Source organism: Papaver somniferum, chromosome 1, assembly GCF_003573695.1.
Source record: "Papaver somniferum cultivar HN1 chromosome 1, ASM357369v1, whole genome shotgun sequence".
In the NCBI taxonomy this organism is placed as follows: Eukaryota; Viridiplantae; Streptophyta; class Magnoliopsida; order Ranunculales; family Papaveraceae; genus Papaver; species Papaver somniferum.
In genome coordinates, this window is record NC_039358.1 from 215706236 (window position 1) to 215778324 (window position 72089).

The 72089-nt window shown below is 38.2% G+C and overlaps 3 protein-coding genes across 3 annotated transcripts; 2 read left to right on the plus strand and 1 right to left on the minus strand.

The window, feature by feature from the left end:
• Nucleotides 1–17752: 17752 nt before the first annotated feature.
• Nucleotides 17753–19113, plus strand: LOC113336691 (transcription initiation factor IIB-2-like). Its single transcript, XM_026582342.1, has one exon. It carries the CDS (start codon nt 17842–17844, stop codon nt 18763–18765), a length of 924 nt encoding a protein of 307 aa, XP_026438127.1. The 5' UTR covers nt 17753–17841; the 3' UTR covers nt 18766–19113.
• Nucleotides 19114–19916: 803 nt separating this feature from the next.
• On the minus strand, nt 19917–22405 carry LOC113336702 (cationic amino acid transporter 1-like). Its single transcript, XM_026582352.1, has 4 exons — nt 22363–22405; nt 21819–22259; nt 21441–21674; nt 19917–21184 (listed from the first exon to the last, which is right to left on the minus strand). Exons 2-4 carry the CDS (start codon nt 22249–22251, stop codon nt 20064–20066), a joined length of 1788 nt encoding a protein of 595 aa, XP_026438137.1. The 5' UTR covers nt 22252–22259; nt 22363–22405; the 3' UTR covers nt 19917–20063.
• A 24357-nt stretch (nt 22406–46762) lies between these two features.
• On the plus strand, nt 46763–50508 carry LOC113336710 (F-box protein At3g07870-like). The gene is made up of 2 exons (XM_026582363.1): nt 46763–48279; nt 50134–50508. Exon 1 carries the CDS (start codon nt 46839–46841, stop codon nt 48243–48245), a length of 1407 nt encoding a protein of 468 aa, XP_026438148.1. The 5' UTR covers nt 46763–46838; the 3' UTR covers nt 48246–48279; nt 50134–50508.
• The last annotated feature ends 21581 nt before the right edge of the window (nt 50509–72089 follow it).

Below are 72089 nucleotides of genomic sequence, written 5' to 3' on the forward strand. Positions count from 1 at the left end.
GTAGATACACTTTACACTCTTATCACATGTCTTTATTTGTTATCAGTGCTAGGATTGTGCCTTCGATAGCTAGATTGACATCTCCATTTTGCTGTGAGCTTAACTGTTTTGCACATGTCACGTTTGATGGAATGAGCTTATATTTGCCCTTAGGTTTTGTAGGCACACCTCTGGTAAACCTTCACGAGACTTCAACTCGTCCACTAGGGACACTTAGTGGTTTAAAAGGCTTAGTGCATACGCTAAATGCATTCGAGAGACCAGCGACAGTGGTATAGTTAGGATTTCCTTAGTTTTGTTTTACTTGAGGACAAGTAAAATTCAGGTTTGGGGGTATTTGATGAGTGCCAAATATTGTATATATTTATCCCTTTTTGTTGGCATTTTAACTCATCTTTTATGCATTAATTCTACATTTTATCCCACATTCTGTATTTTCATTGTTTTCAAGAATAAATATTTTTATTAATTAATTTTGCATTTTTAGGTAATAAATAAAGTTCGGATGAGTCACGGAGCGAAAAGAGCAGAAAAGTAGTGAAAAGCCGGGAGAAATTACGCAAGGAAGCCGCGAAGAATGGTGCGCACAACCTCATTTTCTACACACAAAAGCGCCTCCGTTCTCAGCCATCAGATCATTTCTCAGAAGCATCCGACGGTCGCTCCTTCATAGAGCATCAAAATCTGAAGTCTATGCCGAGCACCACAGCGCTGAAATTCCAAGCCTTCAGATTAGATGGTAGTTGAATCCAACGGTCGCTCCCTTGCTGTTCATCAACGTTTGATATCTCCGCCTTACACTACAGTACCTAACCCCATCAAGTACCGTTCATTTTGTTGTATCATATAATCCAACGGTCGCTACAAGCTTCACTCCGCATCACCGTCTGATTCACCTACCAGCTTCGCATCTCGCGGCCCATCTCACGAAACATCAGGACTAGATGAATTCGCTCAACACTCTATCACCCGAGCCCTACCACCTAACCAAACAACCCCCTTCTCCCATTCTATCGAACCCATCTACCACCATCACCCCCCTCTCTGCAGAACCACCTCCTTCCCTGCCGCACCACCATCATCACCACCACTCCTGCAACAGCCACCAAACCACCAACTCTCCACAACAACCACAACCCATCATCTACTATCATCACCCCTATCACCTATTACTCTATTTCAAAACTCCACCATCCTCTTCACTGTTAGGATTGGATTTGGTGATTAGATTGATAGATGAGCAATTGGAGGCGTGGATAGCAGCAGGAGCGTCAGAGGAAGGATGGGTCGTCGCACATGGGGAATTGTGCCATAAAAATTAGGTAATTTGCGCAAAAATAATTTCACTGACTTTGGGGAAAAATTTGGGGAAGAACCCTAATTGTGTAATTTAGGGAATTTGGGTCTGTGACTATAAATAGCCTTATGGGTGTGTTGTAAAAACCATGTTTGGAGTAGCCAACATCCAGAACTTCTCAGTTCTGTTAATTGTTCACTTTTCAGTCAATTTCAGTTAAGTTCAAATTTGTTAATGTTAGTGCAATATCCTGTTAGTGTTTCTGTTAAATGTTCATTGTTAATTTATGCTTATGTTCATGTTATGCTATGTTTCTCTCCTGTTAATTGTTTATTTCCTGTTGATGTTTGTTAATGTTCCTGTTAATACTTGGTCTCATATCCTGTTAATGCTTGATGTTCATTGTTAATTCTTTTCACTGTTAAATGTTCCTGTCATGTTTGTTTTACTGTCAGTTACATAATGGAATGCTAGGCTAGATACATTTGAAGCAATGAACTGATTGTGTAATGGAAGAAATCAGTGCTTAAAGCAAGCTGATTTTCTTGCCATTCCCTGTGTATGCTTGTATGCAATGTGCTGATTGTGCATTGGGAGAAACTAGTGCTCATAGCAAGCTAGTTTTCTTCCCATTCTATTTGTGATTGCCTGTATTCTGCCTTAGCCTAGCCTTGCTCTGTCAGTTTCTCCACAACCTTGCCCTTGGCCTTAGGCCTTGGTTATCTTGTTTTGTTCTTTGCTTTTGCTGTTGCCCTGTTGTATCTTTCATTTTGTTTGCTGTTTTCTTCCTTGCTTGTGCATTCTGTCACTGCTGTTGTGCACTTGCCTTGCTGCATTGCACTGCTGCATTACTATTTGCTTCCCCTGCTGCTACATTGCCTTCTCTGTCACTTGTGCTGCTGCTGTTGCTGCTGCCAATCAGCTGCTGTTGCTGTTGCTGCTGCTAGGCCTGCTACCTGGTGCTGCTTCCTTTCTCCTGCAGCTGCCCTTCTGCTGTGCAGCATTTGTGTTGCTTCTGCTTCCTGCAGCCAAGCAAAGGCAAAAAGCCATTGAGCCCAAAGCTCACTTCAAACTGAAGCCCAATTCAGTCAACTGTGGGCTTAATCAAAGCCCAGTTCATTAAGGCTCCAAGCCCAAATTCATTATTAAGGCCCAGTTCAATTCATTTTAAGACCAACTGAGCACAAGGCTCAGTTCATTCCAAAGGCCAAAGGTCAAGCCCATCTTACTTTTACTTTGAAAGCAAAGGCTTAATCAAAAGCCTATTGTTATCAAACCCACTAAGCCCAAAGCAAATTTAGAACCCAATTAGCTAGAAAACTCAAAACACTCCCGATCTCTGTGGATCGACCCGTACTTGCACGAGCTACAACTGACGACCGTGCACTTGCGGTATTACTGTAGGCCCCCGTTTTTATTGCGCTTAATTTTATACATATCTCCGGGCCCACCAAGTTTTTGGCCGGGGATAGTTTTTAGGACCTTTTACAAGCCTACCAATCGACAAATTAGACAAACAAGAAAATACCTCGATAAAAAACTCAAATACCATCCTCATTTAATAAACTGAAACAATGAAATCATTAAGATGTACTACATTTTCAGTTCCAAAGAGAACAACATACTTTTTTTCTAATCTGATTCACTACATGTCTAATAACCATTCTAAATTTTTCCTAATGTGACTGTCTGACTGAGAGGAGGTAAACATTTACTTACTATCCAATGCGCACTCTTGTATTTGCTTCTTTACTTGCATGACGTCGCCCTGTATGGATTCAAGGACCATCCCATGAAGATTCTGCGTAGTCTCAATCTGTCCAATCATGTGTTCCAGTTCATCACTAACCTGACTTGTTCTAATCAGACCAAACACCCAAAATCCTGCCAAATGAGCTATAAATCATGTTCATGCTTAGGTATATGAACAAGCAAAGTATGAAATTTTTCTTATGAGTCAGCTGACTCAAATCCAGAAATGAAAACAAACAAAACATCCTGCCAAATGAGCTAATCAGTAATCCCCTTCATATATTCCCATGAAAATGGTCAGTAACAGTTTCAGTTCTTCATTGTTTTATTGCTTGAGAACCTCACCAAAACTTCACCTACAACCTGAGCTTTGACCTTCTTTGTTCAACCACTTTCCCTTGATGGATGTCGTTTCCCAGCATTAAAAGCAAAAACAACTTCCATTTCATATCTACCAAGAACATATGAAATCAAAAACGAATGAAATTCAAATTAAATCTACGGTTAATAGAGATGATGAGTCGTTGATATCGAATATCTAATCATAAACTACACATCTAATTAGCATGTGTAGATTTTAGTTACACATCTAATTAGCTTGTGTAATTAAAAGCTACACATCTGATTAACATGTGTAACTAAAAGCTACACATCTAAAGCGAATGAAACTAATAGATACAATAATCTTGTATAAAAGTAGGAAAAGTACACCAAATAATAAAAAGTCCATGCTTCAAATAATAAATAAAAATAAAAAGTTATCAACAGAAAATTGTCCGCTACTAACCGGCCTTCAGAATTTTATGAATCCAAATACCACAACTATGCGAAAAGCTAAAGGATCCAATAAATAGCTTGAGTTAAATGATATGTTTATTAAATAGATACACATTACACATGCATTACAATCTAACAACGAGCCAGCACAACTAAATTGGCTCACAGCATCTTCCCGACCCACTAAATTTGTTCATTTTATAATGTGTAATTAGGGGTTACACATGCATTCTACTAGTGTAACTAGGGGTTACACATGCATATGGGCAGATGTAATTGGGAGTTACACATGCATATGAAACGCGTAATTACTAATTAGGAGTTACACATGCATAAGACTAACGACCACGATGAATCTGGGTTTAATTAAACATTTTTTCATATGGGGAATATCTAATTATTAAGGAACTTTTCACACCCATATGATACAGCTAGATCACATATAGTAGGAAGAGTGAAAACGACCTAAAAGAGCAGCAAATAAACTTTAAAGCAAGACTATTTTGATGGAAGACAAAAGCTCACCAGTCCATGAGAAAATATCATCAAAACATAGGGCTCGTTAGGTACTTCACTAGAAACGAGTAGCCTTTCTAATGATTGGACCAAACAATTATCTTTCTGCAAAAATAAATTGAAAACATAAATAATCCAACAGAAAAATGACAAAAAAATTGATAAATTTGCTCAAATGCAACTTGAAAGATGACCTGCTGGAAATCATTTGCAATCTGCAACTTTGTACCCCTCGAGTTCCTTTTAAAATCCATCAAACGACCTATTCATCAGGAAAGGTGCATGTGAGAACTGTAGTTGCAGGAAATCCTACACTACACCCCTCACAAGATTTCATTAACATTTAACTCATTTTTGGATTAACAATCTTAATTTTATTGATGAATCTTTGAACAATCGTACAAGAAAATATAAAGTAATCAAGAATAACCACTGCTCTATATTTTATCTCTCCTATTTACTTGCTTCTCACTCAGAAAAGATCTCTCTCCCTTTTCTTTACAACTGAATGACTATTTATAGGGAAATACATAGTGAATGACAACTAATCTGTCCTTTATTTTCGGATATGGTTTGCGACATTCTCGCAACATTACAAATATTAATCTCGCACATTTCCTAATTTTCGCAAGTCCATCATATTTTTTTCATGATTTAGCTGATGTCGTTTATTATGTCTTTTCTGAAATTGCTTTGAGACATTGTTGTGTTGCGTTGTTAATAATTTCGTTGAGGCATTATCGCTGCGAGATTATAATCCTACATCTTGCCTCTTGTCATATCTTCTCTGTGAAGTAGAGAACGATGTGAGAGATGCCGCAGCTATCCATCGCTTCATATTCTGCATTTATCACACGTATCCTTTCTTCCATCTGTTTCTTGACACGTCTTCTGTAACCGCTGCTTTTCAACCACTCACGTCTTTTCGCATTAATTGTGTTTATCTTCTCGAAAATCTCCTCTATATATACTCTTCTTACTCTCCATTTTCTTCTTTTTTACTCTCTTTTTCATCTTCTCTGCAACTCCATCATTTTCTCCGTAAATTCTTCTGCTGTAATTTTTCTTCTATCTTCCTTCTTCAATCTTCTTAATTCTTCGTCCATTCCCATACTCTATATTTAGATATGCCTCCAAGTGGTCAAAAACATGAGAAAACCTTAAAGGATGTTTAAAAAGATCTTGCCGAGAAAGGTTTCACACTTTCTACCATTCCTGATGAAAGTGCCAAGTCAATTCTTTCTATCAAACTTTTCTCTGATCAACATTGTGATGATCAATCAATCATAGTTATGCTGGGTCAAATTCTCGCAGGTCTCCCCGTTCCTCTTTATGACCCAGATATCCCTATGTTCTATGAAATTCTCGCTCACTCGGGATTTTCGCGAGCTATCTTCCAATTGAGTGGAGATTGCATCCGTCTGATATTGGAGTTTGCTAATTGCGGTGCTGGTAAAAGATCTATTTATCCTAAAGAGCTTAGGGATCCTAAATTCGCAGACTTGGAGATAGTCTCTGAGAAGTACACAGTAGCGAATTTCTTCGGAAATTATGAATTAATATCTATGAAGAAGGAGAATACTCGCCTGGGTGTTCGTTTGAAAAGGAAGGATGTTATTGATGAAGATAAAATGCTCATGCATGAAATTGATTGACACTCTGGAATAAATAAAACACCTCGCCAATCCAAAGATGATAAATGGTGTGTCTTCCCCTTGATGCTGAAAGGACCCTATATTGCTGGTTCTAATGTCATTCCTGCGAATCTCACCGCTTATCGACCCTGGTTATTCTCTTGGCCTGGTAAAGTGAAAGAGGTATATTTATTCCAATTTCTCCCACTTTATATTTCTCTATTTATCTTTATTCTTGTGTTCGCTGATTCTTGCGACATTCTACAGATCCAAACTGAAAAATAGCTACCGCAGGACTGGTGAAGCCAATACCTTGCTATCTCTTCGCTCATACACAGATGAGGTAAGAAATATTCTTTTTTGATTTTAAAAAATATATTTTTGCCTCTGTTTGTTATCTTGATTTGTGTGTGAAGGTTATTGTTGAAGTAGAAGAACCCACCAAAACTGCGATGGTTGGTGATAAGGGTATAGATGTTCTTCGCAAAGGAAAATCATCTGCATCCTCTTCAAAGAAAATAAAGATAGGGAATTCTCCTCCTACTTCAAATTTTCATTTCCCTGATGGTTTTGAAGATGATGAAGACAACAAAGATGATGATGACGACTCTGCTGCGAATAAAGATTCCCCACCTGAATCCTCTATGGCACAGTTATATGGTATCTTCTCTGATTCTTGGCAAGAGATGTGAGATAATTTCCTCGCCAGTATATGAAAATCTCTCGCAACTATTTGCGATACTCCTTTGTTGGATGGTGATAGTTCTCTTCGTGGAGTCTCCAGATCAGTGATTCCTAGCTTCCTAAATTCCCTAAATAGTTTGGTATACCTTCGTCTTTTTACTTCTTCATTATTGTGACTCAAAATTTCTTTTTATTTTAATTATTTTTTGTATTTTCTTCGCAGGCTGGAAAAACTTCTTTCACTGTTGCCTCAGATTTGGAGAGGAGACGCGAAATTCTTGAAAAGAAGAATCTTCAATTTCGTACGAAGAATGAAGAACTGGAAACTGAAGCTAGAGGTCTTCGTGATAAGAAAGAACAATTAGAAGTTGAAGTTAAAGGTCTTCGCGAGAAGAACAAACAACTGGAAACCGACACTTCTTCGCAAAGGAACAAAATTTCTACTCTTCAAAAAGTTAATGATCAGCTCTATGGTATGCAATTTTTCTCCTTTCCTTTCATTCATTCATCCTATTGTCTTATCTTATTTGATTAATCCTTTTTGCAGACATTTATGGTCTTTCTGATGAAGCCATTCTTCTTCGTTCATTTCCCGATGCCCTAGATAATGACACTCTTCTTGAACATCTTAATAAATCTTTGAATAGTTTCTCTAATGATAAAATTTCATCTCTGCCTTTGAATGAACTTAAATCCAAATTTCGCCTCTTAGAGATTGATCATAGATCTAGTTTAGGTTTAGCCAACCAATAAATTTTTTTTTATCTCAATTCTAAAGAGAAGATCAATGAATTAAGAATCAAGGTTAGCAAACTTATAGATGATAAAGATCGTATCTCTGATAAAGATGTTAAGGCTTTGGAGAAATTCAAAGAGACTCTTCTTGAGGTTCAACTTGATTGAGATGAAGCCAATCGTCAAAATGTTGTGCTTAGCGAGAGAGAAAACCAAGTTCGTTCTCGTCTTCTTATAAATAGTGATGATGAGTTCGCTTGGGCCACGACAATCTTGGATAACGCCAGAAAAGATTTAGGTGTAAATGTTAGTCTCCAAGTTGAGCATACAACCTTGATTAGAGATATGATTTCTGAGAGAGAAGGTCATTAACTGTTTTCCTTTATTAATCTTTGGTCTTTCACGAGTTTTTATCAAGTTACTGATTAATTGTTATATGCTTCGCAGGATCTGAAAGTAGATATCGCCAAAGAGTTGAGGAACTTGAAGCTGAAAAAGAGGAACTCGCAAAGAATCTTTCTTCTCGCAACAAAAAATATTCTAGATTAAGAATCAAACAAGATCACTGTTGCGAACTTTAAGAACGACGCTCTGCATTTTCGCAATCAAACTATTCAAATGGTTTGTGATGACCATAGTATTCCTCACTCTGATTATCCTTGTCTCTTGGAGGAATCCCAAAGAACATTCCTAGTCTGACATCTCTGATAGCGAAGCTGATGATGAAGAATCTGATGGTGATGAAGGTTCTGATGGAGATAAAGGTTCTGATGCAGACGAAAAAGAACAAGTCTGATGAAGATGATGAAGGATCAACTAAGAAGTAGTCTTTGTTTCTTTCTTTGATCTTCTGTAATACTTGTACATTTATTCCTTCTTTTTGTATATTTGCGAATTCTTTTGGTTCCCCATATTCCTTAATATATGAGTTTCTTTCATTTCGACCTGCATTCATTAAAACAATTCTTCCTTGCAATACGGTTAATCAACATAATCATTAATTTTTGAATTTTTGCGTAAATCTATCATGTGGAGACAAATAACATTTTCTAATTTCATTCATTCCCATACTTGCCTCTGTTATTTGTATCCAAATGAGAGATTTTGCAGATTTTTCTTATTTTTGCCTCAACTTCGCAGTTGTTTATGTATAATTTCGCAATCATATGCGAAGTGAATTTTGATTCTTTTCAAAATCTCATTCTGTGTGGTCTTATTTTGCCTTCCTAGTTAAAGGTCTTATTATGCCACCTCTTGTCATTGCGACAAAATCGCAGGACGTCCTTGCATTTCATGCAAAAACCCATTGATCTCCGTTAACTTTTTCTTTGTATTATTGCCTCTCAGGATGTTGCGACAATATGACAGGCCTAAATTTCTTGCGAAAATAAAGCCCCATGACATTGCGTCTTGCGACGAAATCGCAGGACGTCTTCGCACTTTCATGCGAAAACCCATTGATCTCGTCTTATCTTTTTCTTTAGTTATTATTGCCTCTTCAGGATTGTCGCACAAATATGACAAGCCTTAATACCCTTGCGAGTAAAAAGCCTCATGACATTTGCGTCTTAAGACACTTATCAGCTCCCTAATGGAGGGTGCCGCCCTTATCTCCCCCTGGTTGCCCCTTCAAGGAGGCGTACCTCTACCATACAAGGTTGGCTCCTCCCATCCGGTCTTAACAACAACCAGTTGTTTTCGCAGCCTCTTATCCCTTTTACCTATAGGGCTTATGGTTACGAGACTGCACCCTAAGTGGGGTTTTCTTCGGGCCGAGTGCAGTATAAGCCAAGACTTGTCAAGAATGGCAAGGTACGCTCCAGACGCCCCTGGCACTCTTGACTCAACCGTGTACCTCGGCGCCTTGGTCAGATTCTGCACTCCTTGGGAGAGTCCTTATTACCTTAGTCGCCCAACCTAAGTCATATGCTTAAGCTGAGAATCCAAGGTGCCTCTCCCGGATGGGCTTTATTGACCCCAAATCTCCATGACTCAGGTTCCGGGCGGTGTAGCCTTTCCCTGAGCCATGCAACAGGTACCCCCTTATATGACGTACTTTAGGTCTTACATTTGCCTCTTGCGAAATTGTATTCGCGAACTAGGGTGTACGCCATAAAGGTTCGCCCCTTTCTCTTTTGTCATTGTTCTCTGATTGTCTTTTGTAGAATTCATTATCTCTGCGAGATTCTCGCACATCATCATCGTATTTGCACTTCTCAATCTCATTTTTCATCATTCAGTAAAATGTATTTTTGAGAATTTTATTTGTTGCGAGAGTGTCGCAACAAATCAATCATTCATACACTTCTTATTTTTATTACCTTTCCATTCTCTGCTTCTTTGTTATTTTCTCTGCTTCTTGGTAGTGGTATGTTCACCATTTCTTATTCTGAGCTAGCATTAGTTTCGCAACATTTCTTCTTCTTTTCGTTCGATTGCATCCACCATCAATCTCTCACTTCTTTGTGTCTCTTTGATTTTGTCGCCAACTTTCCTTCTTGTTTGCTCTTCCTTCGCAGGATTCTACCTCAGTTTCGTAACATTTCTTTCCTTCAACCCAATCTCCTTTTATGATTCCTACACCGCTGCTGGGTGAGGGAATTTGATGCACTGGTGGAAAGTTGAAGCTACACCTAGAATCCCATGTAGCCAAGGTCGACCAATTAATGCATTGTAGGGTGACTCTACGTCAACAACACAGAACAGGATTTCAGAAGATATTCCCTTCAATGGAATTCGCATAGTAACCTCCCCTTTAGGCTTGTTGGCAGTACCATTAAAACCATATATCTTATATGTTGATGGTATAAGATCATCATCTCTCCCTCCCATGGTTTTATAAGTATGATAGAATAAGATGTTCACAGAGCTTCCGGTATCGATTAGAATCCTATTAATTGCCCATGAGTCTTCAGCTTCATCATCTTCATCTTCTTTCGGTTTTGGATTAATTTCTAATTTTACCACTAATGGATTGTCATGTACCTCTCCACCTTCGGGACTTCTTCTGCGGTAAAAGAAATAGTCTGCTTCTGCCATTCCTCTAGTGGCGAGATTTTCGCAATGTTCATAATTTCTCTTCCATCATTGTCTCTTGCGAACACTCTACTCAAAAAGTCATGAAAATCTTCAATTGTCTTGTATGAATGTACGATAGAGTGACAGAATAGATTCTTTTTTTGCACCAACTTCTACGAAGAACGTTTCCTTCTCTTTCACCGTGTTTACTCTGTGATGCTCTGGTGGTGGTGGTAGTAATGGTTGAGATTGTGTGTCCTACCAGAAAGTGGTTTAGTTTTCCTTGATCTATCATTCTCAGAATAATTCTCTTTATATTTCTGCAATCATTTGTAGTATGTCCGTGAAAATGATGATAAGAACAGAACTCATGACTTCTGCGGCTTTGAGGTGGTTCCGTTCCCATGTTCCATGGTGTTGGTATATTCTCCATCAAAATTATAGCTTCCCATATTTTCTCCACACTTGCATTCAGAGGTGGCATCTTGATTTCTTCCCATACTACTTGTGACCTCCTTGTCCTCTATTATAATTTTGTCTTTGACCTCCATAAGTTTCTTGCGGCTGATCAAGTCTTTGAATCTTATTATTTCCACCACGATTGTAGAAATTTCTTTCTCTTTCATACTCCTCTTGATCTCGGCTTCCCATAGCCACCAGTTTCTGTTGATTGTTGCCCGTAACCTTTTCTTGTTGTACTTGCGAAGTGCTCGCCACTGTGTTTATTAGTTTAGGTAATAAGCTTGCATTCGCTGCTTGTGAATTGGTGTTCGCAACTGGGTATGATTCCATTTCATTTTGCCTTTCCTCTAGAGCAATATACTCTTCCTGAAGTTCTCGCAGTTCAGTCATTGTGATTGTATTCTTGACTCTGAAAATTTGGATATACAATAGATTGGTTGCGAACATAGCATTGATAAATGATAAGATAAGATATCTCTCATCCACACGGCCAGCCATTTCACTACACATAGTCCTCCACCTTTTAGTTAGGTGCTTCAAACTTTCGCCAATCCTTTGTTTTAATCCAAACACATCTTCAATACCAGGTCGCGAAGACTTGTCACTTATATATGCCCCCAAGAATGTGGTATGCAAGTGATTGAAAGATGTTATTGTATTTTTTGGTACACCTTCGAACCATTAAAGCCTCTCCTGTTAGACTGGATGAAAAATACTTGCACAATACGGCATCATGATTTTCCCACTGCAACATGCACCTCATGTAGGCTTTAATGTGTTGAATTGCACAAGTTGTTCCATCAAAAATATTGGTTAATACGGGCAAATTGCATTTCGGAGGTATTCCTCCTAGTTGTACTTTTCTTGTAAATGGAGTTTTCGCAGCTTCTTCTATAGCTTCATCTAATTGTCTTCTGCCTACTTCTCCTCTATTATTTAGCATTCCTCTCATTTCTTCCATTTCTTTTAAGATTTGTTCATTTACGCCTGAATTTTGATCCATTGGTCTTTTTAATTTCTCCTCCCTTCTTCTGCATTCATGTCTTTTTTCTCTCGCGAAATTTTGCATTTTTTCTTCATCATCCTCATCTCGTCTTCTCCTGCGGTTCTCTTCCTCATCTCTATCTTGAATTCGTATATGATGATGTCTCTCATTTTCCCCTCCATGATTTTGTTCATTTCTTATCAGTTCCATTCGTCGTCTTTCATCCCTCCTCTGTACTCTATCATATTCTTCATTGAGATTACCGTTATTCCGGTTTTGTGTACGCCTTGTTTCTCGATTGTCATGATTGTTCTGGCGAATTTCCTCCTGAATCTCTTGTTCTTCCATTTCCTCTCTCAATATTTCACGTTCGCAAGTTAAACGTGCTTGTTCAACATAATGTCTTTCAATTTCTTCTTCAATCGTTTGTTGATTTCTTTGAGTTTCTCTCTCATGTAAAATTCTCTTTCCTTCCTCTCGATTTCCTTCGCCATCTTGATTATTTCATCCCTGACGTTGTCCATTCTCCTGATTTCTATCATTTTTCCTATCATCAAAAGTTTCATTTTGTGGAACGTAACGATCATCAGTCCTTTCTCTACCTTCGCGATGTTCTTCATTCGGATTTCGTATTTCTTCTCGAATATTATTTCCAGCATTAAATGTGGATGAGTTTCGCCTCATCTATCTTCTAGTCGATCTTGAATACGATCTTGTAGTACTTCTTGATCTTCTACTCTGTAGTCTCATATTTTTCATCCTCAATTCGTGATTTTGCCTTGTTAGATTTGCACGCTCTTCTGTCTCAGGTTTTCTTTCTTCATGCATTCTTCGTCTCAACATCTCTACTACTCCAATTTCCTCATCTTCACGAATTATTCCTTCAACTATTTCTTGTCCTCCCTCTGTTTGTCTATTATTTCTTGTTTGTCGTTCTTCTTCTTCATCTGCTGAATTTGATCGCCAAGTATGTATGCTCACTCTATCATAATCCATAGTTCTATTTTGTACCGGTGTTTGTTGAACTGGTTGTTGAATTTGATTTTCTCCATCATTTCTTATTCTAGTAGATTCTCCTGTTTCACTTCTCTCCCTTCCATCAAGTCTTTTACTTCTTCTTCTAGCGGTTGTTGGTTGTTCGGATATATTCCTCCTTCTAGCCATTTCTTCAATACTAATGAATTGTAAGAGACTCCGTAAAATTATTCACAAGTTATTCTAATTTCCCAAAAATCAGAATATTAATCTTCAACCTTTTCTAGGGTGATTTTCAATCTTCTTTCCCTGTTTCTAGCGCCATTATGTAGTTGCAGGAAATCCTACACTACACCCCTCACAAGATTTCATTAACAGTTAACTCATTTTTGGATTAACAATCTTAATTTTATTGATGAATCTTTGAACAATCTTACAAGAAAAGATAAAGGAATCAAGAATAACCACTGCTCTAGATTTTCTCTCTCCTGTTTACTTGCTTCTCACTTAGAAAAGATCTCTCTCCCTTTTCTTTACAACTGAATGACTATTTATAGGGAAATACATAGTGGATGAAAACTAACCTTTCCTTTATTTTCGGATATGGTTTGCGACATTCTCGCAACCTTACAAATATTAATCTCGCACACTTCCTAATTTTCGCAAGTCCATCATATTTTTCTCATGATTTAGCTGATGTCGTTTATTATGTCTTTTCTGAAATTGCTTTGCGACATTGTTGTGTTGCGTTGTTAATAATTTCGCTGAGGCATTATCGCTGCGAGATTCTGATCCTACAAGACCAACAAACGACAATGTTGTAAAAAATAATTGAAAAACACAATCCATGAAAGAACTGTAAAGAAGACCACAAGCATTAACCAAAATGAAACATATATAAAGTAGAATATGGACTTGTCACCCCCAGCAAGAGGTAGAACTTGTTCCAAAATAGCTAATTCCTTTTGAATGCACACCAAGTAGTATGCAATAATACGATATAAGTTGTTATGAGCGAGTTAGAGCTAAATTATACATTATATAACACCTATCCAATACAACGGGATCAAATCGTTACGTAAAACTTACTATACAACTTATCACACCCATCTGATACATATTCCTCCGCCAGTTACACTAACTGCAATACCACAACCATCATCACCACCACCACTGGCTCCATAGTCCTTCTTTAAAACCTGCACCTCCACCACCTCTTTCTACTAGGTAAATGACATGTACAGTAATCAAACAACTACAATTTTATAAGTTTTATTAGCATTGCATTAAAATAAAAGTTAGACAAACAAATACCATGACTAGTATCCAATAAAAACCTTTTTTTTCAAGGTTCTGCCAACATAATGATACAACGATAGAAGATTGAACTGCAGATGAAATTGAAGGCATAGTTTTCAATGAGGTACAAGTTCAGCGTCAGATACCAAATTGCTTATGTTGTGACTATTTAAACGCCGTAAAACAAACTCCATGAAATCTATCAAGAGTAAAATTAATGACCGATGAAATTCAAATCAAATCCAAGGGTAATAGAGATGATGACTCGCTGATACCGCATCTCAAATCAGTTTTTGGATTTCAGCTAGAAATTGAGAGTTAGGACGATTTAGACGAAGAACATATCTAAAAATTTTATTCATAATTCTTCAAAAAAATTTGAAATCAATCAAATAAAATCTCTCAATTCAAGCATCATGACAAAAAGAAGATGATACTTATCTCTGTATACTTATATCGCTGATGAATTAGTGTCGAATCTGCAGATCTGATAATTGAAATTTGTTTCTTGGATTGTAATTTCTACTGCAACTGATGCTCCTCCGTCCCCTGGTGCTGGATTTGTGATCTTTATCATCGCCACCGACGTTCAAACCTTTGGATCTTTCCTATTTCAGAGAATAGACCAGGAACAAATGGTTACAACAGCAGCAGCAAAATCATGCTTCGAAAATTGAAGAAACATTGAAAATTAATCGATTCAAACCTAGATTTAATCAAACTGGAAAAGAAAAATCGATTGTCTCTGGCTCAAAATCAATCGATTTTCTCTGCTCGGATAAATTTAAAACCCTAGATTGTGTTTCTGTAAGAATTGGAGAGAGAAAATTAAATTAGAGTTGAAAATATCTAATAGATTTTTATGATATAAATAGGAAAGGATAATTTTGTCATTATCAAAATACATGATATAAAATCATGGGTCAGATCTGAAGAAAATTTGATTTCTTGGGCCTAGTAATATCATTTTCTTAAAGTATGGAGTTGATAGTGGATGATCCATTTAGTGGGGCTTCTATATATTGAACCCATATAATAGGGGGGTTCTATATATTGAACCCATATAGTAGGGGATTCTAGTATTTTTCACAATAAGCAAGGGAGCAATGGGTACCCCTGGATACTTGCCATTTTCTCTCTTTTGAAGCACCATGATTTCCTTAGAACGATTTTTTTGGGGACCATGATTTTTTTGGGGGGACCATGGTTTTATTTTGGGTAAAGGCATTAGAAGTATTTCTAGGTCACCTCATATCTAGTTATTTATTTAATACCTAATCTACCCTCTTAATTAATTTTAGGTTATGATTAGTGAATGATTTAGTTAAAAATAATTAGTGAGATTAAATTAAAAGGTGAGTTTATTATTAGTTGAGTAGAATTATTGAGAGAGTAGAGTTAGAGAAGATGAAGGAGAAAAACATGGAAAATAAATTTTATTTCCAATTCACTAAGTTTAAGTATTCAAATGATGAAAAATCGTCTGATTCTTCATCTCCATCCTCTCCTAGAATATTTGTTAATCTTCAAAATGATCCGGATTTGAACTGGATTTTGAACAGTTCGGTTACTTTATATGAAGAACAAGTAACCGAACTCATTTGAAGCTGTAGTTCGGTTGCCCCTGAGATGAACAAGTAACCGAACTCATCTGAAAGTGTAGTTCGGTTACTTGTTCCAAACACGCAGGTTACCGAACTCTCTAATAATTTCTAGGAGTTACAGCGTTATGTTCGGTTGGTTCTCAACTAACCGAACTTTGGTGTACAAAGTTCGGTTGGTTCGCAAACTGCACGCACTTTTGATCTAACCGAACTTTACGTAATATAAGAGTATATAAGTTTACAAAGTTCGGTTCTTTCGCAAACTTGAACCTAACAGCTAACCAACCGAACTCTGAGTTCGGTTTCCGCGATAAAATTGTGAAGTTACCGAACTTAACAAACAAACAAAAATGTGAAGTTCCAGCATCTATTGGCTAAGTTCGGTTACTTTGTAGTTTTAAATTTTTTTGCGAACAAACCGAACTCTATTGGCTAAGTTCGATTATTTTGGAACTCAACATAGTGGCCACAACAACACAGTTCGGTTAGACTGGATTTGTTTGTTTTTTTCGGTTCTAAGGGTGGAGTTCGGTTTGTAATTTTAATTTTTTTTGCGAAACAACCGAACAGAGAGTTCGGTGACTTAGTTTTAAATCCAATAGAACGGAACTGTTCTTCGTGTTCTTCATTTTCAAGAAGTTCGGTTAGCAAACTAGGGTTTTTTGGAAAATCGACCTAACCGAACATGGCTCTATAACTCCTATTAAAACCTTATTTTGATGATTTCTATTCGATTGAAGCAATCAAAATCAAATTAAAGCGAAGCGTTTGTTGGAAAATACCTCCGGAGTGGTCCCATGGCAGAATCAGGTTGCGGTTGGCGTCTTTTATACTCGATAAAATTATTATGTAACCGAACTTAATTGTGATTGCATTGATGTTGTTACATTTCTTAAATAGGCGGTGGTGGTGGTGGTGGGAGGAGGTGGTGGTGGTAATCGGTGGTTGGTGGTGGTGGTAATCGGTGGTGGTGGTGGTGGTAATCGGCGGTGGTGGGCGGTGGTGGTGGTGGTGGTAATCGGTGATTGGTGGTGGTAATCGGCGGTGGTGGTGGGAGAAGGTGGTGGTTATATATATAGTTGGTTATTAGGTTGGTTTTAAATTAAATTAGGTTAAGGATAGGTTAGTCATTTCAACATTTTAGGACACCCCTTATCACTATAGGAAAGGTGGCCTAATAAAATCATGATCTGCTCAAAAAAACCATGATCCCTAAAAAATCATTCTTTCCTTATTTGATAAATCTCTGTTCCATCGAAGCCCTTTCTTAAGCGGCCCAATTTCCTTCCAAGCGTTTGGGAAGTTTCCACAAAACTAGGCCTGTCAATGGATACCGATTTTCCGTTAGCCGATACCGATAATCCGTTAGTCGTTACCGCTACCGTCCGACATAGTGGTAAACGGATATCCGATACCGATAAGTTAACGGATAATCCCTTCTTAACGTAACGGTAGTGGAACCGTGCATTTCCGTTAGGTTTAGTTCCGTTATCCGCTAACGTGCGTATTGCACGTGTAAATTTTTTCACTTGTGTTGTGTTTGTGTATCGTCGAAAATGGAGATGGAGTCATGGAGATGTCTTTTTCTTTTCAAAAAACATGATTTTTTCTTTTGCTAGAAGCCTAGAACATCTGAATATTTGTATGTCTGTTTTTATGTGTGTGGCATGGATTTAGAACCTGTTTTGTTGGATTTAATAGCTGATATGTGTTTTTAGCCTATTTTCTGTTTGTACCGGATGGTAACGGATAAATATCCGTTATCCGGTAAATCCAACATAACGGCAACGTTTTTGATTTTCCTATTTCCGTCGGAACTTAACGGATAACGGATATCCGTTAATTTTTAATGGCAGCGGCAGCGGAAGAGACAATATCCGTTATGTTAACATCCATTGACAGCCCTGCACAAAACCAAAGACCTAGTCGTTTTGTCTATAAATACAACATTAGGGTCTCCCAATTCACTTTTTATTCTCATTCCTTTCTCTTTTACTTTCCTCTCAACCTGAACCCTAGGCGACCGCCCACAAACTCAAGAAAAAAATCAAAATATCTTTCTGCTTGTAATTCTGTAATCGAAATCAAAGACCTGATTGATTAATGGAGGATACATTTTGTTCCGATTGTAAAAGAAATACAGCGGTAGTATTTGACCATTCCGCCGGAGATACAATCTGTTCCGAGTGTGGCCTTGTTTTTGAAGCCCACTCGATTGATGAAACGTCTGAATGGAGAACATTTGCTAATGAAACAGCTGACACCGATCCTCATCGTGTTGGAGAGAAATCGAATCATCTTCTTACTAATAGCGGCTTAACCACAATGATTTCCATGCCGAATGGCGGTGCGAATCGCTCTTCTACTGGCCGTTTCCGTAATATTAATACGCCTGATCCTGATAGGGGCCTTATCGAGGCGTTTAAGGTGATTGGGGTGATGGCTGACAGATTAGGGCTTGTTTCGACTATTAAGGATTTGGCTAATGAGATTTATAAGAAGATGGATGATGCAAAGGCTACTAGAGGGAGGAATAAGGAAGCATTGATGGCTGCTTGCTTGCATACAGCTTGTAACAAACTAGAGAAATCGAGAACGATGAAAGAGATTAATTCCGTTACAAGTGGTGGTGTGACTAGGAAGGAAATTGGACGTGCAAAATTGGAGATTAGTAAACATTTGGAGTACAGTATCGATGAGAAGCCTACAGACCCTGCTGAATTTGTGAGGCGGTTTTGTTCTAATCTTGGTTTGAGTATTAAAGTTGTGAAAGCTGCTGAAGAAGCAGTTAAAAATACTGCAGAATGTGATATTAGGAGGATTCCTATAACCGTTGCGGCTTCGATTATTTACATGATAACTCAATTGTCTGATGAGAAAAAACAGATTCGAGAGGTTGCTCTTGCAACTGGTGTTGCACCAGGCACTATTAAGATTTCCTACAAGGATATTTACCCTCATGCTGCGAAACTGGTACCAGCTTGGTATGCTAATGAGGAGGACCTCAAGAAGTTGTCTAGCCCTTAAAAGAAGACGGAGACAAGATATCCCTCTGCAGATCGGTGCAAAACTTGCAATTTTGATGGATCATGTCTCCATTGCGGTATTAGCTTAGAAATATGAGATGCCTAGATTTTATTATCTTAGTCTTTTATGCTTTCCATTTTGCGTTTCATCTGAACATTGAAATACAATGTCTGAAATTCTTGCCCATATGGTCAAAAATTAAGATTTTTACCATCAATTGAGATTTCACAAAAACACCTCACTAGCATGATAGGTTTTGGGTTTATCTAAATAGCACTGATTATTTTGTAAAACAGTTGATATTACTGCTTAATAATTGCCAATTGCTAGTAATGACTGACTGTAATTGCAAATTGCTAGTAGTGACTAATAACAAGTAAGTCTTAATACTCAGATATCCCTGCCGCTTAAGAACAGTTGATTATCAGATTGCTGCAAGCTGCAGCTTTTGGATATATTTATTACTGTGCAGCTTTTCCTGTTTTTGGCTAACTCATCTATTTTCAAGTTGAACTGAACTGCGCAAACCCAATTGGTACAAACAATCCAATGCACAATATGTAGTTGGTGCTAATTTGTACTCCGAAGTGGATGGTATACTCAGTATAATATGGGTAAAAAGTTATGTTGACTCCAACTCTGAGAGTCTCAAAAGGACTAACTCTACTAATACTAGCTAGGGCAGATATCTTCTCTTTTAACTCATCTTTGGCCTAAATTAATTGTGCCTGCAACTTCTTCAACTCATCTTCTGTTGCCGTTATTTGTGCTTTGGCAACTATTATAGACTGAACTTCCTCCTGTACTGCAGTCTTCCATTTCTGCATCTCCTCGAAATCCCATTTTACGTTGTCGAAGTGTTCTTGAAGCCATTCAAAGTTAAATTGTGGCACAGACTATGGTGAAAGTTAAACTTGGACTTGCCTAAAGTCTTAATCTCACAAATTAAAATTTAAGTTGGCCTTTCTAGCCTTATGAAAACCACTGCACAGAATAGAGTTTTTGTCAAAATTAGCATGACAATTCAAGTAACTGTCAATTCCCACTTTGGTAGCAAAGATTTTGACACGACGAGAAAATAATTTACTCATAATCCCTAAACGTTACTCTTTATCACAGGTAAATCAAGAAAATTATCTTTATTTCGTTTCACTCAATTAACATGTAAAAAGAAAACATGTCCATTAACAATCTAAAGGAACAAGAGAAACAATTCAGCTTCTTGTCACTCTTCTGTCTCTCTCACCTTCCCTCTAATATATACATGACACAATCGGGTATTCGTGTACCAATCCATTTCAACTAGATACTGCAGTAACAGGCTGACCAGCTTCTACATTCCCTCGATCTGCTTCCTCCATTGCCGAGTCATAAGATGCATGAAGCCCGACAAAAAAGTAATAAAGGAGTAGAATCCCTGTCCAAACACCAAATCTAATAAAAGAAGCTGCATCTAGTGAACCCAGCAAGAACATATTCATAGCAATTGAAACTGCTGGCAGCCAAGGAACCAATGGAACGCCCCACAACTTGGGATTTCTAGCTTGCTTGACCATCAATTTCAAACCCAGTGTAGATAAAAACCATATCAAAACTGTAGGTATATAACCGATCCAGCCATCACTAACTGCCCAATACACTGATGTAGCAATAGAAGATAATATAATGAGTACTAAGAACCCAATGAACTTATTTCTGTCAGAATCCGAGGTCTCTCCTTGAACATAATATCTTCGAACAAGTAGTGAAATAGCAACCAACGTAAATATGAATAATGTTGCAATTGAGAGAAGGTTGGAGAGGATACCAAGATCAGTGAAGAATCCAACAATGCAATTCGCAAGGGTCATCACTATTGTAGCATGGATAGGTGTCCCAGTCTTCTTGTGAATGGCTGCAAGCCATGGGGGGGCCATGTGAGTACGACCAATATGTGTAAAATATCGTGCTTGGCCAATGAGACTTGCAAGTAAATTGGTAGTCATACCAATTACTGCTCCGATAGCTACTAAGATCTTGACCCATTTCATTCCAACAGCTTCAAATGCCATGGAATACGGTGCACTCACGTCTATTACAGTATAAGACTGCATCAAGCATAGAGTAACAGATAGCGCACAGTAAACACATATAATGAAACTCATGGAACCAAGAAGCCCAACTGGGATATCCTTTCCAGGGTTTTTTGTTTCTTCGGCCATCGTTGACACTGCATCAAACCCAATGTAGGAAAAGAAGAGAACTGCTGAGGCTGTAAATACTCCTCTTGGACCATTAGGTGCGAAGTTAGTGGTGAAATTTTCAGGGTTTGCCTTCGTAAGACCAGCGATGATAATGAGAAAAATAACTGCAACATTTATCATGGCTGCCGTGGAATTGAAACGTGATGACCCTTTGGTACTAAGGCAAGCAACCACAGCTGTACAATAATGAGAAATTAAAACATTGGACGTTAAGATTTGCTTGTATAATTACTCTTGCACTACAATTTGAGGGTCAGTTACTCCTGCATTGCAATGCACCAAGGATACCTCACTTTATGGGTGTTTATCACGCAAAAAATTCACATTTTCCAATCTAACTTTGTTGATATTCAACATGCTTTCCTTCGATAATTTTACTAAAATGCCAAACTAGATTTTAACTATGAGTATAAAAAGATCAGCAATGCATACCAATAAGGATTGGGATCACGACTGCGAGAGGGTCTAGATGATTATAATTTTCAGGCAAAGCCCGCACATGTATTCGAAAATCATCTGGTTTGTAGTTGAGAAGTGTGGCAAAATAAGATGTCCAAGTACGGGCAACACTTGCTCCCCCTACAATATACTCAAAGAGTATATTACCAGCAGCTATGAAAGCTAAGAAGTCCCCAAGCTCCACCCTTATAAACGCAAATGATCCTCCTGTAAATCAAATCACAACACAGAAACATATAACCGATCCCCTTAAACAATGTAGCAGTGAACACAAACACATATATTGGTTAGAGAATTCGTCGTAACAATGCGCTGCAATGTTTAAAAACTGGCATGGATTCAGTAATGTACCTGCAACAGGGATTTCGCAAGCAAATTCTGTGTAACAAAAAACACATAGCATCGCAGAAAAGCCAGAGATCAAGAAAGAAATGACAATGGCAGGCCCAGCATCTCTTCTTGCTTCTAAACCAGTTAATACATAAATACCAGCACCAAAAACAGCACCAAATCCAAACCAAATCAGATCAAACCAAGTTAGAGTCTTCTTCATCTGATTATGACTTCTTTCTGTCATTGCATTCACTTCTTCATCTTCACTCGATCTTGTTGTTAATCGGTTTCTCAATCTCATCTTTGTTTCTCCTAAGGCTTTCATATAATTACCCCAACTTTGAAATGATTCTTCTGGAAAGAAATCTTCTTTTTTACATAAACAAAAACATCCAGTCGATCTCTTGCCATCACCACCACCGCCGGCTTCATTACTACTGATCTCCACCATTTCTACACCTGCAATCAATTAATCAATTAAGGTCGTTACGAGTTCATATATGAATCAAATCAATCCCAAAGAATTGGACATTAGGGTTTGTTATATGTATATAGAACTTACCTAACAGTACGTAAATACCGCGGTTGTTTTCTTGTGCTAACTGCAAATCATATAAAAAAGATGTGATTTTTGGTATAATAGAATCATTTAGGGTTTTACCAACATTGATTTGGAATTTACTATAATACCCACTTTGGTCATATGGATATACGCCGGTATCAAGGACACCCCGACTTGACTTTCTGGTGACATGGCTAGGCTAATAGGACACCACTAAACGTAGACCAAATACGGGAGTGATATACTCACCGCCGGTTGGATCCGGCGGTGCGTCCTGAGTGAGAGAGAGGGGGTGGTTCCTTCATGATCCGGCGGTTTTGCAGGGATGAGTTAAGTGTGAGTCTCGTCCCCTGTAGGAACCAAACACAATTATCATAAGAAATGTGTGAAGGGTTACAAAGAGAGATAAGGGTTACACTATTTATAGAGTATAGTGAACCAATACAAGACTGCCAACACAACAAGGAGAGTAAAGGTAAGAAAAGATAAAAGACACTGCGCTGACACTGCGGTTACACCTATATTGTCCAACACTCCCTCTCAAGCTGATGCTCCTACAAAATGCATCAACCTGGAAAGACAAGAGAGACACATGACAATGCCAATCCCCTTGGTGAAAACATCAACCAGTTAGTTCTGAGAGGGTACATAAGCAAGCCTGAGAAAGCCATCTTCTACCAATTTTCTGACGCAATGATAATCAATCTCGACATGCTTGGTTCGAGCATGAAACACGGGATTTGTCGCCAGATTGTTTGCTCCAATGTTGTCACAGTAAAGAATAGCAGGCCCTGAGAGAGTAACATTCAGTTCTTTAAGCAAATAGGATATCCAAAGTAGTTCGACACTCGTAACAGTTAGGGACTTGTACTCAGATTCAGTTCTTGATCGAGAAATCGTTGGTTGCTTTTTTGATGACCATGAAACCATAGAGTTTCCTAGAAAAATGAAGTATCCACTAGTGGATTTTATAGTATCTGGACATCCAGCCCAATCTGAATATGAGTAAGCTGTGATAGTATGATAATTTCCAGCTGACAGAGTTACACCAGAACTAATACTTCCTTTAACATATCGTAAAATACGCTTAACTAGTTGTAAGTGAGATGTGGTGGGTGCATGCATAAATTGGGATACATAATTGACAGCAAAACACAAGTTAGGCTTGGAGAGTGTGAGATATTGCAAACCTCCAACTAGGCTTCTGTAGAAAGCAGCATCATCTAGAGAGACACCATTGTATAGAGATAGTCTTGGTCCTGCAGCCACAGGAGTATCAGCAGAAACACAGTTGAGCATATCAGCCTTTGATAATAACTGCAGGGCATACTTCTTTTATGTGAGAAGTATAGAAGAAGAAGACCTGTTGCATTCAATTCCAAGAAAATAGTGTAGTGAACCCAACTCCTTCATAGAAAACTCTTAATGCAGAACAGCCACAAGAGAATCAAACAAAGATGTTGATGAACCAGTGAGAAGGATATCATCTACATGATGCTGACCAGAAGCATAGTGAAACAGAGAATGATCACAAACTGACTTATGAAAACCACGTGCTTTAAGAAATTTTTTGAACCTCTCAAACCAAGCTCTAGGGGATTGTTTTAAGCTATAGAGAGATTTCTTAAGATAGCACACATGAGTAGGTTTTTGTTCATCTATAAAACCTTTTGGTGGAGCCATATAAACACTTTCCTTGAGAAAACCATGAAGAAAAGCATTGGATACATCCAACTGCCTTATATCCCAACCATTTGTGATTGCAATGGTTAATACACATCTAATGGTTGTAATCTTTACTACTGGACTAAATGTCTCAGAGTAGTCCAAACCATCTTGCTGAGTGCATCCTTGAGCTACCACACTAGTAGAAAAATGATGACCCGTAACAGTTAAAAACTGTTACTGTATTATTTCCGTAACAGTTTTAGTTTTTTCTGCGGTGTTACTAAAGCCCCTGTTACGGAAAGGCTATTGAAAAATGACTCATAAATTCTAAAACTATTACTGTTGGTAGTTTTCGGTAACACTTTATAAAATATATGTTACTGAATAATTTCTCCTGTAACTATTTTACATAAAACCGTTACCGTTAGCAGTTTATTGTAACATGTCTGGGAACAAACGGTTGCTATTGTTTGAGTAACCGTAACAGTTTTTATTGAAACTGTCATAAAAACTGACAGTTTTTACTGACTACCATCACCTCCACCACTAGCGCCACCACTACCTCCACCACCAGCACTGCCACAACCATCAACACTAACATCTCCATAATCGTCACCACCATGTCCGCCGCGTCCACTACCATGAGTTGGTCTTCTTGGACATGAAATATAAATTCTATAAAAGTACACTTCACAAGATTCGACCTTGAGACCTATTGCATTAATTATAACTCTTGAACCACTCTTCCATGTTTTCCTTTTGTTTAATGTTATCCAAATAAAATATTTACTCTCATTAGACAGTAAACTATACCTCCACCACCTTCGTCGTCACAACGCACAACTACAACACAATTTATATTTTTAATATTCCTACATATTTTTACAACTTGTTTATTATTTTGTATTATATTCGATTTTTTCTCAAACCTTAGGTAACCATCAGTACGACCCATGGCTAGCTCTCGCGCTTAGAACTAAATCAAAAGATGTTAAATTAATGTCAGTCCATAACTAGTTATTTTTTTGAACCGTATACCCAAAACTAGTTATACAAATAAATAATTTACAGAAATGTCACGGTAATGTCAACTATGGTAACATATGAACATGTTGCAGTAACATAGATATATAGTAACATTTAGTTTAAAAAACGTTACGATAATGCCAACTACGGTGACATATTAAATATGTTACGGTAACATAGGTATATAGTAACAGTTGGTTTAAAGAACTGTTATGGTAATGTCAACATACGAAATATGTTACAGTAACATTGATATATAGTAACACTTACTATAATAACAGTTACAGTATACAACCTGGATGACATTATGTAACAGTTCTTACGAAAAGTGTTACTGTTATTTAACTATCTAACATTTAGTAACAAGCATTTTACGAACTGTTACTTTATAAAAGTTTGAACTGTTACTAAATGTCACTTTTCTACTAGTGCCAGTCTTGCTTTGAACCTTTCAATTGTCCCATCTGAGTTATATTTAATTTTATATACCCACTTGCTGCCAAGAACAATCATGCCTTCTACAAAAGGAACCAAAACCCATGTTTCATTATCTTTGAGAGCAGCCAGTTTATCTTTCATGGCCACCACCCATTTTGGATTATTAGAATATTCCTTGTAAGATTTAGGCTCCACTTCAGATGTTAACAAAGACTGAAGAGCCAATGGCAGAGAAAGCACATTAGCACTGTGATCTACAAAATCAGAGGGTATAGGATTTGGTTTGGAGATTCCCCTGGACAATCTAGTAGTGATAGTCCTGATAGGTGGTTGATTAGGTGGAGCAGGAATTGGATCTTCAGTTATTTCTGTAGCTTCAGTGATTGCTGGATCTTCTGGTAGGTATGGAGCTTCAGTAGTAGTTGAAGAAAGTGGAGGAGGAGAATTTCTAATAGAGAGTGTTATAAGATCAGAATCAACAGGTAGAGTGACAGTCTTATCAACAACATATGGGAAAACTTGTTCATCAAAAGTGACATTTCTGGATATAAAAGTCTTCTTAGTTGTAGGGTCAAAACATTTATAGCCTCTATAGAGAGGACTGTAGCCTAGGAAAACACATCTAATTGACTTAGGACTCAACTTATCAGACCTTTAAGCACTGAGATTTGGGTAACAAGCACATCCAAAGACTCTAAGAAGACTGTAATCAGGAAGTGTGTCAAATAGAACCTCAAAAGGACTGCAATAGTGAAGAAGCTTACTAGGAGTCCTATTGATAAGAAATGTGGTTGTAAGAAAAGAGTCAAACCACATATGTTTAGGTAATGATGCTTGAAAAAGCAAGGGTATTGCCCATCTCAGTAATGTGTTTATGCTTCCTTTCAGCCAAACCATTTTGAGCTTGAGTATGGGGACAAGAAATACTAAGAGTAATGCCACAAGAGTCAAGAAACAGTTTTAAAGGACCTTTTGTTAGCTCAAGAGCACCATCATATTGAAAAGACACAACTCTAGAATTCAATAGATTTTCATTAGTTGTTTTGAAATGCTGAAAACATTTTAAGCTGTCACTCTTGGATGTCAAAGGATAAATCCAATGATATCTGTTATAGTCATCAATGGAAATGATGTAATATCAAGACACTGCACAGGGGCAGGACCCCATATATCACAATGAACAAGTTGTAAAGGAGAAGTAGATACTCTATCTGAAAGTGAAAAAGGTAATTTGTGATGTTTACCTAGTTGACACTCATGACAAAGAGATGCAATTTTGTTTGAAGACAACTTGATGACAGTAGAGTTGTATAACTTACTTAGAACCTTATTAGAGGGATGACCTAGCCTCTTATACCAAAGAGAAGGGTCAACAAGTGTAGTACTGTAAGAAACCACTAGAGCTAGTTGAATAGGATAAAGATTGTTGCAAACTGGACCTTCTGCTACTACTTAACTAGTGTTAATATCCTTAATGTTGTACCCCCAATCAAACATCTCAAAAGAAACACAGTTATCCTTGGTAAACTGAGCAACACATATCAAATTCTTGCACAAAGATGAAACCAAGAGAACATTCTTCAACACAAAATCAGCATTGCGAGTTGAAATTGTAGCAGTACCAGTGTGAGTAATAGGTAGAAACTTTACATTGCCTACCATCACATGCTCAGAGCCTTCGTAAGGAATAACATCATAAAATAAAGTTTAATTATTTGTCATATGAGCAGTTGCTGCTGAATCTGTAACCCATTGATTTGTAAGCACAAGTTCAGGAGCAGTAGAGATTGATCTCAAAGAGCATTTATAAAGTGCTTGAGCTGATGACTCAATAAAAGGTCCATGTGGGGTGGATGTATTTTGCTGTGGTGATTCCACATAAAAGGCTCTGCGTGGTTGTGCTGGTTTTGGTTTTTCCAATTTAGGTACATATCTAAATCTACACCTATTTGCAGTACTGTATGACCATTTTGTTTGCAAATCTGACACTCAATTTCAGAGTCAGTGGGTGTGAAGTAGTCTGAATTGTTATTACTCCATTGAGAAGGCTGAGTCTGAGGTGGAGAATGATGAGGTTGTGGGGAATGATACTGAGGTTGTGGAGGGTGGTATTGAGAACCATAACCACCAGTTCCTTGTGAACGAGATCCTGAAGAATATGACCCATTCTGTTGATTGTTGTTATAACCACTAGAATTCCCCCTTGAAGATGACCCATTCTGTTGATTGTGAGAACCACCAGAATTTCCCTTTGAAGATGACCCCTGGTGATTTTGAGAACCACTAAATTTCTTGGAAAAGAAAGCAGAGGGTGCATTAGTAGACTCAAGCATCACAGATGAGTCATGATATTTGCTTTGGAGCCATTGTTCATGATGAAGCAATTTAGATCTCAGCTCATGAAACTTATATTGTGTCTCACGATGTTGAGCAGTAACCACAAAATGATCAAACTCAGAATTTAGACCATTTAAGACATGTAAGACAACATCTTCATCAGAAATTTTATCACCAACGGCTAATAGATTATCTACAATTTCTTTAACAGAACGTAGGAACTCAGAGATAGGAGTATTACCTTGTCTAATAGAATACAGTTGGCGGCGTAGAAGTGATTTACGAGCTACAAATTGATCATTGAACTCTGAACTTAGATAATCCCATACCTGTTTAGAGGTTTTCAAACCAAAAGTACCAGCAGATACAGACTTTGTGAAGGTGGCATTGAGACAGGACAAAAAAAAACCATCCATTGAGATCCAAAATAGGAGATGAATATGTCCAACGTTCTTTTGTGTCATTTGAACTAGTTATGGTGAAGATGAATATGAAAGTTCTCGTATGGCTAACCATTTGATTAACTATTGTTGAACCAACTAGGTGTACACGTTTGGGTACGGTTACACAATCCTAAATAAACATGCATTTCATTTGTGTATAACAAGCTAAGATTCGATCTAACGGTTGAAAGATATTAGCTTGAATCTAATCAGGTTTTTATCTAACAGTGAATATTGAACGCTTTGTTACCAAGGTAGCATTGATTGCGAACCTTGATTTGAAGACTATATAAAGGAGAACTCTAGCAACTGGGAAAAATAAACCCCACACCTCCTGCGTGATACTAGTTGTATAAGATAGAGTCGATTCTCCTTTAACCTTAGCTTTCTATCGAGAACCCTGTAGGTGAACGACTTGAAGACTTCATTGGGATTGTGAAGCCAGACCCAACTATTTTATCTGTAGTTGCGTGATCTGATCTTGCTGTTTCTATCGTATTGATCCCAATTGTAAAGTTAGCTCGAGATTAATTTCTCCGATAGGCAAGATCGAAAAAGTAGTCACAAACATCTTCGTCTCATCGTTTGTGATTTCACAATATCTTGTTTCACTAGTTGATTAACATTATTGTGAGGTGATTGATAATTCTAGGCTGTTCTTCAGGAATATAAGTCTGGATTATCAATTGGTTCCTTTTCACCTTGATTTATCAATAGACGGAACAAAACTCGTAGGTATTTCTGTGGGAGACAAATTTATTTATTCTTGTAGACTTTTCTGTGTGATATAGATTCTTTTATTAAATTCTTCGACTTTGGGTCGTACCAACTCTTAGTTGTGGTTGAGATCAGCTAAGGGAATCAAGTGCGTAGTATCCTGATGGGATCAGAGACGTAAGGAGCGCAACTATACCTTGTATCAGGTGAGATTGATTGGGGTTCAACTACAGTCCATACCGAAGTTAGTTTGTGGTAGGCTAGTGTCTGTAGAGGCTTAATACAGTGTGTGTTCAATCTGGACTAGGTCTCGGGGTTTTTCTGCATTTGCGGTTTCCTCGTCAACAAAACTTCTGGTGTGTGTGTTATTTCTTTTTCGCATTATATTTTGTTGTATAATTGAAATATCACAGGTTGTGCGTTGAATCGATGAATTGGTAAATCCAACCTTTGGTTGTTGATTGAAATTGATTGATACTTGAACATTGGTCTTTGGTACCGTTCAAGTTAATTTCTCTTGTAATCAATTAGACTCGCAGATTTCTATTTTCTTGAGTAAGTATTGAATCGAGAAATTGAGATATAACTCCTTGATATACTTTTTATTAAGATTGAGTCTGGCTGTCTAGTTGATTCTCTTAAAAGTATATTGGAGTTAGTCCATACAGATTGCTAAGAGAAATATTGGGTGAGGTTGTTAGATCCCCACTTTTTCAGTTTTCTTCTGACACACCTGACTCGTCTGGATCTAACGGAAATCATATGATATTTACGTATAGCTTTTTCTTGAATTGATTGTCAATGTTTAATTGTGTTGTTGATTATCACGATTAAGAGAAGAGATGGAGAAAAAAAAGATTTTGATTTTAGGTTTTTTATTGATTAGGTTTAAATAGATGAAAGGGTAATTTAGACTTTTTAAATACCTTTAGGACATCCCCTAACCAACTAAATAGACATTAGAATCATGGGTGAAGCTCCTCTATTGGAATGTGACGCCTAAATAATAGGCTTCTAAATAATTTTGCACTTGAAAATGTGCCACGGACAATTTTGTAGACAATCGGTACGTACTTCAGAAAAACTAGAGGGTACCCAGCAGAAAATTAACTAGTGGTAGAAAATACTAAAGAGCTACATTAGCTGCTAGCATTCCTCACAAGTCTGGAACAAAAGCACAAAAATGCAGGTCTCTCTGTCTGACACTCGCATAGTCAATTTTGGGATACATTTTGGTTCCAAATTTATCGGTTCTTCTTAGTTATTTGGAATTCTGTTCCTTGTAATGTAACATATCCTCTTCTAGAGAACGATTCATTTCAGAAAAATTTTTGAACTCGCACTGCGAGTTCAAAAAGGAATTCGCAGCATCAAAAGCCGTTGGATGTGGAGATGTGACATCATGACTTAACCACAGATATTAGTAAAGATAACTGTGGTTAAATCCTAGGTTAGGTGATGTCATATCTCCGCCATCTGACGACTGTGATGCTGCGAATTCTTCTTTGAACTCGCACTGCGAGTTCAAAATATTTTCCATTCATTTCTCATCTACTCTTTCCACAACCAAAACTCATTGTTTCTTAAACCCTAGATCTTCTAATCCCTCTCTAAAATCCATCATTTATGTAAATCTTTCTCGGGGTTTTCATGGAGTATTTCAAGATTCTACCAGAAGAAATTACATTGAGATTATCAGTAAAGTACCAACCGAATCGGTGCTCGAATGCAAGTTAGTTTCCATAGATTGTAGAAGTATCATTCGTCATCCAACATTCTCGAAGATGCATTTAGATCGTCTTAATCATCCTGCGTCTGATTCTGGTAAGTTGGGTTTCATTGCTTGGACTTCTATTGATGGGTGGAAGAATGAAAGGCTTCAGTATTTTGAATATGATGAGAATCATGAATCCATTGAGAGAATTACAAGGTTTAACTTCAAACCTCCGTTTGGGTACAAGACTAGATTTGTTGGCTTGTGCAATGGTTTGATCTGTCTTTATCAAGATAATTATTGCTTACCAGGAAAAAGTTACATTTCTTACCCAGGAAAAATTTACATTTGTCCCGGCAATTTCTCACAAAGCAAAGGTTCAAGACTTCATGGACACCTCTTGCCTAAGTGATATTTCTCGCTTTCCGTTTTCTGATTTTTATCGGTATTTCATTCATGTGGGGGATTGTTGGAGAAAATGAGTTTACAGTTTTGGTTTTATGGTCTTGGTGGGAATTGAACTTAGGACCTTTGTGTCTCTAAGAGCACTTGCTCATTTTCTTATGAGTGAACGAAATAGAACCTTTAGTCCCACATTGGGCATATCTAAAGAGGATTTCCACTATATAGCTATTCTTTTATGGAAGTTAGTAAAACAATGTGGGTGGAACGAGTGGGGCGAAATATTTTTGCTTCACTTAATCTTAGGGATCGGGCTCGTGCCTACGCCGTGGACATGGATCAACCAAGACTTATCACTTTGACAAAATGATTTCAAATTATTTCCTTAAATATTTTACAATCAAATTAAAATTCTGTCTTAAATGTGGGGGGCGTGTGACCTGGGTGAATTTATTTTCTAACTAAAAATAATTTTCTTAACGGCTTTATGTGCATGGATGTCGACATTTTTCTTACCATTTTTTGACTGTTTTGTGACAAAATTATGTCGACACCATGCAACATTATTTCGCATGCAGTATTAATTCGCACATTAATGTGCATTGATTTCACCCTCTCCGTTTGCCTATAAAAATAATTCGACTTCTACATTTCAATTTGTGTCCAGAAGGGCTACTATCCTCTTCTTTTCGTCTTTCTCCCTCTGTGTGGTTTTTATTCTTTGTGCCATTGATGTTGAGTTCGTATGAGTGGTCAAGTATTGTAGTGCTAACAATATTTGCAACTGGCAGTTTTATCCTGGATACGACTTGACCACAGGGTATAGGAATCACTCATTCTTGAGACGTACCGGTCAACCATCGTGTTAAGGACAGCGTGTTGAACACGTGACTCTGTCCTCTGTTTGCTGATTCCATTGAGTGTTTATTTAAGCGTATTTTGAAATTTATTTCTAACATCTTCTTTGAGTATTTTATTGTTACAGTTGCAACAATCTTAACACGATAGTCTTTTCTATCTGTAACAAGGCGTAAGAACGATGTTGATGGGTCTGCAAAATTTTCTGGGGAGCTCATCCGGTTTGTCAATCCGATCATTTCCATTATAAATGGAATAAGTATCAATAATTTTTTTTTATTTGATCGTTCCTTGTATTTAATTATAGCACCCAACAATCATGGATGTTATTTGTGGAGTGAAAAAGCAAAAAATGAATTTTTGGGCCAGATGTAGAGTTTCGAGTTTATCTCTTAACCTAAAGAGAATTTCGATAAACTCTGTTGTAATAATGTAGTATACATCTTGATAGTCACCCACGTAAAATTTCAGAATTTTTGGAGTTGTAAAAGTATTTTTTCGATCTTTTACAAAACAGAGAAATGTTCCTTAAAAATTCTGACGAGCAGAAATTTGTTGTTAACAATATTAGTTTTTATGGGGTAACCATGAGTTTTTTGAATTGGTGGTTCAAACGAAGTTTGTAAATCCAGATGTTATCTTCAAATTTCATATTATACTTTCTGATTCGGAATTGTGTTTTGTGAATAAAGGTGCCATCTACAAGGGACATGGCTAATAGGCGCATGTGGCTGAAAATAAATCTTCCAAAGATGGCAAAGGTGAGAACGTCAAATTCAACACTATGCATAGCTCTTGTAAGAAAGGTATGTTTCGTAGATCTAAATCTAGCGTTACTTTAATTAAGGGTGATTGTTTTGTTTGTAAAATTCCTGGTCAAATGGCAGTAATTGTAGACAACGTAAATCCTTAAGTAGTAGAAAGTTAATGCTAATTTAGTTGAAAACAAACTAGTACGAGTTCAGTGGCATGATGTAGGAAGTTATTTTAATAACCAATGTGAGATATGATGGGTGGACTTTGGAGCCACTAAGCATGTGTGTTGAAACAGAGACCTGTTCACCTCCTATTAGAGGATAGAGGATGTTGAGAAACTCTATATGAGTAACTCATATGCGACAGAGGTTGCATAAAAGGGAAAGGTCGAGCAGAAGCTCATATCTGTAATATTCTCACATTGAATAAAGTTTTCATGTTCCAGGCATATCCAAGAATATTGTATCTTGTTCCGTTGTAGATGGTAAAAGATTGAAGATCTTAATTAAATTTGGAAAACTTGTTATAACTAAGGGAAATGATTTTTCAGGCATCGGTTATATGACTTAGGGTTTATATAAGCTTAAATGAAAATTGATGAAGTGAACATTTCTAATTTTTTGTGTGTGTTTGAATGTTTTGCATGGTAGACTTAGATTAAATTACAAGTCAATGCATAAACTAGCTAATGTAGGCTGCATACCGTATTGAGTTTGGAAAAAGAACACAAATGTGAAATTTGCATAGAATCAAAATATGCTAGAAATCCTTTTTAGCAAAAATTTTCATAGAAATTCCAAGAATTAATTCACTCAGACCTAGTTGACATGAAATCGGTTCAAACCAGAGGTGGCAAGAAATGGTTTGTTACTTTTATAGACGAATGTACGAGGTATTGTCTTATATATTTTCTTAAAGGTAAGGATGATGCCTTAGAATCCTTTAAGAGATATAAACTAGAAGTTGAAAACCAAATGAATACTACCATTAAAACCATTAGGTCTGACCGTGGTGGTGAGTACATAGTTCTGATAGGAAATTTCTGTGTAGAACATGGCATAATACACGAGATTACCCCTCCTTATTCACCTCAGTCGAATGGTGTAGCTGAACGTAAGAACCTGTAGGATCAGAATCTCGCAACAACAACATTTCAGCGAAATTATCAACAACATAATACAATAGCGTCGCAGAACAATTTCAGGAAGAATATAATAAATGACATCACCTAAGATCACGAGAAAGATGTGATAGTCCGGCGAAAATTAGAGAGCTTGCGAAATTAATATTTGTAAGGTTGCGATAATATCGCAGACCATTCCCGAAAATAAATGACAGATTAGCTGTAATCCACTATGTATTTCCTTATAAATAGTCGTTCGAGTTGTAAAGAGGGGACAAATCTTTTTTGAGTAAGAAACAAGTAAATAGGAGAGAGAAAGTTTAGGGCAGAGATCATTCTTGATTTCTTTATCTTTTCTTATAAGAACATTCAAAGATTAATCAATAAAATTAAGAGTGTAAACCTAAAAATGAGTTGATTAATAATGAAATCATATGAGGGGTGTAGTGTAGGATTTACTGCAACTACAAAACCGTACCCTTAAGGAGATGGTGAATGCCATGTTAATTAGTTCAGGATTACCTTCGAACTTGTGGGGGGAAGCTATCCTCTCAGCCTGTTATATCTTGAATAGAGTACCCTTTAAAGGATCAGATAAAACTCCATATGAATTGTGGAAAGGTAGACAACCTTCTTTTGCATACTTCAAAGTGTGGGGGTGTTTGGCTAAGGTTCACATCCCTAAACCTAAAACAACCAAGATAGGACCCAAAATTGTTGACTGCGTCTTCATAGGATATCCTGAGCACTCTACTGCATATAGAGTTAAGGTTGTGAGTTCTGAAATTTCTGAATTGGTGTGAATACTATTATGGAGTTTAGGGATGTTGTGTTTTTTGAAACTGTTTTTCCTTTGAAAACTGACTCTCGTAAGAGAGGTGTTGATCCCCTAGATGTCCCTTCAACCAGTCAGACTCTACCTTTAGAGGAAGATGAAGTAGAAACTGATCCTAGGAGAAGTAAAAGGGCTAGAACCAAAACCTCCTTTGGACCTGACTTCGTAACACTAGCCGAGACAGCTCCTCAAACTCGTAAAGAAGCCATAATATTTACTGAAACCCCATTCTGGTAAGAAGCCTCATTTAGTGAAATGGACTCAGTCCGTCTGAACCAAACTTGGGAGCTTGCTAGTTTACCTCCAGGGAGTAAGACCATAAGATGTAAATGAGTCTTTAAGAGGAAATGTAAGGTAGTTGGAACTGTGAATATATATATATATATATATATATATATATATAAGGGTACGTTGGTAGCTAAAGTCTATAAACTGAAAGAAGGTGTAAATTTCCTTGATTCTTATTCACATGTGACGAGAATTACTTCCGTTGAAATGCTAATTGCTATTGCTGTCATAAACAACTTAGAGATACATCAGATGGATGTTAAGAAAACTTTTCTAGAAACGTGAATTAGATAAAGAAATTTACATAGACCAACCTGAGGACTTTGTAGTGAAAGGTTATGAAGACAAAGTTTGTAAGTTGAAAAAATATTTGTATGTTTTTTAAAACAGTGATATGAAAAATTGATAATATAATGATGATTAGTGGATGCAATAAGTATATTTACAAGTAACTTGTTTAGGATGCCTGTGTGATTGTATGCTTGTATATTTCTGATATGCTTATACTTGATACAAACATAGATGTGATTAATTCCACTAAAATCATGCGCTGAATGAGAAAGTTGACTGGAAAGATTTAGGCCCTTTTGATGTAATCTTAGGGATGAGGATTAGAAGATAATCAAACTTTTATAGTCATTCTCATTATGTTGAATTTGTGCTTGTACTCCATACGATTCTTCTTGTAGACTCGAGAAAAATAAGGGTAATGGAGTATCTTAACTTGAATACTCAAGAATCATAGGATGTCTGATGGATTTAATGAATTGTAAGAGTCCAAACATTGCCTATATTGTGAGTAAGTTAAGTAGATATACTTTTAGTCCAGAGCAAAAGCATTAGGATGCACTTAGTAGAGTATTATGGTACATAAAATTCTCTATTACCTTTTGTTTGATTTATGAAAGGTATCTTGTTGTCCTTAATGGATTTTGTGATGGAAACTGGATAGCTGACTCAGAGGAGTCTAGGTCTACGAGTGGATGTACTTTCACTCTAGCATGAGGGTTTGTTTTGAAAGATTTCCAAACAGACATATATTTCTCAATTCATTATGAAATCTAAGAGTATTGCGTTAGATAAAGCATGAGAGGGGTCCGAGTGACTAAGATGCTTTTTAGAAGACATTCCTCTCTGGCATAGGCCTGTGCCAGCTATATCTATACTTTGTGTTAGCCAAGCTGTAATAGCTAAAGCTAAGAATAACTAATCTCAATTGGCGTTATTTCCATTGAATGGATTATGTCCAAGGAGAATATCGCAGATCCTTTGACGAAAGGTTTGTCCATAGAGATAGTTAATTATGCATCAAAGGGGATGGGGCTTAAGCTCATTAAATAAACTTGCGATGAAGGATACTCAACCTTGCTGACTGGAGATCCCAAGATCATGGTTTTAAATGAGACAACTAATTTTTGGTGGGTCAAGGTAAACACTATCAGAGAATTTCATTCTCCGCCCCTTCCCTATGGTGTAGACGTGATAGTGTGACTTCATGTGAAGGATGACTTTTAACTAATTCTTAATGAGTTCTATAGTTTCAATTTAAGATTGAAGCGGGGTGTAGCAGTAAACACTCTTGATGGAACTCACCTATCTGAATGTGGAAGTGGGTCACTTCCTATGAGAATAGAGCTGATTCTCTAGAGAATTCTGAGAAACGGGATTTGTCCAGGGCCAAAAAATACACAACGACACGAACTTGACAACACCTAGAGAGATATCACGCGTGGTTATTATCGCGGATTACACCAAACGATGGCAGTTCAAGACAGCGCGTTCACTGTCCATCAAGTAGTCCCGACAATTTCTCACTAAGCAAAGGTTCAAGACCTCATGGACACCTCTTGCCTAAGTGGTATTTCTCGCTTTCCGTTTTCTGATTTTTATCGGTATTTCATTCATGTGGGGGATTGTTGGAGAAAATGAGTTTATTGTTTCGGTTTTATGGTCTTGGTGGGGATTAAACTTAGGACCTTTGTGTCACTAAGAGCACTTGCTCATTTTCTTATGAGTGAACGAAATAGAACCTTTAGTCCCACATTGGGTATATCTAAAGAGGAGTTCCACTATATAGTTATTCCTTTATGGATAGTTAGTAAAACAATGTGGGTGGAACGAGTGGGGCGAAATATTTTTGCTTCACTTAATCTTAGGGATCGGGCTCGTGCCTACGCCGTGGACATGGATCAACCAAGACTTATCACTTTGAAAAAATGATTTCAAATTATTTCCTTAAATATTTTACAATCAAATTAAAATTCTGTCTTAAATGTGGGGGGCGTGTGACCTGGGTGAATTTATTTTCTAACCAAAAATAATTTTCTTAACGGCTTTATGTGCATGGATGTCGACATTTTTCTTACCATATTTTGACTATTTTATGACAAAATTATGTCGACACCATGCAACATTATTTCGCATGCAGTATTGATTCGCACATTAATGTGCATTGATTTCACCCTCTCCGTTGCCTATAAAAAGAATTCGACTTCTACATTTCAATTTGTGTCCATAAGAGCTATTATCCTCTTCTTTTCGTCTTTCTTCCTCCGTGTGGTTTTTATTCTTTGTGCCATTGTTGTTGAGTTCGTATGAGTGGGAAAGTATTGTAGTGCTAACAATATTTGCAACGGGAAGTTTTATCCTGGATACGACTTGACCACAAGGTATAGGCATCACTCATTCTTGAGGCGTACCGGTCAACTATCGTGTTAAGGACAGTGTGTTGAACACGTGACTCTGTCCTCTGTTTACTGATTCCATTGAGTGTTTATTTAAGTGTTTCAGAAATTTATTTCTAACATCTTCTTTGAGTATTTTATTGTTACAGTTGCAACAGAAAATGATCGTTAGGTTCGATTTGGCTGAGGAAAAGTTGTGTGAACATCTTTCATCTCCTTTGTCACCAGACGGTTGTCTCAATGGTGCATATAAACTAGGGGTTATGGATGGGTGTTTATCGTTGGGTATTAATCGAGATGGATGTTGGTACGTGTGGTTAAGGCTGCACAACGGTCGGTTCGGGTCGGTGTTGTACCCTACCGACCATAGAACCATACAGGTCGGTTAATTTTTGAGTTGCCCCAACTAGGAGTAAAGTTACAGTTCGATTCGGTTATAAGCCGGCCGATTCAGTGTCGGATCGGTGTAGTTCGGTTCCCGATTCACCGACCAGAACTTGAATCAGCTGATTCGGATCGGGCTAACCGATTAACCAGTCCGACCCGACAATTATTGTGTTAATAAATCTGTGGACTTGTGTCCCTGTCCTAGATTCCCTAGATTCGGATGTTATAAAATCCATGTCTACTAATACAACCATAAAACTATTTTGAATAAATTATTAATTAGAATCTCTGTGCAGAATAATTATAATGAACCAAAGAATTATGAAAGACCCTCCAAGAGTTTTACTCTTGGTAGAACTAGATAATGAATGAAATCCAAAACCTAAAATGAAATCACTGATCAACTAATCTGCAAGACTTACGAGCTGAGAACTTATTGGCAAATAAGAAACAAAGGCACAAGGAAATTGTTCAACTGTTGGCTACTGGAGTCTGACAAAGCCTTCATAGAGTGGTACTGGCAACACACCCTTGATGTTCATTTTTCCTCATATATGGTCAAAGGTCCAAGGACATCTACATCAAAAGTAGACTTCAATTAGATAAAAAAACAGAAACAAGTTAATAGAACAGGAGAGCATAAACAACTATCTGTGTACCACCAACAACAAAAACAGTAACATGATCGCCGATACAATAAGAATTTCAGATTCCATATTATACCATTTCATTTTATCATTGAGTTTCCAATAAGAAAAATATGCAGAGTGAGTAAAATAAACAAGCATATATAGATCAGAATCGTCCAAAGTTTCACCACAACTACATAGCTATTTTCCAATTCAAAGGAATGATCTTTGATTCTTTTACCTACAAAAATTCTAATAATACCCAGCAATATATGCATGACACAATAAATCCTACATTAACCTTCAGAAACACCAATAATAGAACAGTACTACCAATCCATGGACTACAACATGCCTAATATCACCTCAACATTTCCAACTCCTAAAATCATTTCCACCATCTATCTAGAATCATTTAGTCTTCTTACGCTGCAGTACCACAACAACTATTGTTCTTTAATAGAAATCAAACAAAGCAATGAAATAAAATCCACCCACAAGAGAAATCAAAACACATAATAATTAATCAAAACAAAAATCAAACAAAACCCCATGAATAAGAGTACTTCTCAATTAATGTAAACCAATCAAAAAATTAAAATCAAATCAAAACCCATTGATAACAGAAATTAAATTGATGAAATCAATCAACAATCAAATCAAAATCAAATTAAACCCCATTAATAAGTAATAGCAGCACATCAATTAATGAAAATCAATTAACAAACTTCTCCATTACCTTACCTGTAGAATTCATTTGATTGGCAACAAAAATCAGCAACTTGTCAACCAAAATCGGCAACACTTTGAGATGATGGCGATGTAGGATCAGGGTCGTAGACTAAAAGTAGATAGAAGAAGGTTGAAGTTGACACGATTTCAGAGTCGCCGCTTCTGTAAACTGTAGCCCTGGTTTTGCTGGAAAAAGAAAAATGGAAGAATAAGGTAGAAGGTAAGTGATGAGTATTTATAGATAGGTATCAGGGTTTTATTAGCCTTTTTAGATCGGTCGGTCCTAGGTGAGGTCGGTCGGTATCTATATACAACCGAGTAACACCGGAAATAGCTCGTTCTTTTTAAGCATTTACCGTACAGGGCCGTTAACTATATCGGGCTCGGGTTGGTTCGGTCATTTTTAGGTCGGGTCGGCCGGTTTGGACGGGTCCATGTGCACCCCTACGTGTGGTTAATGAAAAAGAAGCATGATAGTCATGGCATGAAAGAGCGAGAGGGACGGCCAGTCCTTGGGTTGGAGAGAAGTTTTTAAGGTTTATGACCGTGAATTGTTCGCCATTACTAAGAGTTATGCTTTCTTAACTTACAATCGTAACCATATCAACATTCACGATTTAGAAGCTTCAACCTTGAAAACAATTGTAGCTTTTAAAGAACGTTTTCATAAGTATTAACTCACAAGAACACCACTGTGTCGCTGAAAGAATTAGGGGAAGAAGATACGAGGATGATGGATTCAGTTGAAATTGAGGATCAGCCTTTCAACCAGCTGTAGGAGGATGAGACCCTGGATACCTACTTATAATCTGGTAATTTTCTTTGAGATTCATTTTAAATTGGATTACAAGTAGTTGTGTGTGAACCTAAATGCTAATCACATTGTCTTAGTGACTAATATATGCAGACTACTGTATTATGTCTTTATGCCGTCGATCCAAATAGTAACCTGTGTGTGAACTTTGCCGAGAATATGATGTATACTTTAATAACTTATTTCATTTATGAAAGGAGTAGAATAAGTAAATGCCTGCTCTATTGCGGAAAGTGAGGGCTTTCTCTGTAGTATCGAGGGAATATATATTGTTTTTGTATATATGTTTGACTCTACTGCAACAATTTTTGTTATGTTAGTGTTTTAATCACTCTCACAACAAATTTTTTATTTCATCTGAACATCGGAATATAATTTGTCCATATAGTAAAAATTAAGATTTTTTCAGAATCTCATCTTACCTCACTAGCTAGAGATTTTCCATGACTTACAGAAGTTAGCACTTAATGTGGCTTAAACAATTGATATTTTTGACTGATACTATAACAAAAACTACACAGAAGTTTTTCATTCATCCATACGTTTCACGAGAACCTACAAGCAGACTTCTTCGTGACAACATGTTTCCATTCTGTCACTACCATTCATTGCTGCAGTCGGTGCAAATTTTGCTGTTTACGACCATCTCCGCTGCGATATTAGCGTAGAAATATAAGATACCCCAATCTTGAAGCATTTATAGGCACATTACCCGAAAATTTATCTGTTAAAACTTTGGTAAATTCCTCTCTTAATTTTATTCATAGTAGTTCTATAGATATTTATACATGACCGATAACTTGAGACTCAAAACTTTCCTAAGACACGGATTTGAGACTTTCCTTATAAGTCTCAAAATCATGACTTACATGGACAATCCTTTCCTAGTATATGACCACACTTTCCTAAAATATCACTTACCTTATCAGTCTCACATTAATGACTTACATGGACAATACTTTCCATAGACTGACCACTACGGTCTTGGAAAGTATTACACTTTCCTTAATACCCCCCTCAAGACGGAGCATGCAGGTCACAAATGCCCATCTTGGACAAAAGACCTTGAAACTGAACTCGTCCTAATGATTTGGTGAAGATATCCGCCAACTGCAACCCCGTAGGCGTATAAGAGGGAGAAATAATTTTCTGTACTATCGCATCCCTAATGAGATGACAATCCACTTCTATATGTTTAGTTCTTTCGTGAAAAACGGGATTCTGAGCAATATACAATGCCGACTGACTATCACAAAGAAGACTCATTCCCTGTGTATGACAAACTCCCAAATCACCTAGTAATTGCTTCAACCACTTCAATTCACAAGTAGCTGCAGCCATAGATCTGTATTCTGCTTCAGCTGAACTCCGAGAAACTGTGTACTACTTTTTGGTCTTCCAAGACACTGGTGAATCTCCAAGAAGCACAAACCATCCTGTCAACGATCGTCTAGTCAAAGGACAGCTTGCCCAATCTGAATCACACCATCCTTTTAAACTTAGACTACTATCAGAGCGCAACAAAATTCCTTGCCCAGGATTCTTTTTCAAATATCTAACTACCCGAAGTGCAGCTTCCCAATGTTCTTGTCTTGGATGCTGCATAAACTGTGACAAAATATGCACAGAATAAGCTAGATCTGGTCTAGTCACAGCCAGATAAATCAATCTTCCAATCAGTCGTCGATACCTTTCTGCATCAATCAGCAACGGCCCTGTTGCCAAAGCTAGACGATGATTAGTTTCCATTGGAAACTCTGCTGGTTTTGCTCCCAATAACCCCGTCTCCATAATAATGTCCAATGCATATTTCCGTTGACAAACATAAATGCCTTGCTTACTGCGAGCTATCTCCAAGCCCAGAAAATATTTTAATTTTCCCAAATCTTTCATCTTGAAACACTGTCCCAAATATGTTTTAAATTTATTTAGCTCCACTATATTATCTCCTGCAACAATCAAATCATCCACATACACCAAAACATTAAGCTGCATCTTTCCTTTGATCATAGTGAAGAGAGAATAATCTGAATAAGATTGCCGAAAACCATAATTCTTCAAAGCTGTTGATAGTTTTGCGAACCAACAACGTGGAGCCTGTTTCAAACCATACAATGATTTCTTCATTCTACATACCATATTAGGATTACCTTTCGCAAATCCAGGTGGTATTTTCATATACACCTCTTCCTCCAAATCTCCATGTAGAAATGCATTGTGCACATCCATCTGATGTACTTCCCAATTTTTAACAGCTGCAACAGCTAGAAAAGTGCGCACTGTTGTCATTTTTGCTACAGGTGCAAAGGTCTCTTTGTAATCTAAGCCTTCCACCTGATGATTTCCAAAGATCACCAATCTTGCTTTTAAACGAACCAAATTCCCATTTTCATCATACTTTTCTGTATATATCCATTTACTTCCTAGTGCTCTCTTGCCCTCCGGTAATTCTTGCAAAACCCAGGTATCTTGTTCTTCTAGTGCTCGTATTTCTTCCTCCATGGCTTTCCTCCATCCTGGATGTTTCATTGCTTCTTTAAAGTTGCGAGGTGCAGAACTCGCAGTTATAGCTGCAAGAAATTTCTTATACGGTCTAGAAAATTTATCACAACTAACATAATATGTCAAAGGATACGGTGTACCTGAGGAGGATGATTGTGATGAATGAAGATGAGATGGACTGTTTTCTCGAGTGGTGTGCGTCACAAATCCCTTAAGCCTATTTGATGGAATTTTCGTACGCTTTCCTTTACCCATATCACCTTCTACTGCAACATCATTGCCCGGACTCATAATGTCAGATCTCTCTTGAACTGCTACACGTTCTTCTTCCGTTGCAGTCACATCTTGAACTGCTACACCTTCTCCTTGTGTCACAGTTACGCCCGGTATGCCTACAGCGTCTCCTGCTGTCGCAGTTACGTCTTCATCATCACTCCAGTCAAACGCTGGATTCAGCTGATCAGTCTCAGCTGATACACCAGTCACATCGGTCTCAAAATCATGACCAGGCTGAAGACTCTCGTTGCGAGTCGAAACTGTTGGCTGCTGCAACACAGATGTTTCATTCTTATATGGGAAACTATTCTCACAAAACTGGACGTCTCTTGACACAAGAAATTTTCTTTCATCCAAGTCATATACTTGCCATGCCTTTTTACCAAACGGATATCCAATAAAAACACACCTCCTTCCTCTACTTGCAAATTTATCACCTTTATTACTTTGATCATGCACATAACACAGGCATCCAAACACTTTCAACTGATTATACGGAGGTTGCTTTCCAAACAATATTTCATACGGCGTTTTATTTTCCAGAATAGGTGTAGGAGTACGATTAATCAAATACGCAGCTGTCAATGCGCATTCTCCCCAAAACCGTATTGGCAAGTTGGCTTGAAATCTCAAAGCCCTTGCCACATTCAATATATGTTGATGCTTTCTCTCCACTCTTCCATTTTGTTGCGGAGTGCCTACACACGATGTTTCAAAAACTATCCCATTAGTCTTAAAATACCCACGTAATGAATTAAACTCGGTACCATTATCACTTCTAACAACTTTGATATCTTTATCAAATTGTCGTTTCACAAGAGCAATGAAATCAAGAAACGTTCGTTCAACTGTCGTTTTATTTGGAAGTAAATGAATCCACACACCTCTTGAAAAATCATCTACTATTGTTAAAAAATATTGTGCTCCACAAGACGATGTAACCCTATAAGGACCCCATAAATCTATATGAATCAACTCAAAAATACAACTGGATTTACTTAGACTACTAGTAAAGCTACTCCTATGTTGTTTCGCTCTTGGGCAAATATCACAAACTTCATTATGCTTCTTCAATCTACTCACACCCGGCAACCTTTGCAATACTTTTTCTGATGGATGTCCCATTCGTCGATGCCACAGCTCGTATGATTCTCCACTGACTGCCATAACTTCAACTCGAGGCACACCACAGAAAATATACAGTCCACCTTGTCGTTCACCCATTCCAATCACCTTCCTCGTCAACCGGTCCTGTATAAGACATAAACTGTTAGTACATTGTACCGTACACATTAATTCATCAATAAGTTGTGTGACTGAAATTAGGTTACAAGTTATTTGAGGCACATAAAGCACATTATTAAGTCTCAAACCGCCCTGCAGAATAATAGTCCCTATTTTCTCAGATTGTGCATATTTTCCATCTGGGAGTCCAACAGTACACTCCACAATATCTTTCACATCAATCATGTCATCTCTTCTACACGTGACATGATTTGTAGCTCCCGTGTCAATAATCCAATTCGGTTTAGTTTGCTTACCTTGAAGTTGGGACGTATTTTTCTTTGAATTCAAAAACTCAAGCACCTGTCTGAGTTGTGTTGCGGTTACTCCCATCAAATCTGAGCCGTCTGAGGAATATGGACCATTTGACTGCTTTGTCTCTGATATATTTAGATTATGTGCTCGAACCTGATTGCCCGTTCATTGTCCTCTACCACCTCTTCCATTCGCAAATCCTAGGTGATATACTGGATTCTTCTTTTGCGTATCATAATCTATATTCTTGTCTTTGCTTGATTCTCCATCTCCACCCATTCTCAACGATTTTTTTTTTTTTTTCAGTTTTCAACCGGCTCGTGATGCCATGTTAAAACTTTGGTAAATTCCTCTCTTAATTTTATTCATAGTAGTTCTATAGATATTTATACATGACCGATAACTTGAGACTCAAAACTTTCCTAAGACACGGATTTGAGACTTTCCTTATAAGTCTCAAAATCATGACTTACATGGACAATCCTTTCCTAGTATATGACCACACTTTCCTAAAATATCACTTACCTTATCAGTCTCACATTAATGACTTACATGGACAATACTTTCCATAGACTGACCACTACGGTCTTGGAAAGTATTACACTTTCCTTAATATTATCAACTTCCTATAGCATTTCCATCTGAGGTTGTATCATGCTCTTTTATGCTTTCCATTTCTTATTTCATCTGAATATTGAAATACAATTTTTGTCCATATGGTCAAAAATTGCGATGTTTACGGAATTGCATCAACTGAGATTTCACATAAACACCTCACTAGCTAGAGGCTTTCCATGACTTACAGAAGTTAGCACTTAAAATGTGGCTTAAACAATTCTAGTTAGTCCCAGTAGTACTGTGTAATTGGGAAAATGACGGCATAATGCGAACTTATGTGCAACACCATTAACTGTTGTCGGATGAATTGAGAGGTGTGATGTTAACGACCTTCATTTTGACAAGGTTATTTAACTGGATTTCCCCGGGAGGAAGGTTGAATGGGTCAGTCTAGGAGTGTCTGTGACTAGTAGTCTGAGACATTAGTGGTATCTAGTGCCGCAGTGTGGGAGAGCACATTAAGCTAGCAGCATGGTCCCGTCGTCAGAACATAATGTGTTTTACCACGGCACTTCACGACAGCATGGGAATACATTTTTGATGGATGTGCAGCTATTAGAAATATAGATCTTTAACTCCAACTTGTATGACTCAACCTGCTGGAAAAGTGTTGGACTTTATCAGCTTAAAGAGGCATAAGCCGCATAACTCACGGATTCAGGAAGGGATACTGTTATTAATATTTGTAAACTGGTAGATTCTTATACCAACTGTTGGAATATCTCACTGCTCAATAACCTGTTATATCATGCATTCATGATTAAGACAGACTTGTATCGACTTTTGACTAATTTTGGCAACTTCACTGTCAAGTCTGCTAACATAAACTTTTGAATGAAATACAGGATCTGAAGGGACAAATACTACGGCTCCAATCTAGAAACTGTACGGAGTTTGGATCTGATTCCTAGGGTGCAACTCTTTCTTTGAAAATTTCGTCCAACTTGGGAAGTTTTGTCCTCAACATTAGCACTGAAAGCTCTAGCTTCTCACATTTTCTTAATTTCTTCTTTCTGTAAAACAGTTCCGTTTGCTTCAACTGGTACTGTACTATTCACCAAGTCTGGTTTTTCAACTTGAAAATATTTCCTTATTGTAAATGTAAGTTATGGACTACTAGATATTCCCGAATGGTCTGCTAGACGTTCTTTTGATTTAGATTCAAGTACTTTTGCTTGCCGATCTCTTTTTTCTTTTTCGGCTTGAAGCCTCCTTCCGGTAATCAGGACATCTATACAAGATAGCCACAAAAGACTTTACCATGTAAACATCGAAAAGAAATGCTTTCAATTTTCTTGAGCTGTCAAAAGCATTCTTGAGCTCCTGGCATTCCGCACAAGGCTGTCCTGATAGTTGGTCCTCAACTAATGCTGCTGGAGTGGAAGAAAAGCAGAAAAAACACAGGTTTTGGCTCTTAAACCACATTTTGTGCCTTTGACCGGGTTTTAGTCATGCAAAGTTTTTGGGCCGTAAAGTGCAGATTTTGGGCGTCACACTCTCATTCTTGCTGTCAATTTTTGGGCCGTAAAGTGCAAACTTTAAGAAAAAGTTTTTGTTCCAAAGTATACAACAACGTATAAACTGACATATCCCCTTCTTGAAGAACTGATTCATTTCTGCAGACACAAATCACTCTTTCTTAAACCCTAGGTTTTCTAATCTCTCTCTAAAAATTTCGATCGGGATTCTAATGGATCTTTTCAACAGTCTACCGGAAGAGATTACATTGGAAATTATCAGTCGATTACCAGCTGAAGATGTTCTGGAATGCAAATTAGTTTGCACGAATTGGAGAAGTCTTGTTGGCAATCCATTATTCTTCAAGATGCATTTACATCATGTTAATCATCCTGTGGCTGATTCTGGTAAGTTAGGTTTCATTGCTACGAGTTATATTGATCCGAGCAATAGTTTCAATTTACAGTATCTTGAATTTAATGAGAATCATGAATCCATTGAGAGAATTACAAGGGTTAATTACAAGCCTCCGTTTGGCTACGAGACTAGATTTGCTGGCCTGTGTGATGGTTTAATATGTCTTTATCGCTACAAATACCCAGGAATAACTTACATTTGTAACCCCATCACCAGAGAGTACATTATGCTTCCAGAAATTAACACAGTTGAAATGGGTCTTTATTTTCTTCCAAATATTATGAGCACCAAAATGGATTTTGGTTATGTTTCTTCTACCAATGAGTACAAAGTTGTAGCAGTAATACCGTTTTACAAGACTGAGTTCATAGAAGTTTGTGTATACACTCTAGGGAGTGGAAATGGATGGAGAAACATTGGAAAGTTTGATTTTGGAACCAGCGAATATTGGAGAGAAGGTGTATTTGTCAATGGAGCTCTTTATTGGATGGACAGTCATTCAGACAAGCTTGTGACCTTCGATTTGGCTGAGGAAAAATTTTCTCATCTTTCACCACCTCCTTTGCCATCACGATATGAGGAATATCGACTAAGGGTTTTGGATGGGTGTTTGTCTTTTGCTAGTTATGGACAAATCAATGGAGCTGAATATTGGGACGTGTGGCTATTGAAAACTAAGGATGATAGTCATTGCATGAAAGAGCGAGATGGACATCAGTCAATGGGCTGGAGGAAAGAGTTTAGGGTCTTTGACATTGAAGAGCCTAGGCTTTCTAACAGTGGGAGTGACAGTGAAGAAGAATTTAGGCTTTTTAACAGCGATATCTTTGCTGTTACCAAGAGTTACGATGTCTTACTCTTAATTCACCATGATAACCATATCAACATTCACAACCCAAAAGCATCAACCTCAAAAAGTATTGTGGATTTTAAAGAAAATCTTGGTATGGTATATCCTCACAAGAACACTTTAGTTTCGTTGAAAGAATTAGAGAAAGAAGATACGAAGATGATGGACTCAGTTGAAATTGAGGAGACAGAAAGCCATGCTCAACCTTTCAACCAGCTGTTGGAAGATGAGACCCTGGATGAGAACATTTTGGTGGAGTATTTCTTCAATTCAGTTTCGTTGGAAGAATTAGGGGAAGAAGATATGAAGATGATGGACTCAGTTGAAATTGAGGAGACAGAAAGCCATGATCAGCCTTTTAACCAGCTGTAGGAGCATGAGACCCTTGATACCTGCTTAAAATCTGGTAATCTTTGTTCAGATTCATTTTGAACCTAAATGTTGTTGACATTGTCTTAGGGAGTAATATTGTCTTATGGAAGTGTTTTCTTACTTTCTTATTTTTAGGTTAAGCTATATTACTTTTTTTTTTGTTTTGTTTTGATACAAAAGCTATATTACTTTGCTAACTCTGCACCTTGTTATTTGGTTTATGCATGGGAGTTGAATAAGTAAGTGCTGACATAATTGTGGAAAGTGAGGGCATTTCTGGTACTATCAAGGGAATATATTTTCGTCTTGTTTCTATACGTTATTTGTTATACAGATTGATAATTTATGTATTTTTTCGACTGGTACTGCAACCGGTCCTGTTATGTTAGTGTTGTATCATATCACTAAAAATGGTAGTTTGAACAAAAAGCTACACCTAAGTTTGTCTGCATTCATCTATAAATTTCACAAGCAGAGTTCTTTTTGATAACACATATCCATTCCGTCATTAACTACCATTCGTGACTGCAACTGGTGCTAAATTTGCACTTGACAATCTTGTCTCTGTTGCGGCATTAGCGTAAAAATATGAGATACCTCAGTTTTGAAGTATTGATAGGCACAATATCTGACTTTTGGGTTTATCTTAGTCTTTTTTATGCTTTACATTTCTGATTTCATTCGAACGTTGAAATACTATTCTTGTCCATATGGTCAAACATTAATATTTTTACAGAATTGCATCAACTGAAATTTCACCAAACACCTAACTAGCTTGACGTATTCCATGACCTACAGAATTTAGACTTGTCAGTAGTATCTTATAGTTTGCATCCAGGATGTTTAGCGCTTTAGTTTAGCTATCCAGGCTCTCGGTGATCTTTTCCTTTTTGCACCCATTTTAACAGATTTGTGAACTTTGTTCTTGTTATGATGTTCTTGTGCCTACATTTTATACATCCTGCAATTATAATCCACCACATACTCTTCTTCCCAGCTTGTAATGATTGTCGATGCATGTGACCCATTTTTCTATTGCTGCCCTGACGTTGAGGTATGTATTTCGTAGTTTCTCAATGTGATGTCTTCACAATTACATATGATAAATATATGCAGTTGGTTTTCAATCCCACCCAGACCAATCACTTCTTCACATGCATCCCAGTGTTAACATTGAACTTTAGGTCCACTTTTTATCATGATAAGTTAGAGTTAACTGGACAACAATATAAATTTTAGCAGGAAATATCTAAATGGGAGGGTTCAGTCCTGGTTAAAGTATGGTAAGATAGGGAATGACAGTATTTTACTTGTTAAAAGGAACTAATATTATAGTCCACTTGTTTGCTAGTTCAGCTGAACCACTGTAGCTTATCATCTTATACGTCCGGTAGCTCATTTAGGAAAACTGTTCATTTCCATGATGCTGAGTATTGCGAGTCCAAATTAGTAAAATATAAGTGGGACCAGGTAGCTGTTACTGTCTGTTGTCTATATTTGAGTTACAAGCACTTGATGGTTTTTCATTCATCAATAGGTTTCACCAGAACCTACAAGCAGAGTTATTTGTGATAACACGTTTCCATTTTGTCATTAACTACCATTCATGACTGCAGTTTGTGCAAAATTTGCCGTTGACGATCTTGTCTCTGTTGCAGAATTACCTAAAAATGGGGTGTTACGTTGTTAGCTTAAAAATATGAGATACCTCGATCTTGAAGCATTTATAGGCACACTACCTGAATTTCATCAACTTCGTATAGCATTTCGATCGGAGATTGTATCATGGTCTTTTTATGCTTTCCGTTTCTTGTTTTATCTGAACATTGAAATACATTTTTTGTCTATATGTTCAAAAATTAGAATTTTGACTGAATTGTATCAACAGATTTCACAGAAACACCTCATCAGTTTGACAAGGTTATTTAGCAGAGATTTCCCCAAGAGGAAGGTTGAATTGGCGAATCTAGGAGTGTCTGTGGCCAGGGAAGGTTGAATTGGCGAACACTGGTAGATAAGAGTTGTTCTTGTTAACTTAAGAGGCATAACTTATGGCATTTAGGAAGGGGTACTTGATACCTATAGAGTTTGCTAAGAATCCTTATTCTTATAATTTTGTTTGTGAACTGTTAGATTCTAATAATGAGCTGTTATAGGCACAGCAAGTTTCATGATTAAGAAAGACTTGATTTTGGCAACTTGGCTGTCAAGTCTCCTTAGACAGACTTATGAGTGAAAAACAAGACCTGGAGGGACAAATACTACGGCCCCAGTCTAGAAGGAATTCTTGATTTTGGATCTGTTGCAACTCTTTCTTTGGAAATCAAACATTTGGTTGATTTTTGGATCTGAAAGCTCTTCTCACCTTATTTTAATTTGTTCATTCTGTAAGTTAATCTGGTTTGCTTCAACTGGCAAGGTATTCACCAACTCTGACATGTCTATGTTACACTCGGAAACTGGGTGATAATTTTACTGATCGGCACTTGAGGCCACCATTCCAGCCGCACCTACAGAGTAGGACTTGCTGTAAGCTCAGAATTTATAATACAGGTTGATATCTTCAGCCGCACTGACAGATTGTTCATGGTAGAATATTTTTTTTAGTGTTCCATCATCTGGCATAAGGGTTAGCAGCAGGGCAATAGTGTGCCCGTCTCCAGGGTTCATTAACTAACTCAAATTCCTTTGTGCTGAAAATCTTTGGCACTACTGAGCAGTATCTATGAAGTCTTCCCAACATCTAGTTTGATTTAAATTTCACGAAGTTTGCACGATCGAAATTTCTGAAACAAAAACAACAACAGATTGGTAACTGAAGTACACCGGAGTCAACACCAACCTAGTAAAATGTACACCGGAGTATGCTCAAACAAAGTTTAAGTTGGCAACTGATGCGACCCTGTGTGCTTCATAATGTCAATTTTTGGCGATACAATTTTAAACGACCGTTTTTTTCCCGACAAATGACCGTTAAAACAGTCATGGGATATATTTCGGATCCCACTGCGTATAATATCCGTTTAGGGGTGTAAATAATACCCGAAGATACTCGGCCTGCATGTATCCGCCCGAGCCCGCCTGTACCCGAAGTAGCCCAAAGCCTGTTATGGCCCGTCATGGACCATCCGGCCTGGCCTGGATTAATTTATTGGGCGGTCTCGGGCTTTGCGATTAATTATGATGCCCGGCCTGATACCCGGCCTGGTGCCCGGCCTGAAAGCCTTCTATGTGTCATTAATCATTTAATATCCTCTTAAAAAGACTTAAAAGTTACAATTTTATAATTGTCAATTTTGTGTCAAGAAAAATAAAATATATAATTGTTTTTTACTTATAATTAACCTTTTCAAAACATTAATGGTAATATATTTTCTTATTAGAAAGTTTATTGTACTCTAATTAATTATTTATTATAGGCTAAAATTAAAAATTTGTCAGTGTAATTTAAATATAAAATAATACTATCACTTACGATATGCGATGTTGGAAAGGAAAGGATATTGTATTTAATACCGTTCATTTGAAAATTTAAACTTAAAAAAAAAAAAAATTCAAAATAGTGGCCTGTCCGGCCCGATCTGGCCTGCCCGTATAAAAAGCGGGCTTTGGGCGGTCTTTGGGTAGCAAATTATCTACTTGTGCCCGGCCTGTCCGGCCTGAATTTGTTTACGGGCTCACAAATATTAAGCCTGGCCTGCCCGGCCTGTCTTAGTTTTTGGGTCGGGCGGCCCGGCGTGCCCGAATTTACACCCCTTAGCTGCGTGTGCCAACAGAGACGATCCAAAAGCTCCTAAGAACACCTTGTGTGTTAGTTGATGCTATGGGATGAACTCTGTTTGGTGAGGTCTGTTTATGTTTGTTTATTTTTGAAGTTTGTTGATATGGTTGAGTTTTCATTGTTGAAGTCGTGTCGTTAGCAAGTATTTTCAGTTGGGTCAATTCCGAGCAGTCGAGTTGATATGGAATCCTTCAAGAGCTCCCAAATAACGCTGTTAGCGTTTGGTCGAGGCCAGGGAAGGATCCTGATAACAGATCGACTAGCCATGCTCGGAGGCGAGTCTGTTTTCATGTTTCAATCTTCGTTTTCATATTAGTTTTCGCACTTATCTCCGTATTTCAATCTTAGTTTTCGTCATACGAGTTCAACAACGGAATACCTCTAAAACTCCCAAATAACATCTTCGATGTGTGGTTGAAGTTGCTTGAGGTTCCATGTTGGCTTGTGAAAATGCCAAAACAATAGCACGGCAAGATTATCAGTCGCCGACGAAAGAACGCAAGGAATTCAGAAAAGACATCCCTGTGTATTTCCAAAGAAGTTCATAAGTTTTGATCCAAATTTTAATGTGGTGTGCTGACCTCATAAAAAGTACGAATTTGGATCTTTTACTCGCAAAGAACTAGGAGTTTATGATTTGGAGTCTAGGGAATGTAGGACAAATTGTAGTTAATGCAGAGTCGTGCAACCTTGGAAGCGACGTAGCATGATACTCGTCTAAAAGAAACACTTAGAGTCAAAACAGGGCAGACTAGTGAGGTCAGCATGATAGAGTAGAAGGAATCGTACTTTTGAAACTTAGTTTTGGTGTCAGTCACCTTTTTCCTTTAAAACCATACGTACTAGAGAAACTTTTCAAAAAAAGGTCAAAGTAAGGTGTTGTCTGTTTCTGCTGACGTAGGTAGGAACGACTCTCGGACTTAAATCATACTGTGTCCGATGGATAGCACGTCAGGGATGGGGAGAACTCTGAGGAACCGCACAATCACCGGCAGTAGCATGCAAGGAGGAGTAACGGGGCCGAGGCAGGGAAGTGATGGGCATCCACCACCTGAAAAATCACGAGCAGCTGTAAGGGGTATGCTTACTGTGGATGAGGAAATCGATCTGGGACGATACGATGACCCCTCGCCTCTGGAGCGAATCGTCTCAACTCAGAGGAGGGATGATCAAATAGATGGACTCACCGCATCAGACACAGAAGATGATGAGGAGGTGCTAATCCTGCATGCCCAAAGGCGAAACACCAGGCGAAAAGTTGAGTATCAAGAAGCACTCGGACGAAAGAAAAAACGAATTAGGCGAGTACAGTTAGGACGAGAAACAACTATCGGAGTCGATCCAACGACATCGACCCAGATACCCCCTACAGTACCACCTCCCCTACCAATGATGACGGCGCCACCCCCTGCACATTTAGGCCATCCAAATGGTCACTCTAGCCATGAGAGTACGGATCCAACGCTACTCGCAATTCTAGAAAGTAAAAGAAGGAAAGAGGCGGCTTTAAGAGATCTTCAGCAGAGGAACCTAGCTTTAGAGTTTGAGAACTATCATCTACGGAACTTGAGGTCGAGGTCGAGAGGGTCTTCCAGCCGAGGGACATCGGGTCACCAAGGCCGAGCCGGGCGAGTACCACCAACGACAGGACCGAGCAATTCTGGCCGATCAGGACAACCCCCGACACCACCTATCCGAGGGTACGGTCCACCTGAGAATTCATCAACAGAATACGAAGGGCACGAGAGGAATCATCAACAGAGAGACACAAGGGCCGACAATGCAACCGAAGCCAAGCTAAGGGAGTTAGAAGAAAAGATAAGGAAGCTGTCAGGAAGCGGCGAAGAAGATAAGCTAGCCGAGGTCATAAGCGAGGCCGAGAGGATCCCTTTCACCCAAGAGCTAGAACTAAGGGCCTTCCCACCCAAGTGCACGCTCCCCACATTTCCATCTAGGTTCGACGGTACGGGAGACGCAGTCTAGCATTTGAATATGTACATTATGTCCCTAATCCAATGGAAGAACCATGAGGTGGTAATGTGTAAATTCTTCCCCGCAAGCCTGGAGGGAGAGGCAAGGAAGTGGTTCTACAATCTCCCACCAGGAACAGTCGACAATTATGAGACTCTAGTCGAAGCCTTCCTCGAAACTTACATGCACAATAACAGACGTCGGCCCAGGGTCAACAGGTTATTCACCTTGGCCCGACGGTTTAGAGAACCACTCAGGTCGTTGACCGATCGATGGAGAAATTTGTGCAAAGAAATTGGGAAAGTACCAGTCGACCAGCAGATATTCGGGTTCGAAAACGCATTAGGGAGGTCGGACCCCATCTGGATAGCCATGTTTACTGAAAAACCACATACATTGAAAGAAATGAGGAAAATGCAAGAGCATTTCATCGCCCTAGAAGAAATTCAGGAGGAATCAAGGGATAGGGGATTGCAAGAGGCTATCGCAGCACCCAAGTCGACATCGGACGACGTTCAAAGACGGCCCGAAAAGAAACCGAGCCCACCTATACGAGGAAATTGGAAGAAGGAATGGGTAGCCAAAGGAAAGAGGCCAAGGGACGAGGCGAGAACATACACTCCTTTGAGTGCTCCACTAGAATAAATCTTCAAAGAGTTCGAAAAAAGGAATGCCATCATATACCCAGCATCAAGAGGGATACAGTTCGAGGAGACCAAGGATCACCCGGAGTATTTCCATTATCATCAGTATCGAGGCCACTCTACAAATAACTGCCGAGAAGTAAAAGACATCGTGCAACACCTTATTCGAGATGGTTACCTGAGACAATTCATCTGACACCCATCCCAGGCAACCGCTACGCCCGATGCACCTGTCCATCAGGTCCGAATCGACAGATCCACTCAGTTTGTCAACACGATTTCGCATTCAACCACTCAAGAGCACAATCTGAACCCTGGGATCATGTTTAGAATCCACAAAAGGGACCATAATGGGAAAGAAATTTTCAGCGTAGTAAAGACTTTGCCGATGGAACCTTGGATAGTGCAACCTATCATTTTCTCGGCTCAGGATGTCCCAATGAACGGCCAGGCTCACAGTGATCCCTTGGTCATCACTCTGCTGATTGAGGAATGGGGGGGTAACAAGGATACTGGTAGATAGTGGGAGCTCAGTCGAAGTAATCTTCTACGATACGTTCAAGAGGATGGAGCTATCAGATGATATACTCGTCCCATCAACATATCGTATTTATGGCTTTAATGGGACCGTAACCATCCCAAAGGGAGAAATAACCCTAAGGGTATCGGACGGAGGTGGTTACCTAGACACATTGACTACATTCTGTGTGGTTGATGTCGCCTCGCCCTATGAAGCTATTATCGGGAGACCTTGGATCGCTGGAATCAAAGGAGTGGCCTTAGCCTATCATCAAAGGCTGCGATTTCCAACGTACAAGGGAATAGACGAGGTCATAGGAGATTCACAAGCATCCCGACAGTGCATGCAGGTCGATGCCCAAATAAATGAGGAGCGGCGAGCAAGACAAAGGAGAGAGAAGAACAAGGCTAAAGAAGCCAAAGCGGCAGAGGACTTGGAAAAAGTTATTTCGCAGAAGGTCATGGCATACGAAACACAAGGAAGCGAAGCTTCATAGCAATTAAAGGAGACGACACCGATGAAGGAACCAAAACCAAACTTCTCGGCCGTAGAACCTACTCGGGAGATTAATTTCGGAACTGTAGAAGAACCAAGGATAATGAGGATCGGGTTGTACTATCAGACGAGCAAATAAACCAGCTCGTGGCGGTGCTAAAGGAGAACATGGACGCGTTCGCATGGAGCGTGCACGATATGGAGGGCATAGACCCGGAGGTATACTGTCACCATTTAAAGATCGACCCAAGCTTCAACCCGGTCCGACAAAAGATGAGGCGAGTCGCGCCAGAATTACAGACGGCCGTCGAGAATGAGCTAAAGAAGTTACAGGAATCGGGAATAATTAGGAAATCGCACTACCCACAATGGATATCTAACATGGTCGTGGTACCAAAGAGAAACGGAGGAGTCAGAATCTGCATCGATTTCAGCGACCTGAACAAAGCTTGTCTGAAGGACAGTTTCCCTCTCCCAAGTATCGATCAACTGGTGGAATCTATAGTGGGGTACGAGGCACTAACGTTGATGGACGGACACGTGGGGTATAACTAGATCCCTCTGGCTCCCGAGGATCAAGAACACACCTCCTTCTTCACACCAAGGGGCATATACTGCTACACCAAGATGCCGTTTGGTCTAAAGAATGCAGGCGCCACATATCAAAGGTTGGTGGGCGACATGTTTGAATACCAGATCCACAACACCATCGAGGTCTATGTCGACGATATGCTAGTAAAAAGTTGCCTAGCAAAGAATCACATCCGAGACCTACGGGAAATTTTTCGGACGATGAGAGAATATAAAATGGAAGTTAAACCGAACAAATGCGATTTTTGGGTCACATCGGGCAAATTTTTGGGATATATCATCACTCCAAAGGGGATAGAAGCAGATCCCGAGAAAGTCAGAGCCATCCTCGAGATGCCGTCACCAGCCACAATAAAAGACGTACAAAAGCTGAACGGAAGTATAGCAGCATTGGGGCGATTCATATCCCGGTCGTCCGACAAATGCAAGGATTTCTTTATCACTCTTAAAAAGGGAGATAAATTCAATTGGATGGACGCCTGTGAGGAGGCGTTTCATAATATTAAGCTACATCTTGCAAGTCTTCCAGTATTACAAAGACCCGAGCCATCGGAGGTCCTCACATTATACCTCGGAGCAACTTCATATGCTATCAGTGCAGTCTTAGTTCGAAATGAAGGGAGCGAGGAAAAGCCTGTTTACTTCATCAGCAAAACATTAAGTCCGGCCGAGAAAAATTATACAAGGATGGAACAGATGATTCTAGCGCTAGCTTTCGCCACCCTGAAGCTAAGGACGTATTTCCAAGCCCATCGAATCCGCGTGCTCACAAAATCCTCTATTGAGGAGGTACTGGACAATGCAGGACGATCTGGAAGGATCTCCAAATGGGGGGCGCAAATTAAACAGTTCAATATTTTCTACGAAATGAGGACAGCAGTGAAGGCACAAGTAGTGGCAGATTTCTTGGAAGATTTTCCACTAAGCGACGAAGATGAGGTCGAGGACATACCCGGAATTGAAGAAGATCGAGAATACCCGGACGACTTAATCGAAGCAAGTAGCCCATCACGTTGGGAAGTATTCTTCGATGGAGCGTCGAACAAAGATGGATCGAGACTTGGGATAGTCTTTACCACACCAAAGGGATGAAATATGGTCCATTCATTTAGATTGGAATTTAAGGAGACAAACAACGTCACCGAGTACGAAGTTGCGATTCACGCCCTGATATTAATCGTCGAGATGGGCCTAAAAGATGTAAGACTAACTAGCTACTCTCAATTGGTGATCCGACAAATCACAGGCAAATACGCCATCCACGACCTGATTTTGCAGAAGTACTGGGAGCTCGCCCAATTCTATATCGACCAGATCCCCAGCATCAAATTTCGCTACATATGCAGAAAAGATAATCGACACTCGGACGCATTGGCATATATTGCATCCCAGCTCACAGACCCAAGTGTGGAGGGTATTCGTTTCATGAGACTCCTCGCCCCATCTATACCAGAGACACCCGAGGTGCACGTCGACGTGGCTATTAACACGGCCGACAGATATCCGGACGGAGATTGGAGAAAGCCGATTCATTCGTACTTGGAGACAGGCGAGTTACCCAAGGGGCGACCCGAGATCAACAAAGTGAAAAGCAAATCGGCCGCTTACGAGCTAAGAGTCGGTATCCTATACAGGAAATCATACCTGGGACCACTCTTAAGATGCTTAAGTAAGGAAGAAGGCCAGACAATATTGAATGAACTACACTATGGAGAAGCCGGAAATCACAGCTCGGGACGAAGTCTGTCAGCGAGATCGAAAACGATGGGATACTTCTGGCCGTATATGAATGATGATGCAAAAAAAATGGCGCAAGCTTGCGAAGAATGTCAGCGGTTTGGTAAGAAGATACATGCACCGTCAGTAACTCTAAACTCGGTAGTAAGCCCCTGGCCCTTCGCAAAGTGGGGGATCGATATCGTGGGACCATTACATGTGGGATCGGGGTAGAGAAAATACTTAATAGTAGTGACAAATTACTTCACTAAATGGGTGGAGGAGGCATCACTGAGACATATCTGTGACAAAGACGCCTTCAGGTTCATTTGGGAGCACATCATATGTCGTTTCGGAGTACCGGCGGCCATCGTCTCGGATAATGGAAAACAGCTCCAGGGAGAAAACATCGACCTACTATTTAACACCTACAACATCAGAAAAAGAAAGGCTACCCCCATATACCCTCAAAGTAATGGGCAGGCCGAGATAACAAACAAAACTATCGCCGACAATATAAAGAAAAAATTAGATGGAGAATATGGTGATTGGTGCGAAGAACTCTACAATGTTTTATGGGCCTATCGACCCACTCGAAGGGAAGCAACATGGCTATCACCTTTCATGCTGATCTATGGAACCGAAGCGATACTACCAACTGAAGCAATGATACCCACCACAAGAACTAAAGCCTGGAGGCGAAACATATCGGCAAATCTAATATTGGCCAAGCTCGATGACTTGGAGGAAACAAGGGAGATGGCGTTGCAAAAAATGGAGAATACTACAAAGATGCAACAAATGCACAAACTAAGCTACAATAAACAACTATCACTAAGATGCTACAGAGTTACGCTACAAATAACAAATGGAAGAATACTACAAAGCTACAACAGGCTGATTTAGAAGCTACAGGCACGAAAATATCATGTGATGCAACTATTAGTCAGTTACAGATCGCAAGATGCAAATGTGTTACATAATGCAAAGATAGAAATATTTAAGATGATGCAAAATATGTGAATAAATGGACTGACTAAACTACATTACAACAGCACAGCTACAGGTTTCGATTTTTTTTTCTTCTTTTTTTTAAGAATGAAATGATATGAGAATGCAAGTGAACAGAATGACTGAAATTAAACTACATCTAATATGCTAAAGAACAAGCCACAACTACAACAAAAGAAAATGTAGCATATATTTACAATACTAACTGGAAATCAGTAAAGTGGAACCAATAACATCAACCACACCGCTACCGAGTCCCCGGCAACGGCGCCAAAAACTTGGTAGGTCTTTAAACAAGCCTACAATAAACTGCAAGTGCACAGTTCCTTATTGTGTATAGTGCAAATACAAGTCGATCCACAAGGACAAGGTGGGTGTAGAGTTGATTCTATGGTCTTACTACAACTGACTTCTAACAAGGAGTAATCAAAAAGGGGGTTGTTTTTGCGTCGATACGACAAAGATTGATGATTATACTAAAGCAACAAATGTAAAACAAATACAAAGATAACTATGGTGTCGAATCTACCGCCTAAATGCATAAAATTTCTTGATTCGATATACTAGTTCTCATTTAATCAAGGAGCTATAGAAGTTCTAGACTCAAACTACCTTGAAGAAGTGATAAATCACTTGCACAAATGGATGAATTAACCTCAAGATAAAAATATGTCAAACGCAAGCATTGGTTGTCTTGTTACGGCACAACCAATCAAAGACTGAACTATAAGTGTCAATTCCTAGCATTACCTATCTGTTTAAGGCATAGTAATCACAAATTGAACTAAATCAGTTTACAAAGCTTGAATACACATCAAAAAATTGATCAAACTACCAAGGATGCATGACATACAAGGTGAGAGTAAATTGATATGAATTCAGAGATTAAATCATGCTTTTCAATGTAAATTCATGGAGAAAAAGTAGAACCAAATCAAGCAATTCTTATTATTTAGGGGTTTCATCTCAACCCTAGTTAGAAAAGAAAACTAAAACATGGAGAAACTGAAATTAAACCTAAATTATTACTAAGCTTGGTGCACCGGCTACTCCGGGCATGATTTTTCTCTACAACCCTCCTCTCTACTTATACATAAAGTTCCCTTTCAATATCAACAGTAGACAACCATAAAATTAGGTATAAGAATTCTGCCACTTACTAGTTGTCTAATCAAAATTGAACCACTTCATAATTACCACTCGCTGTCTTCGATATGGCGCTGCCTTTTACTGACCTAGTTTTCACAGATTGAAGCGAAATTTCATGCTCAATTATTTCCATCTTCATCTTACTGTTTGAATAATGAAACCTAGGTCGCTGCTGTTGACAAGATTGAATGAGGGAAAGATAGAAATGAAGATTTGATGTATGCTTAGGCTAGGTACGAAGGTGGAGTGGATGGAGAGGGGTGAGGTCGTGGTGGTTAAGAGTACACAGTAGAGAACATGGGGTGAATTGATAAAAAACTGAAGCTTATGGTCGTGAGGAGTTTAGGGAAGAAAAGAGGTGTTCCTAGGGTGTTTCTTAGTAATACCTAGGTTTGGTGTTAGGGAAAGAAGTAGTGTCTGGTGTAAGGCATAAATATGTGATTGACCTGTTCACTGGTTCCAACGGCTTGAGTGCGCTAACACAGGTTCTTCTTTTTACTCTTCACTGCCTTCTACTTCTTTTCTTGGCTTGTCACTAGCTACCCATTTCTATGCTCCTCTTGCTTCTCTATATTTCCAAGCTTTATTTAACTACCTAAAATTACAAAAATAACTCAATTCAAACATATTTACTCAAAAACAATAAAATACAGTATTTGGTATCAAACATGACATTAAAGCACTTGAGATGTGATAAAAGACAACAAAATGATCTATAAATATGCATTACTAGGCACCGATCACACTCCCAAACCTGGATTTTGCTCGACCTCGAGTAAACAAAAAACTAAGAAAATCCTACATATACCACTGTCGCTGGTCTGTCGATTGCATTTAGCGACTGCAATAAGCCTTTTAAACCACTAAGTGTCCCTAGTGGACGAGTTGAAGTCTCGTGAGGGTTTGCTTAGAACATACCCACAAAGTTCTAGGTCAAAAGAGAGCTCACCTTCTATGATGTGTAACACCTGCATTTCAGTTTAATCTCACAGCAAAATGGATATGTCAATCTAGCTTTCAAAGGTACAGGCGACACACACTGATTCCAGCACAAAAAATATTTTGAAATCCAAGAGTTCGAATAGTTAACATGTGATAAGAGTGTAAAGTGTAATTCTATCATGAGCATGCATAGAAACTGATTTATCAACCTAAGTCATGACTGCCAATACTAAGAGATAGTTGGGCCGACTCAAAGACAAGCTAGCTTTATGGGATATGTGAATGTTCACCTAAAGTGTTGGTGATATTTCAGCTTACCCGTTTTGTATATCGATGTCATACACCCTCCCTTGCTTATTACAAGACTATTTACATGAGATATACAAAGACTAATTACAACATATGCATCGAATGACTATTTACTTTGACTACTTTGAAACAAAAAGTAAAGAAATACTGACTTAAGAGAGCACAAGATGAAGAACAAACTCTCTTACCATATTCTTTTGATTTTTTCTTTTTTTTTTTTCTTTTTTTTTTAGATGAAAGAGTCACGAAGACAAGATGATACAACGACTTTACATAAAACAAACAGATACATTGAATTAACATTATAGCAAGAGGCAACCCTTTTCGATGCACAAAGTAACATTCAATGGTCGTTTTTCATAACGTATACACCAACTACTATCGGTATTCTATATGATTGGCAGTCTACTGGATTACGCAAATCAGACGCTATACATGCTTGATAGACCGTGCAAGTGCAAGTTTCATATCACATTCTCAAAAAGTTTCAAAAAAATGTAAATCGAACTCACATGTTGTAGTGCTAGAATCAGAAAGATATCAAACTTGTATCTCATCATCTAGATCGAGAATCCTAAAATTATTATACATGCAGATACTACAAATCAAGGAGGATGAGCTCAATAAATTCTTTTTTTTTTTAACATGGCAGAGTTCAGTTTCAATTATAGCATAGTGACAGTCACATGGTATCTACTCTTCACCCCCAAACCTAAACTAAACATTGTCCTCAATGTTTCTAAAGATGATCAGAATTATACCACAACATACCAAGAGAACCATGATGCGTAGAGGAAAAGAACGAGATTAACAGATTTGACGAAAGAAAGAACTGAACTCCAATAGTCACGGCTAGAATCCAATATTTTTCATCTAAGATCACATTGGATTAGCACAATATATACAAAAGAAAAATGAAACTGACTTGAGATAGAAAAATTACGTACTGAATTATACACAAGAATTCACCATACATTAACAGTCTAAAGAGTTGTGGATCAACCCAAAAGACGGAGTGCAGAAATTTTAACAGTCTCAGACAATTATAATAACACAGAAATGCAAGTGAGGCTTCAAAACAAAATGAGTTATCCCCAAACCTGGATTTTTCAACGGATATACTTATGGGAACAAAATCTACCAATTTCAGGGGTGCATCATGCACAAGGTCTAATTCATAGTGGACATTGTAAGGGACGGGCAGAGATACACATTCCAACTGTGGCTCCTCAAAGGTATCATATTTTGCCGAAAAATAATCCAAGAGGACTTGTGAAGCACACAAATCTAACCCAAGGCTTGGAACTGTCCACAAAGTGGGTTTAATAAGCTCTCGGCCGACATTAAGGCAATCATGTTGTGACTGTTATAGTTTTGAAAGTGGTAGTAAAAGTTCGTTGCTCGGACTTGTAAAGATGTAAAAATAAAAATATATACAAAAAATATTAACAATATGGGCAAGAGTACTGGGACTAAAGATACGGCCGTTTTTTTCATTTTCAAGTGGTTCAGAAATTAATTCTAACAATTATAGTTCAAAAACAAAACAAATATTAACTCTAGTTTATTGCCAAGATAGATTTTATAAAATATTAGTTGTATTTTATGAGCATGGCGCATCAAAAATCCCTAGGACCAAGCATACTCCATCAAATAAAATCACAAGTAATTAATTTAAAATCTTAATTCAATTAAAATTAGTGCAAAAAGTAAATAAAAGAATTAATTAAATTACCACATGGATGAATTAAGGCTTTCTCCGTCGTCCCAGTGCTTGGGTTTAGCTCATCATAGTGAAATACCTCTCAAAATATTTTATTAAGCTCAATTGGTGTTTACAATGAAGAGAAAATGGAGAAAAGGGTGAAAATCGGTAAACTGCAACGCTTATAAGCGTTACAGAACACTGTTACAAAGAACGATAAAAGAGTGCTGCTGTTGTCCGCGTAGCTGACTACGACCCACAGGGACCGGTCGTTGTCACTGTTGGGGAACGACTGTCTTTGGCCGTCTGTTCTTCGTGTTCTTCCTCTTCATCAATGGCAGCAGCAGCAGCAGAGAAAAATGGTGATTCTCCCTCTGCAGCCTTCTCTCCTCTCCTCCCAACTCTCGACACCGTTTCTCCTTGACCTCAGTGAGCTATTTATACCCAACAACATCGATATCTTCCATCATAACTCCATATAATCTTCTCTTCAATTCTTTGCAGACGCGAGAATAATATTTTTGATTTTTTTCCTGTTTAATCGAAATCGTGTTTACCAAATATTCTCTTGGCTTCTGACGCTCTCTCAATCTTTCCTAGTTTAGATATATTCGAATCCCATGAGATAACGCACGTATATCCTCCAACAGAATCCAATATTTTCCAAAATATTCTCCCGTGAAAACAGCTCCCCTGTTTGGACTTTGATCTTCTCTCCTGGTCATTTCAGCCCAACTTGATCGCTAAAATCACTTGCATTCGGCCTGTTTAGCCTTAACAGGCTTAGCCCAATAATTTCCAGCGATCGAATCTTCCAAAAACACGTCCAAGAATCGAGTAGAAATTTCATGCAGGCGTGATTGATTTCTCCCGCCATTTTCAAATTCAAATCGTGAAAAGGTGTCCCCTTAGCAAACAGTGGTGTCCCCTTAGGAATTTGGGCTGAAATAGTAATTCTTGGGTTGAAATAGTAATTTTTCTGGTTTCCTCCGGGACATTTCTGGGACGTTTCCGGTAAATTTCTGGGGCGCCTCCAGGACATTTCTGGGGTGCCTTTAGTACTTTTCTCCGGGGTGTAAATCATCACTTTTTGAGCAACTCTTTCCATACAAGGGTATTTTCTCCAAAAACACCTAAACAAACATAAAAACACAATATTAGTACAAAAATAGAGTTCCAACAATACAGGCATTGAGGACAAATTAGACACAAAAAATGTGTCTATCAAATACCCCTAAACTTATTATTTGCTAGTCATCGAGCAAATTTATTCTTGAAAAGTGACCGAGTTAATCTCGGGTGGGTTTATCAGAGGTGTACCCACAAAAACCAATACTCCAGACCCTAACTATCTACGCAAAATCTTGGAAAGCACTAAAGAACCTCCTTGGTTGGCATACTTATTAATTATAGGAGGAAGTACCCTGATGCGAAATTCCAATTACTGTACACGAGTTTTCACTCAAGCATACTAAAATTCATATAAGTGACAGAGCTCTACTAAGATAGTTTCACGATGGACATCATACTCGGAGTCATACTAATCACATGAAAAGATTAAGAAGATGGAAAAAGAAAAATGTAGAAGGTTGAAAAGTGAACGATGTTTCCCATATCTGTCTGAAGGCCACTGCCAGAATGAACCTATCCTAATGGACTGAGATACCGGTCTGACTAATATCAACACAACTGGCATATACAAGGGAACCAGTGGTCAATAACTTAAATCTAGATCAACAAACTGGCAAATACAAGGGAACCAGCAGTTGACTACACATAACAATAACCATTTTTTTTTTGACGGCATGAATAGATATTTTTGATCCAAGCGCATGCTTCTTGTCAGCAGATTACACGATAGTTCCCACGGGTCCTGCATTCCACGCTTGCTTAGGCGACGGAAACAGGGAGAACACACGCATATTGCTATCCAAGTGTTAATACTTATTCCGATTGGTCTAACTGGTCCAGTCTTTTTTTTTTTTTTTAGTAATCTCAGTCACTCTAATTCACCCTAACAGTGGTAACAACTTGAATCGTGTGCCCCACCAAATCACTTGAAATAAAAGAAAACTGAAAATAGAAAGTGAAAAGGACTCGACGAGATATGGCGAAACTATCATGTTATTTCTAACACCTGAGCTCTGTGATTTTATGAATAGACTCTATAGATGTTTCCATCTAGTCAGATTGGTTCCTCAACTCCTAAAACAAAAATGTTTCCATCCACTTAGATTGGTTAGTGCTATCCTTAATAGGCGTAAATTTCTAGGCTATGGAGTTTATTTATTGCAACTAAAAGATTTTCCCATACCCCCAAACTTAAATCTAACATTGTCCTCAATGTTCTAAAGATGAAATTAAAAGCATGAACAAGGAGAAACGGTTACTATTTGAAGCAAAAGAGTTAAGGAAGGATATTACCGTGTTGCATGAGATTGGGTTACCTCCCAAAAAGTGCTAAGTTTAAAGTCTTCATCCAGACTTAGAAAAGGTTTAGTCAACTCGAACCGTATAACAGTAGCCGGAATAACTGCGAGTCTTTAAAACCAAAAAGAGATGGCAACAGGAAATTGCAGTGAACCAAGAAAATGAACAAGACTAGCGTGCCCTTACCTAGTTTCCTGATTAAGATATTTATATCTAATTGTGGTTCAGGTTCAGGTTCTATGAAAGGGTCTAATAAAATATTTTTCTTGGATGCATTTCCTCATAGATTGGATCTAAATTACTAGGTCCTAGAGTATGGAAAAACTCAAATACGAACTTAGAATCACGAAGTAATAACCTAAATAATTGCGGATCCTCTAAGTCAATCAGATATGACTTACATAATTGACCACAATGAGAATAGTGGTCATCCTTAAGAAAATGTGTCGATTCTAATTTCCTAAAGCATTTAGGTTTAGTCTCACAACTTAATATTCGACACATTTGAAATCTATATGTTCCCACATTTGGAAGAAAACTATTTGGTGGGAAAACAAATCAATCTTGGTATTATTTCCTGGGTTAACCACATCAACCAGAGGATGGGTTTCTAACAGTTGAGACTCTTGTTGGATATCATTAGGTTCTGGAAAACGAGTACGAAGATAGCCTCGTAAGATGGGTGAGGCATTGATGTCAAGTCCCAAGTGAGGGATATTTTTAAGAGTTAAATAACATGGAGAATGATAATCACCCCCAAACTTAGAGTTTTCGGCGTCTCTAGGTAGACTGGTCATAATCTCCCTAATTTCTAGGTCATCAGATTCCTGAAAGTGGGCGATTGATTTTTCTAAGTCAGGTTCATCCCCGCTAATCTCTACGAGTTCTTCTAAGACTATTTTTTCTAAATCATTTGACTCGAAAACAGTACTCTCAAGATAAACTGGTTCCTCTAAACCATCATCGGTTTCGTAATCATCGTCTAAAACGGGGGTATTTCTAGTCAAATCCTCGTCCTTTTGAATAGGTAAATAATTATTAAAATTATTTGGATTTGAACTAGAAATATCATTATAATCATCATCACCATCCTCCTCCTCATCATCATCACAATATAATTTTTGATATTCACGAATTCTCAAGCTTTGTTCCCAACTACATGGTCTATGTTTATAATATTTCTCATAGATCGTTAGAGGTGATTCCTCAATAAAAGTTGGAGTATCCATATATCGCTTCCCACGCATATATTCACCAAGAGTCATTTCCGAAGACGTCTCTTGATAACGAGAATTTCTAGACATATATTCTCGCAACGTCATCGCAGGTGGCGTCTCCTCAAAAGGATTCATCACCGAAGAAATATAAACTACAGAGGGATTCTATACAATCACAAACAAGGCCGACTCGACTCCACCAAAGCAAACCTAAATATTTATAGCAAACAAAAAGCATGATGGCTCCACTTAGATTGTTTCTAGACCAGCTTCTATCTTTCGAAAGGTAATTCGTTGCAATTTGAGCAAACCCCTCTGGAATCAATCCGAGTCAAAGTAAGTTGAATTGAGTCGAGGGAAGCTCAGTGGAGCTTTGATACCCAAGGCCTCGCCGCTATCACAAGGCGGCGCAGTCACGCATTCAACTCACAGAAACCATCATGAACTTTGGAGTGTGCTTAAAGAGCAACCAATATTTTTCGAACGAGTTTCCTATTAAGCTCGTTACCCTATCGGTCTCGCTCTATTCCAAATTTTAAGCTTGGGTTCGCGTTAGTTTTCGTTTTCCTAAGGCGGGCAAGAAGGGAACGGTGATGAAATCCGAACCCTTATCTTGTTTAGGCCAGGCCTTGCCCTTTACTAGGAAAATAAAGACAGTCCGGTTCGTCCTCAAACAATTATCACCTTAAGGCATACAGTAACCCGCTTGCAGGAGATTCGCGGGTGTTTCGATTGGACTTACATCCCGTACCAGACGGGCGATGAACCGTTGTCGTCGACTCGGGCCACGACTCCTATGCCGTGTGCGAACCCGAGGGGCCGAGACGATATAGTAATCGTCGTCCTTCCCTGCACACAGTTTATATAATAATTTTTTTTTTTAATAATAATACCCTTCCGTAGGGTTAAAAAAAAACAAAGTCCAATTGTTTAAAGTCCAAAGTCCAAAATAAATAAATAAAAAATTACAGTTTTCCTCACACACTCTAAAAAAATTACAAATTAAAAATTAAATCCTAAAATTGTCCTTTTTTTCTTCTCTTTTCGCTTTTCGCTTTAAGATTTTTCCTCTCCAAATCCTTAGTTTTCACTTTGAACCTGCAAAATAAAGACAAAAAGAAACGTAAAAAGGAACAAACAATTCTAAAAAAAATAATAAACCTAAAAAAAATAAATCAATCTATATACAAGTCCGCGTCGGCGGCGCCATTTTGTTATAGTTTTGGAAGTGGTAGTAAAAGTTCGTTGCTCGGACTTGTAAAGATTTAAAAATAAAAATATATACAAAAAATATTAAAAATATGGGCAAGAGTACTGGGACTAAAGATACGGCCGTTTTTTTCATTTTCAAGTGGTTCAGAAATTAATTCTAACAATTATAGTTCAAAAACAAAAAAAATATTAACTCTAGTTTATTGCCAAGATAGATTTTATAAAATATTAGTTGTATTTTATGAGCATGGCGCATCAAAAATCCCTAGGACCAAGCATACTCCATCAAATAAAATCACAAGTAATTAATTTAAAATCTTAATTCAATTAAAATTAGTGCAAAAAGTAAATAAAAGAATTAATTAAATTACCACATGGATGAATTAAGGCTTTCTCCGTCGTCCCAGTGCTTGGGTTTAGCTCATCATAGTGAAATACCTCTCAAAATATTTTATTAAGCTCAATTGGTGTTTACAATGAAGAGAAAATGGAGAAAAGGGTGAAAATCGGTAAACTGCAACGCTTATAAGCGTTACAGAACACCGTTACAAAGAACGATAAAAGAGTGCTGCTGTTGTCTGCGTAGCTGACTACGACCCACAGGGACCGGTCGTTGTCACTGTTGGGGAACGACTGTCTTTGGCCGTCTATTCTTCGTGTTCTTCCTCTTCATCAATGGCAGCAGCAGCAGCAGAGAAAAATGGTGATTCTCCCTCTGCAGCCTTCTCTCCTCTCCTCCCAACTCTCGACACCCTTTCTCCTTGACCTCAGTGAGCTATTTATACCCAACAGCATCGATATCTTCCATCATAACTCCATATAATCTTCTCTTCAATTCTTTGCAGACGCGAGAATAATATTTTTGATTTTTTTCCTGTTTAATCGAAATCGTGTTTACCAAATATTCTCTTGGCTTCTGACGCTCTCTCAATCTTTCCTAGCTTAGATATATTCGAATCCCATGAGATAACGCACGTATATCCTCCAACAGAATCCAATATTTTCCAAAATATTCTCCCGTGAAAACAGCTCCCCTGTTTGGACTTTGATCTTCTCTCCCGGTCATTTCAGCCCAACTTGATCGCTAAAATCACTTGCATTCGGCCTGTTTAGCCTTAACAGGCTTAGCCCAATAATTTCCAGCGATCGAATCTTCCAAAAACACGTCCAAGAATCGAGTAGAAATTTCATGCAGGCGTGATTGATTTCTCCCGCCATTTTCAAATTCAAATCGTGAAAAGGTGTCCCCTTAGCAAACAGTGGTGTCCCCTTAGGAATTTGGGCTGAAATAGTAATTCTTGGGTTGAAATAGTAATTTTTCTGGTTTCCTCCGGGACATTTCTGGGACGTTTCCGGTACATTTCTGGGGCGCCTCCAGGACATTTCTGGGGTGCCTTTAGTACTTTTCTCCGGGGTATAAATCATCACTTTTTGAGCAACTCTTTCCATACAAGGGTATTTTCTCCAAAAACACCTAAAACAAACATAAAAACACAATATTAGTACAAAAATAGAGTTCCAACAATACATGCATTGGATAAATTAGACACAAAAATGTGTCTATCAGTGACTTAAGCAGGGAATCAGATCTGTCTAGGTTATTTTCATCTGTATCATTACACGATTCAACACTATCTAAGTCAGAAACAAGTGCAATATCATGCTGATGTTCATTGAACAAATCAACAAATCTCAACTCAGAATCATCGTCATCAAAATTTTTAGTCTCATGCATAAGGAAACCAAAAGAAACATCATGTTGTAACCTAGGCAGGGAATCAGACACATCAAAGTTATTTTCATGCATATTATCATTGGTGTCGACAGAAAATTCAGCATTCCCTAAGTCACAAACAAGTTGTGTAGCATGCTCATCTTCACAAAAAAATTGCACAAGCCCCAAATCAACATCAATTTCATGCATATACGAAGACTGAAATGTATGAAGATCAAATGAACTATTAGTAGTGGAAGTTTCTACAATGTGGTTTAATGTTTCAGAGTTGCAAAACTCTAAAATTCTGCATTCATAATTAACAACCTCTTCTAATACCATATCATCATCATCATCACATACACATGAAAATCTTACCCCGTCCAAACCATTTGTGTTCTCTTCCCATACATCTGCCTCTAAAATAGGTGAACATGTATTAACACTTTCAGCAACAGGGTAAGAAACACCATTTTCAGAATTAAGTTCATGGGGAAAACCAAACATTTCACATTCATAGTCCATGTGCTCATCACTTCATTCATTTTCATTTGGCACAGTGACAACTTGGCCCACTGCAGGTTGTAAACCTTGTGTAGGGACAACAGTACATGAAAGATTCAGGTTGTTTCTCCTTCTTAGTTCACAATTTGGTGAATATAGGTTACTCTCATGCATTTGATGGAAATTATTGGCACAATGCATTTTAGACTGCTTAGTGGCATGTAATTCAGAGCAAGTCTCAAGCAAATGTCCTAAGCTATCACACAAGATACAAAAAGAGAATTCAGTCTGGTTACATAACTTGGGTGCAACAGAATTCTCATCTATGCACCTCTCTAGAGCTTCAATTCTCCTAATCAAGAATTTTATATTTGTATCAGAGTTAAGATCGACATCTGACTCATGGAGATCACCCATATCATGTGACACTGTCCTAGTTTCTCTGAAGGATTCCCATTGATGGGTTTTCTCTACAAGTTCAGCTAAAAATGACCATGCATCATCCACAATTTTATCAATGAATTCGCCATTACACATAGACTCAACCATGACTTGAGAATTAAAGTCTAATCCTTCATAAAGAATTGCAACCAGTCTCCACTTCTCAAAGCCATGGTGAGGACACTCAAACAACAAATCATTAAACCGTTCAAAATAATGAAAAAGTGTCTCTCCATCTAACTGGACAAAACAATTAATACTTTGACGAATGCTGATGATTCTATGATATGGAAAGAACCTTTTGAAAATTTTTGTTGTGAGTTGGTCCAAAGTGGTGATTGACTGCGGTCTCAGACTGTAAAACCATGATTTGGCACTTTCTTTTAACGAAAACGTAAACAAACGCAACTTTAGAGAGTCCCCAGACATCTTTTCAAAATGCATATTACGACAGATTTGCTCAAACTCTCTAACATGATGATAGGGGTTTTCATATTCAACCCCTCGAAATATTGGAAGCATTTGTATCATGCTTGCATTCAATTCAAATGGAACATCAGTCTGGGGCAAGACAATACATGAGAACTGACTTGTTCTTGTGGGATACATGTACTCATGGAGGGTACGGGGCCGACTGATATCATCACCCATTTTCTCAACTTGGACAGGTGTGTCAATAATGGGAAATGGGGTTTGAAGTAGGCAGTCTTGATGAAGACTATCTAGACCATCAGTTTGGTTACAAAAAGCAACAATCTTAGCCTAGCACACATCAAGCATGTTACAACACTCAGACAACCAACGATTTTTTCAAAACAGGGAAGCTAAGTCTCATATGAACCAAAAGCTAGTTTTCAGAATTATGCACACATAACACAACAGATTTAGCAGGTAGCATGCTTTCAAGTATCATGGATTCATGCACAAAGGTACCAAGGCGACTGGTTCAACAGATAACAATCAGATAACCAAGCAATACAGGAAGACAATGCTCGTGAGAATTAAAAGGCTAGCCCTAGAATTTGTGTATATAGCTTTGCAATGATGCACTTCAGAAAAGCAGTAGTACGCAAACTAGGGAAGTAATGCTTATAGGAATAACAACAATATTCAGGGATAAACGCACACATGCACGAGTTCTGCTAAGATTAAGGGGGGCGCACAGCAAAATAACAAGTTCAACACGTATTCCGACAAATTATTCAACTTTCCAAGATTATGGATAATGCACTTTCAGGCACCTAGTTTATCGGGTGAACATGGTTTATCATTCAAGACAAAATCATCAAAAGTTCAGAGGTTTAACGCTAAACCATGGGGTTACAGTTCAACAAGCGATCATGGAAATTATCAGAGATAGTAACTTTAAGGTTCGAGAATGAAACTGCCAGTATAAACTGGATTTAGGCACTTCCACAGATTGTGCTGCTCCTTTTTGTTCTTCTCCTTTGCTTGTGAATTTCATCCTTGCAGGTACCTGGTTACTCAGAAA

Excerpts from the sequence above, each read along its gene's own strand:
- LOC113336691 (XM_026582342.1), top strand. The coding sequence starts at position 17,842 with ATGGAGGATACATTTTGTTCCGATTGTAAAAGAAATACAGCGGTAGTA.
- LOC113336702 (XM_026582352.1), bottom strand. The coding sequence starts at position 22,251 with ATGGTGGAGATCAGTAGTAATGAAGCCGGCGGTGGTGGTGATGGCAAG. Across the intron at positions 21,675-21,818 it reads TTGCGAAATCCCTGTTGCAG|GAGGATCATTTGCGTTTATA; the intron begins GTACATTACTGA and ends TTTGATTTACAG. Across the intron at positions 21,185-21,440 it reads CGTGATCCCAATCCTTATTG|CTGTGGTTGCTTGCCTTAGT; the intron begins GTATGCATTGCT and ends ATTATTGTACAG.
- LOC113336710 (XM_026582363.1), top strand. The coding sequence starts at position 46,839 with ATGGATCTTTTCAACAGTCTACCGGAAGAGATTACATTGGAAATTATC.